General features: G+C 36.0%; 4 protein-coding genes across 4 annotated transcripts; 2 read left to right on the forward strand and 2 right to left on the reverse strand.

Annotated features, from left to right (window-relative positions):
* Nucleotides 1–6,588: 6,588 nt before the first annotated feature.
* Nucleotides 6,589–7,551, reverse strand: LOC120870352 (olfactory receptor 2W1). The gene has a single exon (XM_040250010.1). It carries the CDS (start codon nt 7,549–7,551, stop codon nt 6,589–6,591), a length of 963 nt encoding a protein of 320 aa, XP_040105944.1.
* A 16,722-nt stretch (nt 7,552–24,273) lies between these two features.
* On the reverse strand, nt 24,274–25,349 carry LOC120870351 (olfactory receptor 2W1-like). The gene has a single exon (XM_040250009.1). It carries the CDS (start codon nt 25,234–25,236, stop codon nt 24,274–24,276), a length of 963 nt encoding a protein of 320 aa, XP_040105943.1. The 5' UTR covers nt 25,237–25,349.
* A 24,788-nt stretch (nt 25,350–50,137) lies between these two features.
* LOC120870348 (olfactory receptor 2J3-like) lies at nt 50,138–51,341 on the forward strand. The gene has a single exon (XM_040250006.1). It carries the CDS (start codon nt 50,352–50,354, stop codon nt 51,339–51,341), a length of 990 nt encoding a protein of 329 aa, XP_040105940.1. The 5' UTR covers nt 50,138–50,351.
* A 15,876-nt stretch (nt 51,342–67,217) lies between these two features.
* Nucleotides 67,218–68,148, forward strand: LOC120870385 (olfactory receptor 2J3-like). Its single transcript, XM_040250046.1, is given in 2 exon segments — nt 67,218–67,232; nt 67,234–68,148. Coding segments are annotated over 2 exon segments (930 nt in total).
* Nucleotides 68,149–72,089: the final 3,941 nt, after the last annotated feature.

A 72,089-nucleotide genomic window follows, 5' to 3' on the forward strand; every position in this document is an offset into this window, starting at 1 on the left:
TGGACTGACAAATTCTATTATCTAGCTTTCGCAGATATATGGCCTCAGGGAGCAAAGCATAAGGCAGACTTGCACGTAGCCTTTCTCGATAAAACATCAAAGCATTCAAGCATAAAATACAGTTCCCACCACTCAAGCCATAACATAGCTTTGGTGAAACTCTAAAGGGAGTCTTATCATGAAACAACAGTCCTTGCTCCCAGAAACAGGTGGTCAGAAGGAAGCCTTTGAACGCCTCAAGGCCAGGCGTATAATCCTTCGTTATCCGTTCCCAGCCTTAACCCTTTGTTATGCTCGTTCCAGCTTTCAACCTTCATCATGAGTGGAGCAAATACATTCTCAGTATTTGCTTAAAGCCTTCCAGCTCCTCCACAACTCTATAAAATCCATCACTATTCAAGTATTGAGTATCACAGCATCTTCAAATTTAACCTATTTATGATATGGTTTTTGTTTAACAAATGAGGGAAAGCTCAGTTGGTAAAGAGTCCGCCTGCAATGCAGGAGGCCCCAGTTCGATCCCTGGGCTGGGAAGATACCCTGGAGAAGGGAAAGGCTAACCACTTCAGTATTCTGGCCTGGAGAATTCCACGGACTATATAATCCATGGGATCACAAAGAGATGGACATGACTGAATGATTTTCACTTCACTCAGTTATTTAAGAAAATTATTTATTTATTTATTTGGCTACATTGGGCAGCTTGTGGGATCTTAGTTTCCCAACCAGGGATCGAACCCACACCTACAGCAATGAAAGTGCAGACTCTTAACCACTGGCCTGCCAGGGAATTCCAAGAATGATTTTAAATGAAACCAATCATAGTCAAGATGACATTTCATCTTCTCTGTATGTTTGTGAATCTCTGAATTTTAAAAATGTATGTTTAGATTACAGTCTTTAAAAAAGAGACATGTTGAAAGAATTAATCACTTATCTGCTGTGTGAAGAACCTTAATATCTGTTTCCCACTCTGGATTTCTTAGTCCACCACTCCTCAAGTTGCAATGGTTAGTTTAGTTAGTAGGGTTGCTTTTATTTGGAACATTAAATCACTATGGATTTAATGGTCTGATTAAATCCAAGGATTTCCTGGTCTGAACCAGCCATTATAAACTGGCTGGGTGGTTAATTAGATCCAATCAGAGAAAAATATGGAGATGATCTTAGGAAAAGGGACTATGGAATAAAAGCTATTATATTGTGTTCTGTCTTTCCACCCTGAGAATAATTGAGTTTAGCAATTATGTTTTTATTGGGCATATTTTAGGTATTTGTTAACCTTACAAAAAGGTGTGATGGGTAAAAGATAGTTCATGGGTATGATATCTAAGAAAGTTGGTAATTTGATTTCTACATATTTTTAAAGCCCTGGGGATTGGTGACCCACAAAAGTAATTAAACATCATTATGATGCAGGTCAAGGTGAAGCATTCAGGAATTTCCTAGGATATGTTCTGCGAAAGCTTGGCATAGTCTGTTTATCTCATCTTTACTTGTGCTTCATTAAAAATAAAAACAAGCATTTAAATGAATGCTGAAAAGTTAATCCAGAAGAAAAATTTGAACACTGAAAGATTTATGATCACAGAAAATTTAAAAAATAATTTCAATTAATTTATGTATTTTTGCTGAGAAGAATAATAGTCAAAAGACTTGCAAAGGAACAAATATAATACATTACTGTAAAATTCTGGATGAGAAGAACAATGGAAATATGGCTTCAAGAAGAAATTTCCAACTGTTGAAGAGCTTGTTAATATATTCAAAAAAGATTTTTAAGACATTAAAAAACCTTTTATTACAGATACTTTCTAACGTACAAAAATAGAGTGAATAATACTATAACCCCATGGATCCATCATCTAGTTTTAAAAATTATCATCATATGGCTGTCTTGTGGTATGTTAAGAAAACCTCACAATATTATCATATTAAGTTAATTTGATTAATTTTTTTGTTTTATTTAAAAATTTTTATTTTTGAGGTAACATTGGTTTATAACATTATATAAGTTTCATGTGTACAATATTACATTTTGACTTTTATATACACTACAAAAGTATAGTTTCTATTCATCAGTTGATACGCCTTTACCCATTTTACCTTTCCCTTCTGGTAACCACCACTCTATTCTCTGGATCTATGTGTCTATTTTTGTTTGGTTTGGTTTCTTCATTTATTTTTATTTATTTATTCATTTTTTATTCCACATATGTGTGAAACCTTACAGTATAAGTTTTTCAACATTTGACTTATTTTACTTAGCATTACACCTTTAAGGTTCATTCATATTGTTGTAAGTGGCAAGATTTCATCTTTTTTATGGCTAAGTAGTATTCAGTCATATATTTATACATTTTCTTTATCCATTCATCCCTTGTTTGTGTATCTTGACTATTGTAAATAATGCTATGATGAACAGAGGATTGCATATATCTTCTCAAATTACTATTTTAGTATTCTCAGATAAATATTCAGAAGTTGAATAACTGAAACATATGGTATTTCTATTCTTAATTTTAAAAGGAATCTCCATTCTGTTTTCCATAATGGCTGTACCAATTTATATTCTCACCAACAATATATGAGGGTTTCCTTTTCTCCACATCCTCTCCAATACTTGTTACTTATGGCCTTTTTGATAATATGCACACTAATGGCTATGAGATGAATCTCATTGTGTTTTTTATTTGCATCTCTCTGATAACTAATGATGTTAAACATCTTTTCTTGTACCTATTGGCCATATGTTTGTCTTCTTTGGAAAAATGTCTATTCAGATATTCTGACCTTTAAAAATTTTTTAAATTTATTTTAATTGGAGGCTAATTACTTTACAATATTGTGGTGGTTTTTGCCAAACATCGACATGGATCAGCCATGAGTACACATGTGTCCCTCCATCCTGAATCCCCCTCCTGTCTCCCTCCCCACCCCATCCCTCTGTCTTGTCCCAGAGCACCAGCTTTGAGTGCCCTGCTTCATAGATCAAACTTGCACTGGTACTCTGACAATTTTTTAATCAGGTTTTGTTGTTGTGGTTAAGTTGTATGAGTTCTTTATATATTTTGCAAATATACATATGATTTGCAAAAATCTTCCATTTGCCAGGTTGTCTTTTACTTTAGTTGATTTCCTTTGCTGTGCAGAATCTTTTTGGTTTGATGTAATCCCATCTTTACTTTTGCTTTTGTTTTCCTTGCCTGAGGTCACATATCCAGAAAAATATTGCTAAGACCAATGTTACAGAACATACTGCCTATGCTTTCTTCTAGTAGTGTTATGGTTTCTGGTGTTACGTTGACTCTTTAAGTCATTTTGAGTTGATTTGTTGTATGGTGTAAGATAGTGGTCTAGTTTCTTTGCATGTTGATGTGCAGTTTTCCTAACAACATTTATTTTTTAAATTAAAAAAATATTTATTCATTTATTTATTGAAGTATAGTTGATTTACAATGTTGTGTTAGTTTCTGGTATATAGCAAAGCAATTTAGAATATATATGTATATACACACACACATACATATTCTTTTCCATTATGTTTTATTACAGAATATTGAAAATAGTTCCCTGTGCTATACAGTAGGACCTTGTTATCTGTTTTATATATATACGAGTTATATATACTAGTTTCTTTCTGCTAATTCCAAACTTGTAGTTTATCCCTCTCCCATTCCCTTTCCCCTTTGGTAGCCAAAGTTTGTTTTCTTTGTCTGTGAGTCTGTTTCTGTTTTGTAAATAAGTTCATCTGTATCTTGTTTTAGCTTCCACATATAAGTCCTATTTTATGGAGTTTGTCTTTTTCTGTCTGACTTTACTTAGTATGGTGATCTCTAGGTTTATCCATGTTGTTGCAAATGGCATCATTCAGTTCTTTTTTATGGCTGAGTGGCCAACACCATTTATTAAAGAGCCTATCGTTTTTATTTGAGATTTTTATTATTTCTTGAGGTAGGCCTATATTGCTATAAACTTCCCTCTCAAAACTACTTTTTCTGTATCCCAGTGATTTTGATGTGTCATATTTTCATTTTTGTGTGTCTTCAGGTATATTTTGCTTTCTTCTTTGATTTCTTTATTGACCAAGTAGTTGTTCAGTAGCATGTTTTTCAGTCTCCACATATTTGTGTGATATTTTGAGCTTTCTTCTTGTAGTTGTTTCCAGTTTCATACCATTATGATCACAAAAGATGCTTGATATGATTTCAGTCTTCTTAGTTTATTGAGACTTGTATCGCAGCGTATGGTCTATTCTTAAGCATTTTCCATGTACACCTGAAAAGAATGTGTATTATTCTGAATTTGGATTAAATGTTCTGTATAAATCTATTGAATCAACAGGTCTAACATTTCATTTAAGGCTGCCCTTTCCCTATTTTCTTTCGTCTGGATGATCTACCCATGGCTGTAAGTGGGATGTTAATGTTCCCTACTATTATTGTGGTCCTATCAATTTCTCCCTTTAAGTCTGTTAATAATTGCTTTATATATTTTGGTGTTGCTATGTTAGGTTCATATATATAAGTAACTATCATGTCTTCTTGTAAATCGTCCCCTTTATCATTCTATAATGTTGATCTCTGTCTCGTTTTTTTTTTTTTTTTTGCTTGAAGTCTATTTTATCTGATGTCACAAGTATGGCTACACTGCTTTCTTTTGGCTGCCATTTGCTTACAGTATCATCCTTCATCCCTTCGCTTCGAGTCTATATGTGTCTGTAGGGTTGAGGTGAATCTCCTGGAGGCATCATATAGTTAGATCCTATTTTGTAATCCCTCTGCGTCTTTTGATTGGTGAATTCAATCCATTTATATTTAGGGTGATTATTGATAAATGAGGATTCAGTACTGCTGTTTTATTTTTTGTTTTTTGCTTGCTCTATATCTCTCTTGTTTATTTTCCCCTTATGTTTCTGCCTGCCATTTTGGTTTACTTTTTTTCCTCTTGTTAAATGTAATGGGTGGGGTGGCCAGACTATATAAATCAGGATCACATAATTTACATTTTGTGTACTGGTGAACTTTTTTATAGGCTGGTGAATTGTTTTTGAAGGTAACTCTAAAACATGTAGTAGATGGACAATAAGAACACTGACAATATCCTATATCATGTTAAATATATTTTATGTGACTCATCACATTGTTCTGCCCGGGAAAGTAAAATTATCTAGTGACTCTTTTCTACAGTTCAAGAATTATGAACTGATAGAGGAGGAAATACTATATAGATTGATTACAATTTTAAATTATGGAGTCTGTTAGAGAAACCCACTCCAGTGTTCTTGCCTGGAGAATCTCAGGGAGGAGGGAGCCTGGTGGGCTGCTGTCTATGGCATTGCACAGGGTCGGACACAACTGAAGCGACTTAGCAGCAGCAGCAGGAGAAAAAGGTATTGCATAGAAAATATCAAAGTTTAATTCAAAAGTATCACAATACTTTCATAATAAGTTTCATAATATATATAAAACTAAAAAGTTATATGAAGATATTTATTCATCATATGAAACTCCACTACATACAAATTTACAAATCTATATTTCTAAAAAAGTCACGTAAATTCTACTGTCCACAGATCTCCCCAAAAGCCTAACTAATCTCAAACTAGCCATACTCTTCTTTCCATTGAGATGGATAATCATGAACAAAATGTTTTATAAATAAATAAGAAATGAATATGACTGTGTTGTCTTCTTTAAAATCGTTGTTTGGTGTCTTCTCACTTCCTCGTAACATTATAAAGATGTAACAGACTTAAAAAACAGAGATCTTTTACTCATGCTGTTAATGATCAAATTTCATTGAAAAAAAGCAAATTGTTTCAAGTGGTGCTTATGACAAATTACTACCTTGTAGATTGCATTGTCTGCACAAGAGACGTATATATCTTTGAACGGTAGCATAAGAGATTTAATGCAGAAAACCATTAGCATATTATTATTTTATATACAACTCATAACATATATGAAGCTATTCATTCAGGTCTGTATTTCTGAAGATCTAAGCATTAGCATTGAAAATACATAGCTAGATAACCAGAACAGTTTTTGATGGGGCTTCAGTTCAGTTCAGTTGTCGCTCAGTCATGTCCAACTCTTTGTGACCCCAATAAATTAAATGCATTCAAGTTTATGTTTACATTCTCTCTGTGTTACATTACAAGCAAAAATAAAAATTTCTATGACTTGTTTTTTCCTGGAGATATGCCAAAGATTAGAGGCATAAAGGGCTTCTTAGATGGCTCAGTGGTAAAAAAATTTGCCTGCCAGGCTTCGAAATCCTTGGGTTGGGAAGATCCCCTGGAGTAGGAAATGGCAACCCACTTCAGTGTTCTTGCCTGGAGAATGCCATGGACACAGGAGCCTGCCAGACTGCAGTCTGTGGGACTGCAGAGAGCTGATGTGACTGAGCATGCATATAGAGGCATGAAAGAGCTAAGTAGGATGGTTGTAATGTTGTTTGTATCCAAAAGTTTGTATACAAAAATTATTATATTAATTGACCTTTGTGATCTAGGGATTACTTGCCTCACTAAAAATGAAAGACAACTAGAAAATATTTTATTGCCTTATCCATGCTAATTTTTTTCTATGACTTCCAGTTCCTCCTTGATTTTGTAGATTTGTGGTCAACTCTCATCAGCTTCTTCAGTGCACCCTTCATGTCCTTATTCCTTAAGGTGTAAATGAGAGGGTTGAGACTTGGAGTGATGATAGTGTAAAAGAGGGTGAGGAACTTACCCCGGTCCTTGGAGGCATTGTTACCTGGTTGCAGGTACATGTAGATAATAGTTCCGTAGAAGATGGACACTACGGTGAGATGAGATCCACAGGTATTAACTGCTTTTCTCTGGCCGGCTTTTGACTTCATTCTCAGCACAGCTTTGGCAATGTGGCCATAGGATATAAGAATAAGGATGAGTGGTGTAAGGACAATGAGAATGCCTAAAGCAAAAACAGACATTTCAACTGCTGTGGTGTCTATGCAGGCTATCTTGACCATAGCTGGCAACTCACACAAGAAATGATCCAGAAGGTTGTTTCCACATCTAGGCAAATTCAGGGTGAGTGTACATAATACCACAGAATTGGCCAGACTAATACTCCAGACTGTAATAACCATCTTGAGGCATAAATGTGGGTTCATGATGACCAAATAGTGCAAGGGCTTACAGATAGCTGTAAAACGATCATAGGACATAACAGCTAGGAGAAGGCACTCGATGGAGCCAAACCACATGTAAACATAGAGCTGAATGACACAGCCCACATAGCTGATGGTCTTATCATGTCCCCACAAGTTAACCAGCATCTGGGGTACGATGCTGGTTGTGAAACATAGATCTAGGAGAGATAAATTCCGGAGGAAAAAGTACATTGGTGTGTGGAGATGGGAATCCAGGAGAGATGCAAGAATGATGGCTGTGTTACCGACCAAGGTAATTAAGTAGAAGACAGTGACAACTCCTGACAGGACCATCTCCAGGTTGGGATGGTCAGAGAAGCCAAGCAGAATGAAGCCATGTAGAGAAGTATAATTTTTCTGGTCCATAATCCTTCAGTGTCAAATCCAAGAGAAGAGCAGGTGGAGAAGGTGAAGGAAGATGAGGATGAATGGGAGGAGGAAGAAAAGGAGAAAGGAAAGGAAGAGGAGAAACTTGTCAACAAAGACTATCTGAATAATTTAAAGAAATATAGAACTAAACAAAGGTAGCAAATTTATTTTACTAGTAAAAATTACAGCCAAGTAATCTGATATTTGTTGTAGGTTCTTTTATGGTGATGAGTTTAATATATTTTTATATTAAACTTAGGGAGTTTTACTAAGGGCCTGAATTTTCTCATGTGTAAATTTGAAAGTTTGAAATAGATTTGCTTCTATGATTATTTATAATTTTCATTGACTATGTACAGTGAACATGCTATTTTACTTGGTCAGTGGACTCACATATATGATATAATTATTTGGCTAGTGTTAGAACGAGGAAGAGTATTCCTTTTTTTGCATATCCTAGTGAATAGCACCTTTGGTCTTCCAGTTTGATATGAAGGAAATCTGGCATTTATCCTTGGCACATTTATCTCTCTCATCCCCAATATCTAACATCACCAAAACTTGTAAGTTTTAATGCAAAAATATATTTTAATTGTCCTCTCACTCTAAAAACTTACATGATCAGTGCCCTAGTCCAAGTCACTGTCATCTGTTCTAGATTCTGGCAATAATCTTTATTCCTTACTTCTAGTTTTATGCCTTTACATTTTTACAAGATTAAATAAAATCACATTATCCATGTGCAACCTAGCCAGTCATTTTCCATTACATTTAGGAAATATTCTATTTTTTTTAAGATGGCCTAGATGAACCTGCACAAGGCCTCATTCTCATTGCACAGATCACTTTACACTTATTGACTACTAGCCTTTTCTCACTTTGACAAGTCAGATTCATTCCTATCTAAAGCCCTGGGAACCTTTCTCCTTTTCTGGACTCCTATTTATTCTGCAAGTTCTGCTCATTCTTTTAACTACCTCTTGAATGTTCATTGCTTAAAGCGGGATTGCCTGAACTCATAATCTCTTTTTGTTTGATATCATGTTTAGAGAGATTTACAGAGGGCCAGTGTAGCATGGAGTATGACAGCACAGGCAAAGAGAGTTTGTTTATATTTCTGCAAATTATTTAGCTGTGCAATCTCAGACAAGTTACATCACACTTCTGGGCTCAGTTTTCTCATCTGTAAAAATGGGGACAAAAATCATTTGGAGTTGGGGTGAAGATTGAATGAGTATAAAGTTTTTAGAACAATGCTTGGAATGTAGGGTGTCTCAATAATCGTTAGTTACTACAGTTATTCTAATAAGAAATTATAATCATGCACCATGTGAGTAAATGTTTAACAACTCCTCCCATCTAAGCAGTGGTCTATAATACCTAATGCAGTTCACCTAAGTATGTATATGTTTATATATATGTATATCCCCTTGTGTATACATAATTTTTGAATAAAAAATTTCACACTATGAATAATGATGAAAAATCACTGAAAGTGATTTCACTTCACTGAAACTGAACGTGAAGTGAAAGTGTTAGTTGCTCAGTTGTGTCCTACTTTTAGTGAGCCTGCCAGACTCCTCTGTCCATGGAATTTGCCAGGCAAGAATACTGGAGTGGGTTGCTATTTTCTACTCCAGGGAATGTTCCTGACTCAGGGATTGAACTCAAGTCTCCTGCATTGCCAGGCAGATTCAATCACTTTGTTAGTAAGCATTTTTTTTTATATAAGTGATAAAGACTTAGGCTTCTATTTTATGATTGTCTAAATAGGATGATAGAAGGTGACAGATGAATGGAAAAAATTTTCATTTAATCTATATGGTTGCAAATAACATTTATTTAGTTTGGTGAAAAATAATTGAAAATATTAGTTTCTATTCAAAGGAGTAGTAAACTCATTGTGATTTAGTAGTGTGATACAGATAAATTTCCTTTAGACATGCATGAGCATATCAGAGCTGTCAAAACTTTTAACAGTCAAACAGATTATCAATAGTCCACCTACAGTTTTCCCTACCACTGGGTATAAAAAGATCACTTCTCAACAAGTAACATCCAGAACTCTTCCATTAAGAATGACTAAAAGAAAATACATGATTGAAAAATAGGTTAAATATCACACTGATTTGCCCCTCTCTCTCTGTATAGATATAGTAGAAAAAGTTGTGCTTTCTTTGTTTGCTATACACTTCAAATATATTTCTTGAATATTAGGAAGAAATTACTTCAAACTGTGGCCGTGATTCAAATGTGGACACATTTAGAAGAGCAATTGAGTATACTGGTTAAGATAGGTGTTTTGAGAGAGTCATTTGGTAATTTTCTCAGAAATAGCTTTCCAAGAGTCATGATTTGAGCCTGGGTTCTATCATTGACCTACTTTCTTAGAAAGAAAAAAATAACTAAAATGTATTGCAAGCTGTCACACACCATTAGAGCAATATAATGTCTAAACATGGGGATGAATAACTTAATTAATACTTATTTTGACAGACAGGTATGTGTGTGTAATTGTGCCTAAATTCTGAATAGAACAGAGCTTCAGTTAAAATTATAAGAAAACAAAATCTAAAAATTAAAAAAAAATTAAGTCAATGCCACAGGCTAATTTCTTAACTTGTTGCAATATCACTGTAACCTCCAAAGATTAATTCAGGAAGGTAAAAAAATCCTGCCTATTAAAATCTCAACATAGGAAATCTTCAAATTATTTTTCATGCATCTATGAGGTTTAGAAATGGAACAAAATTGTCTGTCTTTCCTAGCTTCAAAGTCTTAATGAATATAATATTACATTTCAGTTCTTTATTTTTAACTTAATCTACATTTCCCTCTTTTATTTCTGCTGGATGAAAATGTCTGAAATCACAAATTGAGACATAACTTCATGTCTTCCTCTTTACTATGGTAGAGAATAAAGCAATATTTCCTTCATAACAAAGATAAAAAGGAGAATTTCTATACAGAGATTTATAATATTTATTCTAAACATCCTGAAAGAAAATCAGAGGAATCAGTCTTTGTAGGTCCAAGTACTCTCTCTTTTACTTCCCACAAGTTGTTTTACCAACTCAGGTACACTATTTTCCAAGAGATATTAAAGATTAACATTATTGTGATCCAGAGACAGTTCCCCTTATGTTCTGCTTCTTGACCAATGTGGAGCCCACACTTCGGACAATAGATCCTGTGGACATTTGCTTTGAAGGGCTGCAGCTTGCTCATGTTTTCTCTGCAGTGCCACTGTGAATTCTGCTTTTCCTGATATATACTAAGGTATAGATTCTCAGCGGGACTCCTTCCTCTTAAACATGTGACTTCAGATGAGAGGATGAAACTTGTCAGAAATTCTTACTACTTGTTCTGACTTTAAATCAACCTGAAGGTAGGTCTTTGCCCTAGAGAAACATTAAAAAGCAACTATTAATTCACTATTCTTAACAATTTGAACAAAATTTCCTAGTGTTTCTAGAAAACCCAGATCATTCAAAAAAGTTTGCTAAACCATTCAGACCATATCTGATTGACTTTAGCTAAGTGCCACAGATAAATCCTGTAAAAGAGATAGAGAATTAGTCAATATCCTGATATGTCACCCGAAGAAATTTAATAGACGTAAAAGTTACTTAGTATAAAGGAAAGCTATTAGTACAGGGAAATAAGAAAAAGTATTTTTGGAATTTTTTCTCTAGATAGAGAATGTATTTCAAATAAAAATTGCTTTTAAGTAATATGTGTTTTCAATACTCAAATTATAGCATGTAACTCTGTAAAATCATCTTACCATTAATAGTACACCTATGGCTTTTTGAAATAATTTTGTTCTGAGCAGATATCATTTAAATAAAGTGTCTTTAATAATTGCCTCTGATATCCAAAGTCAAAACAGTTATCTGCGGAAGAGAATGTTATTTCCAAAGCTCTAAAACAATAAGTTGAAGATCATAAGATTCATATTTTTATTAAACAGTCCTAATATGCCTTTGACTTAATAGGCATGGTAAGTAATTCAGACACTTCGTGTTCATGACAATTCAATGTCTCAGAGGTCACTATTTAAGTCCTAGATTATGGAATGAAGTTTTTATAACTTGGCTTATGATTGATCATAAGTTATAAGAGCTCCTTTTAATTAGAAGTACATACCATCAATAATTACTTTAATAAAATACATGAACACAAACTGACTGCCTCATGATACCTGTTTAATTGTGATGACTTCTCATCACTGAGCAATAAAACAATTTTAACTATCCATTTCTATGTGATAGTAATCACTATATTCTATATTTAAGACATAGTATAGTGTGAAGTAGATGGAGCCAGATATTTTGGACTGAAATTCCAGGGATTCCAGTTATTAGCTGTGTAAACCTGGGAAAATTACTTAACATTTTGGTGCCTCAGAGTTCTTATCTATAATAGGAGGATAGTAACAATACATACTTAGAGGGTTAGTATGGATTTAAATGAATTCAGTTCAGTTCAGTCGCTCAGTTGTGTCTGACTCTTTGCGACCCCATGGACTGCAGCCTGCCAGACCTGCCTGTCCATCACCAGCTCCTGGCGTCTACCGAAACTCATGTCTATTGAGTCCGTGATGCCCTCCGACCATTTCAACCTCTGTCGTCCCCTTCTCCTCCTGCCTTCAATCTTTCCCAGCATCAGGGTCTTTTCAAATGAGTCAGCTCTTCATATCAGATGGCCAAAGTATTGGAGTTTCAGCTTCAACATCAGTCCTTCCAATGAACACTCAGGGCTGATCTCCTTTAGGATGGACTGGTTGGATCTTCTTGCAGTCCAAGGGACTCTCAAGAGTCTTCTGCAACACCACAGTTCAAAAGCATCAATTCTTCAGCACTCAGCTTTCTTTATGGTCCAACTCTCACATCCATAGTGACTACTGGAAAAACCATAACCTTGACCAGACAGACCTTTGTGGACAAAGTAATGTCTCTGCTTTTAAATATGCTTTCTAGGTTGGTCATAACTTTCCTTCCAAGGAGTAAGTGTCTTTTAATTTCTTGGCTGCAGTCACCATCTGCAGTGATTTTGGAGCCTAAAAAAATAAAGGCAGCCACTGTTTCCGTTTCCCCATCTATTTGCCATGAAGTGACGGGAGCAGATGCCATGATCTTAGTTTTCTGAATATTGAGCTTTATTAAGCCAACTTTTTCACTCTCCTCTTTCATTTTCATCAAGAGGCTCTTTAGTTTTTCTTCACTTTATGCCATAAGGGTGGTGTCATCTCATATCTGAGGTTATTGATATTTCTTCCGGCAATCTTGATTTCAGCTTGTGCTTCATCCAGCCTAGCGTTTCTCATGATGTGCTCTGCATAGAAGTTAAATAAGCAGGGTGACAATATACAGCCTTGACGTACTCCTTTTCCTATTTGGAACCATGGTTAAATGAATTAACCATTTGTATTGGTTGACACACAGTAAATATTCAAATAAATAAGCTATTACTATTTCAATCAATTTAGGGAATCTGTATGGTATAACAATGTTCATTTTAATCAATTTTGGGAGAGCTAATACAGATACTTGATAAAACATCTGATAAGCACATTTGCTGTTTCAACCAGTTCCTTTAGAATTAAATACATACTGCGTATGTATTTTATATATATATATTGTTATATATTGTTTTAAATAAGGATAATAAGAAACTCTGATGCTGGGAGGGGTTGGGGGCAGGAGGAGATGGGGACGACAGAGGATGAGATGGCTGGATGGCATCACTGACTCGATGGACATGAGTTTGGGTGAACTCTGGGAGTTGGTGATGGACAGGGAGGCCTGGCGTGCTGCAATTCATGGGGTCGCAAAGACTCAGATTTGACTGAGAGACTGAACTGAACTAAGAAACAAAATCAATTAATTGGGATTTTTTGTCTATCAAAATTCTAAATATATGGACAGTTGAAAATATTCACTTTGACTAAAGATCTCAGTTTTAAACATGTATTTTCATGTCTCCCTTTTTATTTTCTATAGTTCTCTTTTTTCTTTAAAAAAAGTTCTTTAAAGTTGTAATTTAACTTTATAATTGGAGCCCAAACATGAAAAATACTCATTTTTTGTTTGAAAACAAAAATATATATGAATTATCATATATATGTCATATCTACTTAATTCCATTCTAGCACAGTAATTTTCCTAGCCTCCTGCTCTTTATTCTTTTTTTTTTTAAATTTATTTTTACTTGGAGGATAATCGCTTCAATGTTGCATTGGTTTCTGCCATACACCAACATGAATCAACCATAAGTATACATATGCCCTCTTCCTCTTGAACCTCCCTCACATGCCAGACCCCTTCTTACCCTTCTAGATTGTTACAGAGCACCGGGTTGCCTTGCTCCTTATTCTGTGATTATATCCTATGGGTTTGCTACTCTGGAGAAATTACAGAGAAATCATCTGGATTCTTTAGTGTTTGAAAATTTTCTCATTGGTTTTCCAGGAATGGGTAGATTCAAATTGTGAAGCAGGTGTTTTTGTGTTAGATATACAATATAGTGTCTTTTTGAACACCTTGACTAAATCAAGATGTTTTTCTGACCACTTTCTATTTACCCATTTTTTCCTTGCTTTCTTTAGACCTTCACTAATAGGAACCATTTAGAATGAAATTATTAGCTTCCCCCTTTGGCTGTATTTCAGAATAACTGGGGTATATGGAAATTTTAGAAATACAAAATCTGAGACTCTTATGCTCTCACCAGAGGCTATATTATTCTCTGTTTCTACTGCTTCTCTGGATAATATAGTTTCAGGGCTTTAAATGCCATCTACATGTTATTGGGTTTCAATTTTATATTTCCAGTCTTCTCTATTGAGCATGAAACTAGTAATGTCCACCACTTAATTTTGTTCAAATTTGAATGTCTAGTAAGAATATGAACCTAACATATGGCTAAAATGGGCTTCCTTGGAGGAGGAAATGGCAATCAACTCCAATATTCTTGCCAGGCAAATCTTGTGGACAGAGGAGCCTGGTTGGCTGCTAGCCAGCTGCGGTTCATAGGGTCGCAAAGAGTCGGACACCGCTGAGCACATGCACTGCATGAATGGCTAAAATAGAACTCTTGATCCCACTGCACCAAATCTGATAGTACCTCAGTCTTCCTAATCATAGTAAATGGTACAAACATGTACCAGATGGCCAGAAACCTGTCATCCTTAATTACTTTCCTACCCTCACCTTGAAAGTCTGAACTATTTCAAACTTTGCCTGTTCTCCCCATTTCTACTGTTACTTACACTGAGCACCTGTCCAACTGCCTCTTATCTTTATCCCTGCTAAATCCATTCTCTATATGACAGCCAAAATTGTTGTTTTTTTAAAATTTAAATTTATTTATTTTAATTGGAGGCTAATTACTTTACAATATTGTATTGGTTCTGCCACACATTAGCATGAATCTGCCACGGGTGTACATGTGTTCCCCATCCTGAACCCCACTCCCACCTCCCTCATAGTACCATCCCTCCGCATCATCCCAGTGCACCATCTCCAAGCATCCTGTATCAAACCTGGACTGGCGATTCATTTCTTATATGATATTATACATGTTCCCATGACATTACCCAAATCATCCCACCCTCTCCCTCTCCCACAGAGTCCAAAAGACTGTTCTATGCATCTATTATCTTTTGCTGTCTCGCATATAGGGTTATCGTTACCATCTTTCTAATTTCCATATATATGCGTTAGTATACTGCATTGGTGTTTTTCTTTCTGGCTCACTTCACTCAGTATAATTGGCTCCAGTTTCATCCATCTCATTAGAACTGAATCAAATGTATTCTTTTTAATGGCTAAGTAATACTCCATTGTGTATATGTACCACAGCTTTCTTATCCATTCATCTGCTGATGGACATCTAGGTTCCTTCCATGTCCTGGCTATTATAAACTGTGCTGCGATGAACACTGGGGTACACGTGTCTCTTTCACTTCTGGTTTCCTCAGTGTGTATGCCCAGCAGTGGGATTGCTGGGTCATAAGGCAGTTCTATTTCCAGTTTTGTTAAGGAATCTCCACACTGTTCTCCATAGTGGCTGTACTAGTTTGCATTCCTACCAACAGTGTAAGAGGGATCTCTTTTCTCCACACCCTCTCCAGCATTTATTGCTTGTAGACTTTTGGATAGCAGCCATTCTGACTAGCATGAAATGGTACCTCATTGTGGTTTTGATTTGCATTTCTCTGATAATGAGTGATATTGAGCATCTTTTCATGTGTTTGTTAGCCATCTGTATGTCTTCTTTGGAGAAATGTCTGTTTAGTTCTTTGGCCCATTTTTTAATTGGGTTGTTTATTTTTCTGGAATTGAGCTGCAGGAGTTGCTTGTATATTTTTGAGATTAGTTGTTTGTCAGTTGCTTCATTTGTTATTATTTTCTCCCATTCTGAAGGCTGTCTTTTCACCTTGCTTATAGTTTCCTTTGTTGTGCTGAAGCTTTTAATTTTAATTAGATCTTATTTGTTTATTTTTGCTTTTATTTCCAATATTCTGGGAGGTGGGTCATACAGGATCTTGCTGTGATTTATGTCAGAAGGTGTTTTGCCTATGTTCTCCTCTAAGAGTTTTATAGTTTCTCATCATATGTTTAGATCTTTAATCCATTTGAGTTTATTTTTGTGTATGGTGTTAGAAAGTGTTCTAGTTTCATTCTTTTACAAGTGGTTGACCAGTTTTCCCAGGACCACTTGTTAAAGAGGTTGTCTTTTCTCCATTGTATATTCTTGCTTCCTTTGTCAAAGATAAGGTGTCCATAGGTGCATGGATTTCTCTCTGGGCTTTCTATTTTGTTCCATTGATCTATATTTCTGTCTTTGTGCTAGTACCATACTGTCATGATGACTGTGGCTTTGTAGTAGAGCCTTAAGTCAGGCAGGTTGATTCCTCCAGTTCCATTCTTCTTTCTCAAGATTGCTTTGGCTATTCGAGGTTTTTTGTATTTCCATACAAATCTTGAAATTATTTGTTCTAGTTCTGTGAAAAATACTGCTGATAGCTTGCTAGGGATTGCATTGAATCTATAGATTGCTTTGGGTAGTATACTCATTTTCGCTATATTGATTCTTCTGATCCACGAAGATGGTATATTTCTCCATCTATTAGTGTCCTCTTTGATTTCTTTCACCAGTGTTTTATAGTTTTCTATATATAGGTCTTTAGTTTCTTTAGGTAGATATATTCCTAAGTATTTTATTCTTTTCTTTGCAATGGTGAATGGAATTGTTTCCTTTATTTCTCTATTTTCTCATTATTAGTGTATAGGAATGCAAGGGATTTCTGTGTGTTGATTTTATAAAAAGTCTAAATAAAATATTTTCATATACTTGTCTGAAATCTTTCAAGATTGCTATGTACTTAGAACATAATGTGGACTCCTTGAGATAGGGGTCAACCAAAATTAAAACAAAGCAAATTCCTGAACTCCACTCTTCCTATGGACACACCATTATACAGCAGCACATAGAGCAATTCCCTCTGAAAGAAATCCAGAGACTTCTTGGGTAACTTCTACGCATTGGATGAGTGTGAAAATACTTAAATTGTAATGGGTAGGACTAATTGAGACACAATCTTTTGTTTTTTCTGAACTTTATTTATTTAGGTGTATCTGGTCTTTTTTTCCAGTGCATAGACTCTCTAGTTGTGTATTGTATTTCTTGCCTTCCAGATACTGGTCATTCTAATAGGTGTAAGTTACTATGTCATTATGGTGTTTATTTGCATTTCCCTGATGATTACTGACATTGAGCACTTCCTCATTTACATGTTTGCCATTTGTGTGTCTTCTTTGAAAATTTTTCTATTCAGTTCTTTTGTCCATTTTTAAATTAAAATTTTTTTTTGCTATTGAGTTGTGTGAGTTTTTTTTTAACAAATTCATTATTTTTAATTGAAGGATGATTGCTTTACAACATTGTGTTGGTTTCTGTCATATATGAATCAGCCATAGGTTTATGTATGTCCCCTCCCTCTTGAGCCCTTATTCCCACCTCCCACCCCTCCCACCCCTCTAGATTATCACAGAGCACCAGATTTGAACTCCCTGCATCATAGTGTAAATTTCCACTGGTTATCTAATTTTACATATGTTAATATATATGTTTCAATGCTACTTTCTCAATTTGTCCCACCCTCTCCTTCCTCCCCTGTGCCCACAAGTCTTTTCTCTAAGACTGTGTCTCCATTGCTGTCCTGCAAATAGATTCATCAGTACCATCTTTCTAGATTCCATATATTTGCATTAATACATGATATTTGTCTTTCTCTTTCTGACTTACTTCACTCTGTATAATAGGCTCTAGGTTCATCCACCTTATTAGAACTGAGTCAAATGCGTTCCTCTTTATGGCTGAATAATATTTCATTGTGTATATGTACCACAACTTCTTTATCTATTCATCTGTTGATGGACATCTACATTGCTTCCATGTTCTAGCTATTGTAGATAGTGCTGCAATCAACACTGGAGTTCATGTGTCTTTTTCAGTTATGGTTTCTTCAGGGTATATACCCAGTAGTGGGATTGTTGGGTCATATGGTAGATTTATTCCTAGTTCTTTTTAAAGGAATCTCCATACTGTTCTCCATAGTGGCTGTATCATTTTGCATTACCATGTATACTTTGGATACTAGCCATCTCTCAGATATATGATTTGCAAAATTTCTCCCATTCTGTAGGTTGCCTTTTTATTTTGTAAATTTTCTCTTTTGCTTTTTAGTTTGATATAGTTCTACTTGTTGAGTTTTGGTTTTGTTACCTGTGCTTTTGGTGTCATATCCAAACATTCTGTTAAGATAGTTTACTTTGCCATTAGTCTGGTCCACTCTTCCAGAGATTTGTTAATATGTGCCTGAAGAGATTAGGATAGGAGCTCCTTTATTTCGCCCAGAACTTGATAGCTCAATGTATTTGATAACACATCTATATGTCCTCTATTTCCAATTGTTTTAATGACAATTCATGAGATGATTCCTTAGGAATCTACTTATGTGCAGAGTACATCATGAGAAATGCTGGACTGGAAGAAACACAAGCTGGAATCAAGATTGCTGGGAGAAATATCAATAACCTCAGATATGCAGATGACACCACCCTTATGGCAGAAAGTGAAGAAGAACTAAAAAGCTTCTTGATGAAAGTGAAAGTGGAGAGTGAAAAAGTTGGCTTAAAGCTCAACATTCAGAAAATGAAGATCATGGCATCTGGTCCCATCACTTCATGGGAAATAGATGGGGAAACAGTGGGAACAGTGTCAGACTTTTTGGGGGGGGGGCTCCAAAATCACTGCAGATGGTGACTGCAGCCATGAAATTAAAAGAGGCTTACTCCTTGGAAGAAAAATTATGACCAACCTAGATAGCATATTCAAAAGCAGAGACGTTGGCGACTAAGGTCCGTCTAGTCAAGGCTATAGTTTTTCCTGTGGTCATGTATGGATGTGAGAGTTGGACTGTGAAGAAGGCTGAGCGCCGAAGAATTGATGCTTTTGTATTGTGGTGTTGGAGAAGACTCTTGAGAGTCCTTTGAACTGCAAGGAGATCCAACCAGTCCATTCTGAAGGAGGATCAGCCCTGGGATTTCTTTGGAAGGAATGATGCTAAAGCTGAAACTCCAATACTTTGGCCACCTCATATGAAGGGAAAAGACTCATTGGAAAAGACTCTGATGCTGGGAGGGATTGGGGGCAGGAGGAGAAAGGGACAACAGAGGATGAGATGGCTGGATGGCATCACTGACTCGATGGACGTGAGTCTGAGTGCACTCCAGGAGTTGGTGATGGACAGGGAGGCCTGGCGTGCTGCGATTCATGAGGTCACAAAGAGTCGGACACGACTGAGCGACTGAACTGAACTAGGTGTTAAAAAACAAAATTTAACTGACTATTTTAAAGTTCTAATTGACTTTATTAGACGATTTGTGAACTTAGCAGCCTCTCATCTAATCAGAAAGGCATTACAAGGAGGTGAAGTTTTTTTCTTTTCAAGTATTTTTTTATTGGCTGCATTGCATGTTAGTTGCAGCATGTAGGATCTATTTTGTGTCATGCGTGATCTTTCTTTGCAGTACAGACTCTAGTTGGGGCATGTGGGCTTTGTAGTTGCAGCCGGCGGGCTTAGTTGCCCTGTGACATGGGGGAATCTTAGTTTCCTGACCAGGGACTGCACCCAGGTCCCCTGCACTGTGAGGTGAATTCTCAATCATGGGACCACCAAGGAAGTACCAGGAAGGTTTTTAGAGGAAGAAAGATGTGATAAGGCAGCTATTAGGAAAGAAAACTAAGGATTATTTTTAGGCCAGAAAATGTTTTTTGGCGGAAGAAAATGGCAAGGGTTTTATCATGCAGATTGCCTCTTCTTCCTCTGGGAGAATGAAGCAGGACCGTGTGACAGATTACTTCATTCTTGCTGACCACAAAGTTCCATACTGGTTGATTAAGTTTGGGAACGCATGTACACCTGTGGTGGATTCATGTCAATCTATGCCAAAACCAATACAGAATTGTAAAGTAAAAATTAAAAATAAATAAATTAATTAAAAAAAAAAGGAAAAAAAAAAGATTACATTTGTGGTGAAGGTTGTAACTGCAGTTTAGGTTAGGTATTAAATCTAGGTTTGGTATCATGGGCTTTAGCACAAGGACTGCCATTTTGAGTCTGTGGTTTTTCTCTTTAACATCCAGGAAACTGGGAAAATCTTACAAGCCACTTTGTAAGAAAGAATTCTGCTCACAATGTCTACAGTTTCTCTCTATTGCATATCTGGTATATTATTGCCATTTTGAATTTTTTTACATTTTATAATCATTATCTTATTAAAGAGATTAATTTTATTAATTTATTAAGCTTCATCTAACCTATAACATATACTTGAGACAAAATTGAAATGTAAATCAAAACCATAATGACATATCACCTTACACCTTGTTAGAATGGCCAGCATTTGGAAGGCAAGAAATACAAGTGTTGGTGAGGATGTAGAGAAAAGGGAAATTTTGTGTGTGTTTGTGTTTTTTTTTTTTTTTTGTCATATACTTAAGTCTTTAGTACAGAAGGAATTTTTCTTAAAATTTATGTTTCTAATCCATCATAATGTCTGACAGGTATATGTTTCATACTTAAAGTAATTTAATTGAAATTTAATATGTTTAAATATTCTTTTTTTTAGGTCTAAATATTCTGATGCTTGATCAGTGTGATATGTATTTCTAGTTAATATATTTACTATGCAGACATATTTGTCTTTTTTTTTCAAAATCAAGACACTAGACATGCTTGAAAATTTATGGCAGTCCATCATTTTGTATATTTATAGAATAACAAATTACATAAACTAAGTTTCACATGGGTGTTTGGATTCAATGGTGTTGAAAGGTCATTGATTTAATGATTTTCTTTTCTGGACTCATTTCCGGTAGAGGTACTTGATTAGTGAATGATGTTAGTGGAGTATTGTTTTTAGAAATATTAATATACTCTTTTAAAAATGATATTCTTTAATTTATTTTTATTTTTGTTAAGATATAATTGACATATAACACTGTATTAGTTTTGCAACCTAAAAATTAGGTAACTTATTATGGTAATCCTATTACCATATTATCTATTACCATAATAAGCTAGTTAACTTTTTATCACCAGATACAGCTACTTTTTTTTTTTTTTCCCCTTGTGATGGGAATTTTTAAGATTTACTCTCTGGGCAACTCTCAAATATACAGTACACTGTATAGCATTGTTAACTATAGTCACTGTGCTGTCCATTATACTCCAGAACTTATCTTATAACTGCATGTTTGCACTTTCTGACCACCTTTACCTGTTTTGCCAGTCTCCTGTCATCCTTTTCCCCCTGTGCCCAGCCTTTGGCAACCACTAATCTGTTTTTTGTATCTATATGTACAGTTTTTTTAGATTCTACATGTAAGTGAAGTCATACAGTATCTTTCTCTGCCTGATTTATTTCTCTTAGCATAATGCCTTTAAGCTCCATCCTTTTTTTTTTTTGCAAGTGGCAGAATCTTCTTTTTTAACGGCTAAATAATATTCCATTGTGTATATACAAACACACACCACACATTTTCTTTATCTGTTACATTTATTTGCTGAGGCAAAAACAGTGGTTCCTAAATATTAACCATATAATATTCAAACACATGAGGTGTTTTCTTATGGTGCCTTTCACACAGTAAGCATTTCATATATTTTTTCTTATTGATTGTTTAATCTGGTTTCTGTTTACCAATACAGTTTTGATCTACTTAAATGCTATTATTTGTACTTTTCATTCTAAAAACCACCCATGCTGGTTTTTAGCCTCTATACTTTATCACACCATTTTCACTTGAATGTTTTCTGCTATATTCAGATATTACAGAATCTTTAGAGTTTAACTCTAGTGCCATTTACTTCATAAATATATTTCGATTTCCTCCTAATCAGACTTATCCATTACTTTCCTGAGAGTCTTTGTACTTACCATCTGTGTTAAGCAGTTTAACACTTAAACTTAAGTAGTTTGGGTGTAGATATCCTCTAATTATATTATGTAATGTTGTTTTCTCAAACAGATAAGATGGTATCATTCTTGCTTATATGCATAATTCTCCATTTTAATTTATAATACAGGGATCAGGAAGCACAAAATAAATTCTGTCAGATTCATCATTTGTTTACCTTAGGAAGTTCTCTGGCTTCAAGTGACAGCCTGGGACCCAGCACTGTCCTATTTTGGAAAAACTCCCCACCCCCTACACACCAGGAATATCCACTACTGTTTGTTTTATGCTGAGATGAAGATAGTGAAGCTAGATTGAGTAAACCAGTGAAAGAAGTGACAGGAAAATAAGGAGCTCATTATAATATCCATTTTAAATTTAAGAAAACTAAGACTTAGATTTTTTTTCTTAGACATTAATTTTTTTTCTCAAGGTAATTTTGAGATTAGGTGTATGTAGTCTTCTGAGTCCTAGTCTAGTATTTGTATCATACATTTTTTCCCTCCAATTAACCTTTTATATTACTTCAAGAATATTGACACTGTGCTAGCAGAGCATTTAAGTTAGATGACTAGAGTATATGTGGTAAATTCTTGTAAGTATTGATGTGAGACTTGGTTAGGAAAGTAACCCTTGTTCAAATTTAATTACATTTTCTTATTATTAATGTTAATTACACTTATCAGTTACATTTTCAAGTGACATATTAGTATACAAATGTGAGGAGGGGCTTACTGAATTATAAAAATTCTGTTTAGTTTATAGAAACTCAATGTACCTAAAGGATTTATTGTAATTTAATGTAAATTCCAAGTATATACACATTTATTATTGAGAAATAAAAGGGAGATTAAGTATTTGAAGTTTTGGTTTAATTTGGAACCCAAATGCAGAATAGATTTAAGAAGAAAATAAAAGTAGTTAAGAAAACAAACAATCATAACATAATTTGTAATTTTCTGCTGAGTCCATTACTATTGTATTTAGTACTTAGATAATTGAAGATAGCAAATAATGTATTTCTTAACGCTACTAACTATAAACTGTATACTAAGTTAAGAGCAAACTTACCACAGAACTTAAATTCTCTCTGTGAAAATTTTTTATGAGCTAGTGAACTGTTTCTGAAGTCAACTATAAAAAGGTATTCTGTGGACAATAAGAATATCTACACTATTCTAGATAATATTGAGTGTATTTTATGTGAGTCATTGGGGGCTTCCCCGGTAGCTCAGCAGTTGAGAATCCACGTGCAATGTGGGAGACCCAGCTTTGATCCCTGGATGCCCTGGAGGAGGGCATGGCAACCCACTCCACTATTCTTGCCTGGAGAATCCCATGGACTGAGGAACCTGGCAGCTTTAGTCTATAGGGCTGCAAAGAGTTGGACATGAGTGAAGTGACTGAGTATGCATGCTCGCAAGTCATTACTGTCCTCACTGAGAAAGTAAAAATTATCCAGTGACTCTTCCCTTTTCACATTTTAAGAATTATGAAATGATACATGAGAAAATATTATGTTACTTAGAGTACAGCAATGAATCCTTCCAAACCTATTTAGATTATAATTATTAAATAAAGATTATAATTACTAAATAATGGTATCCTTTAGAGATAGGTATCAAATAATAGAAAATATCAAAATTTAACTCAAATGTCATTGCATTTCCCATAAAATATTAAATACTGTATCATACTAAATGAAAACTAAAATATTATTCCTTTTATGAAATTCCACTACATACAAATATTACATTTCTCAAAATTTATGTAAATTCCATGATTCTGTAGATCTATGTCAAAAGCCTACCTAATCTCAAAGTTGTCATATTTTCTTTTCATTGAGATTAAGACAATCATGAAATAAATCTTTCATGAATGAATGAGAAATGAATAAAAATTTGTTGTCACCTTTAAAATCCCTTAATTTGTGTCTTCTCACTCTTTTGTATCATGATAAAGAGGTAATAGATTTAAGTTACAAAGACCTTTTACTCAAGTTAATGATAATAATGTCATAATCAGAGGCATAAATAGGATGATTATAATATTGTTTGCATCCACAAAATGTCTGCCTACAAGAATTAATATGTTAATTGACCTCTGTGATCTAGGGATTCCTTGACTTACTAAAAGTGAAAGGCAATTAGAAAGCATTTTATTGCATTATCCATGCTAATTTTTTCCCTATGACTTCCAGTTTCTCTTCAGTGTTGTAGATTTGTGGTCAACTCTCATCAGCTTCTTCAGTGCACCCTTCATGTCCTTATTCCTTAAGGTGTAAATGAGAGGGTTGAGACTTGGAGTGATGATAGTGTAAAAAAGAGTGAAGAACTTACCCTGCTCTTTGGAGGCATTGCCACCTGGTTGCAGGTACAGGTAGATAATAGCTCCATAGAAGATGGACACTACGGTGAGATGAGATCCACAGGTATTAACTGCTTTTCTCTGGCCTGCTTTTGACTTCATTCTCAGCACAGCTTTGGCAATGTGGCCATAGGATATAAGAATAAGGATGAGTGGTGTAAGGACAATGAGAATGCCTAAAGCAAAAACAGACATTTCAACTGCTGTGGTGTCTATGCAGGCTATCTTGACCATAGCTGGCAACTCACACAAGAAATGATCCAGAAGGTTGTTTCCACATCTAGGCAAATTCAGGGTGAGTGTACATAATACCACAGAATTGGCCAGACTAATACTCCAGACTGTGATAACCATCTTGAGGCATAAATGTGGATTCATGATGACCAAATAGTGCAAGGGCTTACAGATAGCTGTAAAACGATCATAGGACATAACAGCTAGGAGAAGGCACTCGATGGAGCCAAACCACATGTAAACATAGAGCTGAACGACACAGCCCACATAGCTGATGGTCTTATCATGTCCCCACAAGTTAACCAGCATCTGGGGTACGATGCTGGTTGTGAAACATAGATCTAGGAGAGATAAATTCCGGAGGAAAAAGTACATTGGTGTGTGGAGATGGGAATCCAGGAGAGATGCAAGAATGATGGCTGTGTTACCGACCAAGGTAATTAAGTAGAAGACAGTGACAACTCCTGACAGGACCATCTCCAGGTTGGGATGGTCAGAGAAGCCAAGCAGAATGAAGCCATGTAGAGAAGTATAATTTCTCTGGTCCATAATCCTTCAGTGTCAAATCCTAGAATGAGAAGAGCAAGAGAAAGAGGAGTGGAGAAGGAGAGAGAGGAAAGTGTTGAAGGAAGTGGTGGTGGTGGAGGAGGAGAGGAAGAAGAAGAAAAGAAGAAGGAAATTGGTTAACATAGACCAAGTAAATTAATGAAATACAGGGGTAAACAAAGGGAGAGAATTTATATTAATTAATCTTTGAAAAAATTAATGGTAAAAGTAAAAGTGTTGCCCAGCTAACCTGGTATTTGTGGTAGTTTCTTTTATAAATAAATAAATTTAAATTTAATATTATATCAAAAATAAATGACATTTAACATTATATTCAATAAATATTTATTATATATTCAGTTCAGTTCAGTCGCTCCGTCGTGTCTGACTCTTTGCGACCCCATGAATTGCAGCACGCCAGGTCTCCCTGTCCATCACCAACTCCCGGAGTTCACTCAGACTCACGTCCATGGAGTCTGTGATTCCATCCAGCCATCTCATCCTCTGTTGTCCCCTTTTCCTCCTGCCCCCAATATTACAAAATAAATATGATAAACAATATTAACTAGATAATAAATTTCATGTTACATTAAATTTAGTGTTATATTTTAATGTACATTAAAAATAAATACATCTAATATTTTTATAATTAAATTTATTTATTTTTAACTGAAAGAATTGCTTTACAGTATTGTGTTGGTTTCTGCCAAATATCAACATGAATCAGCCATAGGTATACCTATGTCCCCTCCCTCTTGAACCTCCCCCTAAATAAATAAATTTAATATTATATTTAATATATAAATTTATATTATATTTTTATCTAGATGGCCTTGGGAGTTCACTCTTAAACTCAAGGTCTGAATTTTCTCACATGTTAATTTGGAGTTTGAACTAGAACTATTTCTAAGATGACGTGACTCTACGATGTCACTTCTAAAATATCACTAGTGTGATATAGGAAACTTAGTCCTAATTGAGTCAGTGAATTTACTTGTAACACATAATTATTTGGCTTATGTTGGAATGAAGGAGTGGTCCTATTTCCATATCTTGTTTACTAATTTGATTTATACCTTTTTCCCCCAGTGTATTATGTAGTAGATCTGGCATTTATCCTTAGTACCTTTATTTTTCTTGTTTCAATACCTAATATAGCACCAAAACTGGTACATTGTTCATACAAAAGTATCTGTTAACCATTCTGTCACTTTAAAAAATGTCCTCTATCACTACTCTAATTCAAAAAAGTACCATTCTGATTAATGATATTAACAATGAGAAGGTTGTACATATGAGTAGGGAGGGCACGTATGGGAAATAGCTATACCTTTCTCTCAGTTTTGCTATAAACTTGAAACTGCTCTTTAAAAAGTTGAATAAGAAGATAAAAAACTTAGAGAAATACATGAATGAAAATTAACAGTTAAATATCAAACTAGTGATGCTATCTTTTTGTATAGGACAAGTTGTGCTGTTTGTTTCTTATGCCATTTCAAATATATTTCCTGAATATTTTGAAGAAATTACTTCAAACTGTGGCCATGATTCACAAGTGGACATGTTCAGGACACTAACTGGTAGGCTAGTTGAGATAGTTGTTTTGAGAGAGTCATTTGGTGAGTCCCTCAGAATTAGCTTTCCAAGAATCATTTGAGTCTAGGTTTTGCCATTGACCAAGTTGGATAGTAAGAAAAAAATTAACTGAAATGTATTTATTGCAAGTCTTCACATACCATTTGAGTTCTATAATGTCTAATTAGGGGGATGAATCAGCAATTAATGCTTATTTTCTTGACAGATGTTGTTTATGTAATTGTGCCCAAACTGAATAAGGCAGAACTTCAGTTAAAATATATGGATAAAAAAATGAAAATTCTTTAAAAATTAAAGACAGTGAAGGACTTCCCTGGTGGTCTATTGGCAAAGACTCCAGGCTGCCAATGCGGGGGGGGGGGGGCCTGGATTTGATCCCTGGTTAGGGAACTAGATTAAATGACACAACTAGAATATCCCAAATGCCACAATGAAGATTGAAGATTCTGTATGCCACAACTAAGACCTGGCACAGCCAAATAAATAAATATTAAAAAATTAAAGACAATGCAGTTAATTTCTGAACTATTTCCATTATTACTCTAGCCTTCAAAGATTAATTTAGGAAGGGAAAACATCCTTCTACCTATTAAAAATATGACATAGGAAATCTTCAGATAATTTTTCATGAACATGATGAGATTTAGAAATGGATAAAAAATCTGAGTCCTTTCTAGCTCTATAGTTTTCATGAATAAAATACTGTATTTTATTTTCAATTTAATCTACAGTTCCCTCTCTTTTTTTTTAAATGCTGGAGCAAAATGTCTAATATCACAAATCAAAAACAGTATCAGGATTACAACCTTTCAAAATTGTGAATCATTATGCTCTACACCTGGAACGTATCATATTGTACATCAACCATACTTCAAAAAAAGCAATAACATCACGTCCTAACTTAGAGAATAAATTTAATCTTTTCTTCATAATAGAGATTAAAAAGGAGAATTTCTCTACAGAGATTTACAATATCTATTTGTTCTAAACATTCTCAAAGAAAGAAGGATCAGAACTTACAGATCTAAATTCTCTTTTTCTTCCCACAAGTTGTTTTTCAGGCACACTATTTTCCAAGAGATATTAAAGATTAACGTCTGTGATCCAGAGAGAGTTCGCCTGATATTCTGTTTCTTGACCAGTGTGGAGCCCACACTGTGGACAATAGATCTTGTGGACATTTGCTCTCCAGGGCTGCAGCTTACTCATGTTTTCCCTGCACTGCCACTGTGAATTCTGTTTTTCCTGATTTGTGTTAAGGTATAGATTCTCAACGGTACTCCTCCCCCTTGAATATGTGACTTCAGGTGAGGGGATGAAACTTGTCAGAAATTCTTACTACTTATTCTGACTTTAAAACAACATGCAAATAGGTCTTTGCCCTAGAGAAACTTTATAAAAAGCAGCTATTAGTTCATTATTGTGAACATATCGGACAAAGTTTCCCAATGTTGCCTGAAAATCTAGATCATCAAGATTTTCTAAGCCGTCCAGACTACATCCAGCTGAGTAAAGTATCATAGAAAAATCCTGTAAATAAAACAGTTTCAGAATTAGAAAATACTCTTTTATTAGGAGAAATTTAATAAATGCAAAAGTTATTTGCTATGAAAAAACCATAAGATGGGGAATGAGGAAAATGTTTATTTAGATATATTTTTTCTCTAGGTAGTGAACATATTACAAATAAACTTTGCTGTTAAATAATGTGCATTTCTAACACTCATTTTATAACATGTATTAATCTTACCATTACTAGCACGTATTGATTTGGAAATAAAATTGCTGCAGCAGATATCATTTAAATGACCTTAAGTAGTTATCTAATGCCCAAAGTAATCTGTAAAAGAGAAGATATTCAATTTGCAAAGCCCTAGTTGGTGATGGACAGGGAGGCCTGGCGTGCTGCGATTAACGGGGTCGCAAAGAGTTGGACACGGGTCGCAAAGAGTCAGACACGACTGAGCGAATGAATTGAACTGAACTGAAACAGTAACTTGAGTTTCATAAGTTCTATATTTTTATTCAACTTTAATGTGCCTTTGTTTTGATGACCATGATAAGTAATTCAAATATTTCTGCTTCTGTCTTGGAGGTCACTATTTAAACCTTTGATTCTGGATTGGGTAGTATTTATAGCATTTTAAAATGAGTTGGCTCATGGTCTTAAACTGTAAGAACTCCCTTGAATGAAAATTACGTACCACCAATAATTACTTTAATAAAATACATAAGAAAAAATTGACTGCCTCATGATATGTACATGTTTAAATGTTATGATTCTCATCTCTGAGTCATAAAACAATTTAAATTATTTGCCTCTGTATGATAGTAATCTTTATATTCTATATTTGAAAAAAAGTATTGTGTAAAGCATATGAAGTCAGATGTTCTGGACTGAAATCCTGTGTTTCTAGTTATCAACTGTGTGACCTTGGGAATATTGCTTAACTTTTTGGTGATCAGATTTCTTATCTATAACAGAGAGATAGTAATACATACTTTAAAGGGTTAGTATGGGGATTAGATAAATTTAGTATATGTAAAATATTATAATACTGGTTAGCACACAATAAGCATTCAAACAAGTATTAGCTATTACTACTTCAATCAATTCAGGGGGAGGTATGCTCCTTGGACTGCAAAGAGATCAAACCAGTCAATACTAAAGGAAATCAGTCCTGAATATTCATTGGAAGGATTGATGATGAAGCTGAAACTCCAATACTTTCGCCCGCTGATATGAAGAACTGACTCATTGGAAAAGACCCTGATGCTGGGAAAGATTGAAGGTGGGAGAAGGGGATGACAGAGGATGAGATTGTTGGATGGCATCACCGATGCGATGGACATAAGCTGAGAAAGCTCTGGGACTTGGTGATGGACAGGGAAGCCTGGCGTGCTGCAGTCCATGGGGTTGCAAAGAGTTGGACATGACTAAGTGACTGGACTGATGCTGTAAAAATATTCATTTTTATCAGTTTTGATGGATCTCAAACAGGTATTTGACAAAACATTTGGTAAACACTTTCCTTTTTTCAACTACTTCTTTTAGGACTGTATACATATAGTGTATGTGTATATTCTCTATTAATAATGATAGAAAGAAATGTAAAATCAATCAATGGTACATTTTTGCCTGTTAAAAATTTAAACATATGGAAACTTGAAATTGCTCACTTTGACTAAAGATCTCAAGTTCACTCATATTTTTTCTCCTCTCTTTTAGTAAGGTTTCTGTCACTCTCATTTTTGTTGTATATAAATTGTCATGTGTATGCATCTACTTTGATTATATTACTGAACAGTGATTCCCTAGTCCCTTGCTCCATATTCTGTAAGTATATTCCATGGGTTTGGTACTCTGGCAAAATTACAGAGAAATCATCTACATTCTTTAATTCCAATTTTAAACAATATTTATTTTCATTTATTGGCTGCATTGGCTTGTGGCACACAGGCTCTCCACTTGCACTTCCAGAGCATGCAGGCTTAGTTACTATGAGGCATATGGGATCTTAGTTGCCTGCCCAGGAACTGAACTCATGTCCCCTGCACTGCAAGATGGACTCTTAACCCCTGGACCACCAGGGAAGTCCCTAGGTTCTTTAATTTTTGAAAAGTTTCCTAGTGGTTTTTCAGGAATTGGTAAATCCAGAGTTTGGCTTAGACATACAATACAATGTCTTTTTGAACCAGCTTGACTAAATTAAGATGTGTTTTTCTGTTCGCTTTTTATTTAATTTTTTCCCCCTTTCTTGCTTTAGCCCTTTACTCATGGGAGCCATTTTAAATGAAATTATTAGCTGTACTTCCTCATTTGGCTGCATTTCAGAATAACTGGGATATGTGGAAACTTTACAAAGACGGAATCTGAATCTTATGGCCTCACCAGGGGTTCTAGTCTTCTCTGTTTTTACTGCCTCTCTGGATAATATCATATAGTTCCAAGGCTTAAATGTCATTTTCATATTGATGGCTTTCAAATTTGTATTCCTAATCTTCTCCATTGAGCATCAAACTTGTATTTCCAAATGCCTAATTTTATCCATTTTTGGGTTTTTAACAAAAATATGAATCTAAACATGGCTAAAATAGAACTCTTGATTCCCACTGCATCAAATCTGATATCACTGCGGTGTTCCTCATCATAGTAAATGGTATAAACATCTACCTGTCACTGGCCAGAAACCTAAGCCATCCTAATTACTTCCCTGCCCTCATCACCCTGAAAATTTTAACTATTTCAAGCTTTAACTTCTTTTCTCCATTTCTACTTCTACTGCCAAACACTGAGGCACTGTCTCTCCCACACCCTGGCCCCCTGTATTATCCAATGGCTTCCTAACATTCCCTGCTCTAGCTTTTTCCCCTTTCAATCCGTTCTCCATGTGGCAGCCAGAAGTGTTCTTAAAATTTTTTTCATTTACATGTTTGAAATCTTCCAAGACTCCTTATGACCTCAGAATAAAATTCAGACTCCTTCTTTACCATGACCTATCAATTGCTTCAAGACCTAACCTCTGTTATCCTACCCACTTTCTCCCATTCTCTCCATCCTTGTGTTTCGCCAGGAATGCAAGAATTTAAAAGCCTTTTGCACTATCCCATTTACCTGTAATATTCTGTCCCCAAACTGTGCTCCTTATTTTCACTTTTCCAGCTCTCATCTATTCAATGAGGGCTTTCTTGATTATCTAAACAAAGATTCTCCCCACTCCAGTCTTTTCTATCATGTTTTCATATTTTTCCTCAACAGTCTTCACACTGTGCTTTTTTAATATATTGTCTTAGGCTGTTTGGGTGGCTTAAAATACAAACATTTATTTCTTATAATTCTAGAGACTAGGAATGCCAAGATCAAAATGCTGGCAGATTTAGTATCTGGTGAAGATCTGCATCCTGGTTCATAGAGATTAGTATTTTTTTTTAAAAATATATCTATTTACTTATTTATTTGGCTGCATCAGGTCTTATTTGTGGCATGTGGGATCAGGTCAGTTTTCATTCCAATCCCAAAGAAGAGCAGTGCCAAAGAATGTTCAAGATATTGTATAATTGTGCTCATTCAACATGCTAGTAACAGTATACTCAAAATCCTTCAATTTAGGCTTCAGCAGTATGTGAACTGAGAACTTACAGAGGTACAAGCTGGGTTTAGAAGAAGCAGAAGAACCAGAGAGAAAATTGCCAACACTTGTTAGATCATAGAGAAAGGAAGGGAATTTCAGGAAAATATCTGCTTTGTTGACTATGCTAAAGGCTTTGACTGTGTGGATCACAAGAAACTGTGGAAAATTCTTAAAGAGATGGGTATACCAGACCATCTTACCTGTCTCCTGAGAAACCTGTATGCAGACCAAGAAACAACAGTTAGAATAGGAAACAGCTGACTGGGTCAAAACTGGGAAAGGAGTGTGACAAGACTGTATAATATCACCTTGCTTATTTAACTTCTACGCAGAGCACATCATGTGAAATGCTGGACTGGATGAATCACAAGCTGGAATCAAGACTGGTGGGAGAAATATCAACAACCTCAGATGTGCAGATGATACCATTCTAAGGGCAGAAAGTGAAGAGGAACTAAAGAGCTTCTTGATGTGGGTGAAAGAGGAGAGTGCAAAAGCTGGCTTAAAGCTCAACATTAAACAAGCCAAGATCTTGGCATTGGTCCCATTACTTCATGGCAAATAGAAGGGGAGAAAGTGAAAGCAGTGACAGATTCTATTTTCCTGGGTTCCCAAATCACTGCAAATGGTAATTACAGCCATGAAATTAAAAGATCCTAGTTCTTTGGAAAGAAAGTCATAACAAACCCAGACAGCATATTAAAAAGGAGAGACATCACTTTGCTGACAAAGGTCCATAGAGTCAAAGCTATTATTTTTCCTGGCAGGTAGAGAATCTGCCTGCCAATGCAGGAAGTGCAAGAGACATGGGGGTTAGATCCCTGGGTGGGGAGATCCCCTGGAGGAGGAAATGGCAACCCACTCCAGTATTCTTGCCTGAAAAATTCCATGGACAAAGGAGCCTGGTGAGCTATAGTCCATGGGGTCACAAAGAGTCAGACACAACTGAACATGGTTTTTCCAGTAGTCATGTACAGCTGTGAGAGTTGAAGAATTGATTTTTTCAAATTGTGGTGCTAGACTCTTGAGAGTCCCTTGGACTGCAAGAAGATCAAGCCAGTCAATCCTAAAGGAAATCAACCCTGAATATTCTTTGGAAGGACTGATGGTGAAGCTCAGACTTCAATACTTTGGCCACCTGATGCAAAGAGCTGACTGACTGGAAAAGACCCTGATGCTGGGAAAGATTGAAGGCAAAAGGAGAAGGGGGCAATAGAGGATGAGATGATTAGATAGCATCACCAACTCAGTGGACATGAATCTGAGTGAACTCTAGAAGATAGTGAAGGAAAGGGGAGCCTGGTGTGCTGCAGTCCAGAGTATTTGGGGTTGCAAAGAGTTGGACATGACTTAGGGACTGAGCAACAACTATTCCTAGGTATTTTATTCTTTTTGATGTGATGGTAAATGGGATTGTTTCCTTAATTTCTCTTTGTGAGAGTTAATGTATAGAAATTTGGCAAGTTTACCAAATTCACTGATGAGCTTTAGTAGTTTTTTGCTAAACATCTTTTTCTTTTCTTGTAGCATCTTTAGGATTTTCTATATAAAGTATCATGTCATCTGCAGTGACAGTTTTATTTCTTCCTTTTAAATTTAGATTCCTTTTATTTCTTTTTCCTCTCTTATGGCTGTGCTAGGACTCCCAAAACTGTGTTGAATAAAATTGGTAAGAGTGGGCATCCTTGTCTTGTTCCTGATCATAGAGGGAATTCAGCTTTTCACCATTGAGTACGATGTTAGCTGTGGATTTGTTATATATGCCCTTTATAATGTTGAGGTATGTGTTCTCTATGCCCTCTTTCTAAAGAGTTTTTTTAAAATCATAAATGGATGTTGAATTTTATCAAAAGTTCTTTCTGGATCTATTGAGATGATCATATGGTTTTCATTCTTTTTTGTTCATATGTATAACGTTGATTGATTTGTGGGTATTGAAAAATCCTTACATCCCTATAAGTTCCACATGGTCTAGTCAAGGCTATGGTTTTTCCTGTGGTCATGTATGGATGTGAGAGTTGGACTGTGAAGAAGGCTGAGCGCCGAAGAACTGATGCTTTTTGAACTGTCGTGTTGGAGAAGACTCTTGACAGTCCCTTGGACTGCAAGGAGATCCAACCAATCCATTCTGAAAGAGATCAGCCCTGGGATTTCTTTGGAAGGAATGATGCTAAAGCTGAAACTCCAGTACTTTGGCTACCTCATGCTACGAGTTGACTCATTGGAAAAGACTCTGATGCTGGGAGGGATTGGGGGCAGGAGGAGAAGGGGATGACAGAGGATGAGATGGCTGGATGGCACCACCGACTCAATGGATGTGAGTCTGAGTGAACTCCAGGAGATGGTGATGGGACAGGGAGGCCTGGCATGCTGCGATTCATGAGGTCAAAAAGAGTCGACACGACTGAGCGACTGAACTGAACTGAACTGATCATAGTGTATGACTCTCTCAATATATTGTTGAATTTGATTTGCTTATATATATATTTTTATTTGCTTGTATTTTGTTGAAGATTTTTGCATCCATGTTCATCTGATATTGCCCTGTAACTTACTTTTTTTGGAGGGTCATATCTTTGTCTAGTTTTGGTATTCGGGTGATGGTAGCCTCATAGAATAAGTCTGGAAGTGTTCCTTCCTCTTCAGTTTCTTTGGAATAGTTTCAGAAGGATAAGCATTAATTCTTCTCTAAATGTTTGGTAGAATTCACTCGTGAAGCCATTTGGCCCTGGTTTTTTGTTTGAATTTTAAAATTATTGATTCCATTTATTACTGGTACTTGATCTATTCATATTTATTGTTTCTTCCTGGTTCAGTCTTGGGAGATTGTATGTTCCAAAGATTTGTCCATTTCTTCTAGGTTGTCTAATTGTTGGCAAATACTGTTCTTAGTATTCTCTTATGAATTTTTTGTATCTCTGTGGTATTTGGAGAAGGCAATGACACCCCACTCCAGTACTCTTGCCTGGAAAATCCCATGGATGGAGAAGCCTGGTAGGCGGCAGCCCATGGGGTCGCTAAGAGTTGGACACGAATGAGCGACTTCACTTTCACTTTTCACTTTCATGCATTGGAGAAGGAAATTGCAACCCACTCCAGTATTCTTGCCTGGAGAATCCCAGGGATGGGGGAGCCTGGTGGGATCCTGTCTATGGGGTCGCACAGAGTCGGACATGCCTGAAGCGACTTAGCAGCAGCAGCAGCAGCTGCTGCTGCGGTATTGGTTATTTTGATTATTGGGGTCCTTTCCATTTTTTACTTGATGAGCCCAGTTAAAAGTTTATCAATTTTGTTTATCTTTTAAAAGAACCAGCTCTTGGTTTTATTGATCTTTTCCATTTTTGTCTATTTTATTTCTGCTCTGATCTTCGTTACTTCCTTCCTTGTTGACTTCTTTTCCTGCTATTTTAATTCATTAATTAATTTAAAATTTTAAATTGGGGGATAATTTCTTTACAATATTGTGTTAGTTTCTTCTGTACAACAACGTGAATCAGCTATAAGTATACATATATCCCCTTCCTCCTAAACCTACTTTCCATGCCCCCATTCCACCCCTCTAGGTCATCACCTTGTTAACTTTTGACTTAGTTTGTTCTTTTCTATTTCTTTGATGTGCAATGTTAAGTTGTTTATGTAGATCTTTAATTTTTCTTATTATTGCTGTTTATCCTTCTTAGGCTGCTTTTGCTGCCATGTATAATTTTTGGTATGCTATATTCCAACTTTTGCTTGTTTCAAGCTATTTTTTTGCTTTGCTGATTTATTCTTGACCTATTGGTTGTTCAGGAGTGTGTTGTTAATTTCTATGTACCTAAAAGATTTCCAGCTTTCCTCTTATTATTGATTTCTAGAGTCATGCTGTTGTGGTCAGAAGTTACTTGGTGTGATTTCAATCTTCTTAAATTTGCTGACTTGTTTGTGGCCTATAATATGATCTATCCTGGAGAATGTTCATGTGTGTTTGAGAAGAATTGTGTGTTCTGTTGCCCTTGGATGAAATGTCCTGTATTTCTCTGTTTGGTTCTTTTGGTCTAATATATGGTTTATGCCCTGCTTTTTTTGTTGTTGTTGTTGATTCTTTCTGGATGATCTGTCTCTTACTAAAACTGGGGTAGGGAAGTCTCCTACTAATATTGTAAGTTTTTCCCTTCAAGTCTGTTAATGTTTGCTTGATAGATTGAGATGCTTCAATTTTTGTGTAAATATATTTATGATTGTTATATTTTGATTGATTAACCTCTTAATCCTTATATACTAACTGTCTTTGTCTCTTGTTACCATTTTGGCTGATAAAAGTATAGATACCTTACCTGTTTTTGATTTTCATTTATTTGCACATACTGTTGTTTTTCACATGTTCACTTTGAGTCTATGTGTGTTCTTAAAGGCAAAATGAGTCTTTTGTAGGCAGCATATATTTAGGTCCTGCTTTTCTCCTCCCATCGAGCCACTCTATGGCTATCAATTGGAGAATTTAATCTATTTATATTTGAAGTAACTACGGACAGGCAATAGCTTACTAATGCCATCTTATAATCATTTCCTGGCTATTTTGTGGTTCCAGTTTTTTTCCCTTTCTTCCTCTCTTGGTGTGTTTCTTGAATTTGTGATTTTCTGCAGTGATATGCTCTGATTCCCTTCTCTTTGTCTATTGGAATATACTATAAATTTTTGCTTTGTAATTCCTACACAGCTTATATAAATCATCTATAAAGCTTTCCATTTTACTCTGATAGAAACTTAGCTTTGATTGCATAGAAAAAATTTGCCCTTTTACTCTGCTCTTTATGTTTTTATGTCACAAATTACCTCTCTTATATTGTGTATTTGTTAAGAAGTTATAGTAGCTATAGTTATTGTTAATGGTCTTGTTTTTTAGCCCTTATACTATAGTTAAATGGTTAACACCCCAATGTATTATAGTATTCTAAATTTTTGTATATATTTGTCTTTACCAATGTGTTGCATAGTTCCATGTTATCATGTTACTAATTAGTGTTCTTTTATTTTAGCTTTAAGAACTCCTTTTAGCATTTCTTATTAAAAAGACCTAGTGGTGATGAATTTCTATGGATTTTGTTTCTCTGGGAGTCTTTACTTCTTCTTAATTTTTGAAGGATAACTTTACCAGATAGAGTGTTTGTGATTGGCAGGTTTTTTTCCTTCCAGCACTTTGAATGTGTCATTTCACCTTCTCCTGGCTTGTGGCCATTTTACTGAGAAATTTGCTGATAGCCTAATGGGGGTTTCATCATAGGTTATAATCATTTTTTACTCTTGCTGTTTAAAGATTCTCTCTTTGTTTGATTTTCAACAGTTTTATTGTGATATGTCTTAGAAAAGGTAGTTTTGGATTGAAATTTTAGGGTAACTTGTAGCCTCAAGAACTTGGATGTCCAGATTTCTCCCTGGGTTTAGGAATTTCTCTGCCATTATATCTTTTTTTTAGATTAAATTTTTTTTTAATTTTTAAAAATTTATTTATTTTTAAGGGAAGGATATTTGCTTTATGATACTGTGTTGGTTTCTGCCATACAGAAACCAACCAAAATACCTTCTTGACAAGGAGATTTTAACAGGCAGTCAAGAAAAGTTAATGGAAGATTTTTGAAGTAATAAACAAGATTGATAGAGATCATCTAAATGTTCAGAATAAAAGACTTGAGTGGTATCTGGATTATTTTCTGAACTTTCAGATGTAAAGTTGAAATTGAACTTAAAAGATAATTGGAAGGGTGTAAATGGTGTGGATAAGTTCTCAAAGAGCACCATATTAGTAAGATAAATTATAGTTTTAGTACATTTTTCTCTCTCTCTTTTTTTTTTGTTTCTTGGCTCCCAAACCTTGCCTGCTCTTAATCAAGTGTCTTGTAAATGTGGGCCTTAGCCCCATTGGGAATTGTGGGGAAAATTGGGTGATGCAGTATACCCCATTCCTTTTATTGCCTATACAACTCAAAGCAACTTTTAATGTAGGTTGGTAAAAATTTTATTATTACTTTAGTGTGAGTATAATCATCATGCTGAAGACTTTTCTGTGAATTTTTTTTCCTGTGAAGATTAACACCAAAGACCTATATATAGAAAACCATAAAACACTGATGAAAGAAATCAAAGATGACACAAGTAGATGGAGAAATATACCATGTTCATGGGTCAGAAGAATCAATATAGTGAAAATGAGGATACTACCCAAAGCAATCCATAGATTCAATGCAATCCCTAGCAAGCTACCAATGATATTTTTCAGAGATCTAGAACAAATAATTTCACAATTTGTATGGAAATACAAAAAACCTCAAATCGCCAAAGCAATCTTGAGAAAGAAGATTGGAACTGGAGGAATCAACCTGCCTGAATTCAGACTATACTACAAAGCTACAGTCATCAAGACATTATGGTACTGGCACAAAGACAGAAATATAGATCAATGGAACAAAACAGAAAGCCCAGAGATAAATCCACACACCTATGGACACTTTATCTTTGACAAAGGAGGCAAGAATATACAATGGAGAAAAGACAATCTCTTTAACAAGTGGTGCTGGGTGACCACAACAGCTGGGAAAACTGGTCAACCACTTGTAAAAGAATGAAACTAGAACACTTTCTAACACCATACACAAAAATAAACTCAAAATGGATTAAAGATCTAAATGTAAGACAAGAAACTATAAAACTAGAAGAAAGTGTAGGCGAAACACTCTCTGACATAAATCACAGCAGGATCCTCTATGACCTACCTCCCAGAGTAATGGAAATAAAAACAAAAATAAACAAATGGGACCTAATTAAACTTAAAAGCTTTTGCACAACGAAGGAGCCTATAAGCAAGGTGAAAAAAAGACAGCCTTCAGAATGGGAGAAAATAATAGCAAATGAAGCAACTGACAAAGAATTCATCTCAAAAATATACAAGCAACTCATGTAGCTCAATTCCAGAAAAATAAACGACCCAATCAAAAAATGGGCCAAAGAACTAAACAGATATTTCTCCAAAGAAGACATACAGATGGCTAACAAACACATGAAAACATGCTCAACATCACTCATTATCAGAGAAATGCAAATCAAAACCACAATGATGTACCATCTCACACCAGCCAGAATGGCTGCTATCAAAAAGTCTGCAAACAATAAATGGTGGAGAGGGTGTGGAGAAAAAGGAACCCTCTTACACTGTAGGTGGGAATGCAAACCAGTACAGCCCCTATGGAGAACAGTGTGGAGATTCCTTAAAAATCTTGAAATAGAACTCCCATACAACCCAGCAATCCCATTTGCTCTGCATACACACCAAGGAAACCAGAATTGAAAGAGACACATGTACCCCAATGTTCATTGCAGCCCTATTTACAATAGCTAGGACATGGAAGCAACCTAGATGTCCATTGACAGACGAATGGATAGAAAGCTGTGGTACGTATACACAATGGAATATTATTCAGCCATTAAAAAGAATGCATTTGAATCAGTTTTAATGAAGTGGATAAAACTGGAGCCTATTATACAGAGTGAAGTAAGCCAGAAAGAAAAACACCAATTCAGGGGGCGGTCCTAAGATGGCAGAGGAATAGGATGGGGAGACCACTTTCTCCACCACAAATTCATCAAAAGAACATTTCAATGCTGAGTAAATTCCACAGAACAACTTCTGAATGCCAGCAGAGGACATCAGGCACCCAGAAAAGCAGCTCATTGTCTTCGAAAACAGGTAGGAAAAAATACAACAGACAAAAAAAGAGACAAAAGAGGTAGGGAGGGAGCTCCGTCCCCGGAAGAGAGTCTTAGAAAGAGAGAAGTTTCCAAACACCAGGAAGCACTCTCACTGCCGAATCTGTAGCGAGCCTTCGAAGCACAGAGGGCAACATAACAGGGAGGAAAAGTAAATAAATAATTTAAACCCACAGATTATGAGCCCAACAGTAACTCCCCCAGCGGAGAAGCAGTGCAGACGCCTGCACCCACCACTAGCAAGCAGGGGCTTGGCAAGGAGGCGCGGGCTGCATTGCATTTTAAGGATCGGGCCGAATGCCCCGAGTATAATCAGAGCGAACTAACTTGGGCTAGCAAACCAGACTATGGGATAGCTACCATGAGAAAAGCTCTAACATAAGACACCGCCAGGACCGTGCACAGAACAAAGGATGGAACAGAATTAGCCGCTGCAGACCATGCCCCTCCGGTGACAGGCAACCAGAGTTGGAAGGGCTGGAAGGGGGCAATAGCAGCCCCAGAGAGACATCAACTACCAAACTGCAAACAGGCTTCTTTGCTAACTAAGACTTCTTGGGGTTCTGGATAGTCATCATCTGCCTGAGAAGGTGCGCCAGCTGTACACCCAGAAAACTGAGCAGCAGGGGCGGGAGAGGCGATAAGTCACAGCAACCATGCTCGCCAAACACCTGAGCTACTTGGAACTGGGAAGGGCACAAAACGCAGGCCTAACCGAGTCTGCACCTCTGAGGACTACCTGAGTGCCTGAGCCTGAGCGGCTTAGACCTGGGAGGTGCATGCAGCCCAGGGCCGGCCTCAGAAGGTTCCCGGTGGAGCAACCTAGAGCCTGAGCTGTGTGCACCGTGAGCGGGGGCAGGCCCAGTGTGGCTGAGACACTGCGAGCACACGCCAGTGTTATTTGTTTGCAGCATCCCTCCCTCCCCACAGCGCGACTGAACAAGTGAGCCTAAAAAAAAGTGTCCACCACCGCCCCCCTTATGTCAGGGTGGAAATCAGACATTGAAGAGACCAGCAAACGGAAGCTGAAACAGAGGGAACCGCCTTGGAAGTGACAGGTGCAATAGATTAAAACCCTGTCGTTAGTACCAACTACATAGGAAGGGGCCTATAGATCTTGAGAAATATAAGCCAGACCAAGGAACTATCCGAAAATGAACTGACCCCACACTGCCCACAACAACACCAGAGAAAGTCCTAGATATATCTTTACTATTTTTATGATCATTCTTTTTGTTTGTTTTTTCTTCTTTTTTTATTTTTAATTTTAAGTCCTCTATTTCTCCTTTAATTTTCATTTTTATAACCTACTATTACTTTTCAAAAAAAGGACCCTATTTTCAAAGCAAACTTCATATATATAGTTTTTATTTTTAATAATTCTTATGACTTTTTTTTCTTCTTCTTCTTTTCTTTAATATTGTATTTTTGAAAATTCAACCTCTATTCTAGGTTTTTAATCTTTGCTTTTTGGTATTTGTTATCAATTTTGTACCTTCAAAAACCCAATCTTCATTACCCATTTTTACTTGAGAGAGAGATTACTGGCTTGACTGCTCTCTCCTCCTTTGGACTTTCCTTTTTCTCCACCAGGTCACCTCTGTCTCCTCCCTCCCCCTTCTCTTCTCTACCCAACTCTGTGAATCTCTGTGTGTTCCAGATGGTGGAGAACACTTAGGGAACTGATTACTGACTGAATCTATCTGTCTCTCCCCTTTTCATTCCCCTCTTTTATCCTCCTGGCCACCTCTGTCTCCTTCCTCCCTCTCCTCTTCTCTGTATAACTCTGTGAACATCTCTGAGTGGTCCAGACTGTGGAGCGCACATAAAGAAGTGATTACTGGCTAGCTTGCTCTCTCCTCTTTTGATTCCACCTCATTTCATTCAGGTCACCCCTAACTCCCCTCTCCCTCTTCTCTTCTCCATGTAACTCTGTGAACCTCTCTGCGTGTCCCTCAATGTGGAGAAACTTTTCATCTTTAACCTAGATGTTTTGTCAATGATGCAGTATAGAAGGAGAAGTCTTGAGCCTACTGTAAAAATAAAACTGAAAACCAGAAGCAGGAGGCTTAATCCAAATCCTTAGAACATCAGAGAACTCCTGACTCCAGGGAACATTAATCGATAGGAGCTCATCAAACACCTCCATACCTACACTGAATCCATGCACTACCCAAGAGCCAACAAGTTCCAGAGCAAGACATATATGCAAATTCTCCAGCAACACAGGAACACAGCCCTGAGCTTCAATATACAGACAGCTCAAAGTTACACCCAAACCATTGACATCTCATAACTCATTACTGGACACTTCATTGCACTCCAGAGAAGAAATCCAGCTCCATCCACCAGAACACCGACAAGAGCTTCCCTAACCAAGAAACCTTGACAAGCCACTGATACAACCCCACCCACAGTGAGGAAACTCCATAATAAAGAGAACTCCACAAACTGCCAGAATACAGAAAGGCCACCCCAAACGCAGCAATATAAACAAGATGAAGAGACAGAGGAATACCCAGAAGGCAAAGGAACAGGATAAATGCCCACCAAACCAAACAAAAGAGGAAGAAATAGGGAATTTACCTGATAAAGAATTCCGAATAATGATAGTGAAAATGATCCAAAATCTTGAAATAAAAATGGAATCACAGATAAATAGCCTGGAGACAAGGATTGAGAAGATGCAAGAAAGGTTTAACAAGGACCTACAAGAAATAAAAAAGAGTCAATATATAATGAATAATGCAATAAATGAGATCAGAAACACTCTGGACGCAACAAATAGTAGAATAATGGAGGGAGAAGATAGGATTAGTGAAATAGAAGATAGAATGGTAGAAATAAATGAATCAGAGACAAAAAAAGTAAAATGAATTAAAAGAAATGAGGACACCCTCAGAGACCTCCAGGATAATATGAAATGCTCCAACATTCGAATCATAGGAGTCCCAGAAGAAGAAGACAAAAAGAAAAACCATGAGAAAATACTTGAGGAGATAATAGTTGAAAACTTTCTTAAAATGGGGAAGGAAATAATCACCCAAGTCCAAGAAACCCAGAGAGTCCCAAATAGGATAAACCCAAGGCAAAACACCCCAAGACACATATTAATCCAATTAACAAAGACCAAACACAAAGAACAAATATTAAAAGCAGCAAGGGAAAAACAACAAATAACACACAAGGGGATTCCCATAAGGATAACAGCTGATCTTTCAATAGAAACTCTTCAGGCCAGGAGGGAATGGCAAGACATATTTAAAGTGATGAAAGAAAATAACCTACAGCCCAGATTACTGTACCCAGCAAGGATCTTATTCAGATATGAAGGAGAAATCAAAAACTTTACAGACAAGCAAAAGCTGAGAGAATTCAGCACCACCAAACCAGCTCTTCAACAAATGCTAAAGGATACTCTCTAGACAGGAAACACAAAAAAGGGCGTATAAACCTGAACCCAAAACAATAAAGTAAATGGCAATGGGATCATACTTATCAATAATTACCTTAAATGTAAATGGGTTGAATGCCCCAACCAAAAAACAAAGACTGGCTGAATGGATACAAAAACAAGACCCCCATATATGTTGTCTACAAGAGACCCACCTCAAAACAAGGGACAACCACAGACTGAAAGTGAAGGGCTGGAAAAAGATATTCCATGCAAATAGAGACCAAAAGAAAGCAGGAGTAGCAATACTCATATCAGATAAAATAGACTTGAAAACAAAGGCTGTGAAAAGAGACAAAGAAGGCCACTACATAATGGTCAAAGGATCAATCCAAGAAGAAGATATAACAATTATAAATATATATGCACCCAATATAGGAGCACCGCAATATGTAAGACAAATACTAACAAGTATGAAAGGGGAAATTAACAATAACACAATAATAGTGGGAGACTTTAATACCCCACTCACACTTATGGATAGATCAACTAAACAGAAAATTAACAAAGAAACACAAACTTTAAATGATACAATAGACCAGTTAGACCTAATTGATATCTAGAGGACATTTCACCCCAAAACAGTGAATTTCACCTTTTTCTCAAGTGCTCAAGGAATCTTCTCCAGGATAGATCACAGCCTGGGCCATAAATCTAGCCTTGATAAATTCAAAAAAATTGAAATCATTCCAAGCATCTTTTCTGACCACAATGCAGTAAGTTTAGATCTCAATTACAGGAGAAACACTATTAAAAATTCCAACATATGGAGGCTGAACAACACGCTTCTGAATAACCGAAAAAATCACAGAAGAAATCAAAAAAGAATCAAAATATGCATAGAAATGAATGAAAATCAAAACACAACAACCCAAAACCTGTGGGACACTATAAAATCAATGCTAAGGGGAAAGTTCATAGCAATACAGGCATACCTCAAGAAACAAGAAAAAAGTCAAATAAATAACCTAACTCTACACCTAAAGCAACTAGAAAAGGAAGAAATGGATAACCCCAGGGTTAGTAGAAGGAAAGAAATCTTAAAAATTAGGGCAGAAATAAATGCAAAAGAAACAAAAGAGACCATAGCAAAAATCAACAAAGCCAAAGCTGGTTCTTTGAAAGGATAAATAAAATTGACAAACCATTAGCCAGACTCATCAAGAAACAAGGGGAGAAAAATAAAATCAATAAAATTAGAAATGAAAATGGAGAGATCACAACAGACAACACAGAAATACAAAGGATCATAAGAGACTACTATCAGCAATTATATGCCAATAAAATGGACAATGTGGAAGAAATGGATGAATTCTTAGAAAAGTACAACTTTCCAAAACTGAACCAGGAAGAAATAGACAATCTTAACAGACCCATCACAAGCATGGAAATTGAAACTGTAATCAGAAAACTTCCAGCAAACAAAAGCCCAGGTCCAGATGGCTTCACAGCTGGATTCTACCAAAAATTTAGAGAAGAGCTAACACCTATCCTACTCAAACTCTTCCAGAAAATTGCAGAGGAAGGTAAATTTCCAAACTCATTCTATGAGGCCACCATCACCCTAATACCAAAACCTGACAAAGATGCCACAAAAAAAGAGAATTACAGGCCAATATCACTGATGAACATAGATGCAAAAATCCTTAACAAAATTCTAGAAATCAGAATCCAACAACACATTAAAAAGATCATACACCATGACCAAGTGGGCTTTATCCCAGAGATGCAAGTATTCTTCAATATCTGCAAATCAATCAATGTAATTCACCACATTAACAAATTGAAAAATAAAAGCCATATGATTATCTCAATAGATGCAGAGAAAGCCTTTGACAAAATTCAACATCCATTTATGATAAAAACTCTCCAGAAAGCAGGAATAGAAGGAACATACCTCAACATAATAAAAGCTATATATGACAAACCCACAGCAAACATTATCCTCAATGGTGAAAAATTAAAAGCATTTCCCCTATGTCAGGAACAAGACAAGGGTGCCCACTTTCACTGCTACTATTCAACATAGTTTTGGAAGTTTTGGCCACGGCAATCAGAGCAGGAAAAGAAATAAAAGGAATCCAAATTGGAAAAGAAGAAGTAAAACTCTCACTGTTTGCAGATGACATGATCCTCTACATAGAAAACCCTAAAGACTCTACCAGAAAATTACTAGAGCTAATAATGAATATAGTAAAGTTGCAGGATATAAAATCAACACACAGAAATCCCTTGCATTCCTATACACTAATAATGAGAAAATAGAAAAAGAAATTAAGGAAACAATTCCATTCACCATTGCAACGAAAAAAATAAAATACTTAGGAATATATCTACCTAAAGAAACTAAAGACCTATATGTAGAAAACTATAAAACACTGGTGAAAGAAATGAAAGAGGACACTAATAGATGGAGAAATATTCCATGTTCATGGATCAGAAGAATCAATATAGTGAAAATGAGTATACTACCCAAAGCAATCTATAGATTCAATGCAATCCCTATCAAGCTACCAGGGGTATTTTTCACAGAACTAGAACAAATAATTTCACAATTTGTATGGAAATACAAAAAACCTTGAATAGTCAAAGCAATCTTGAGAAAGAAGAATGGAACTGGAGGAATCAACTTGTCTGACTTCAGGCTCTATTACAAAGCCACAATCATCAAGACAGTATGGTACTGGCACAAACACAGAAATATAGATCAATGGAACAAAACAGAAAGCCTAGAGATAAATCCACACATTATGGACACCTTATCTTTGACAAAGGAGGCAAAAATATACAATGGATTAAAGACAATCTCATAAACAAGTAGTGCTGGGAAAACTGGTCAACCACTTGTAAAAGAATGAAACTGGAACACTTTCTAACACCATACACAAAAATAAACTCAAAATGGATTAAAGTTCTAAATGTAAGACCAGAAACTATAAAACTCTTAGAGGAGAAAATAGGCGAAACACTCTCCGACATAAATCACAGCAGGATCCTCTATGACCCACCTCCCAGAATATTGGAAATAAAAGCAAAAATAAACAAATGGGATCTAATTAAAACGAAAAGCTTCTGCACAACAAAGGAAACTATAAACAAGGTGAAAAGACAGCCTTATGAATGGGAGAAAATAATAGCAAATGAAACAACTGACAAAGAATTAATCTCAAAAATATACAAGCAACTCATGTAGCTCAATTCCAGAAAAATAAACGACCCAATCAAAAAATGGGCCAAAGAACTAAACAGACATTTCTCCAAAGAAGACATACAGATGGCTAACAAACACATGAAAAGATGCTCAACATCACTCATTATCAGAGAAATGCAAATCAAGACCACAATGATGTACCATTTCACACCAGTCAGAATGGCTGCGATTCAAAAGTCTACAAGCAATAAGTGCTGGAGAGGGTGTGGAGAAAAGGGAACCCTCTTACACTGTTGGTGGTAATGCAAACTAGTACAGCCACTATGGAAAACAGTGTGGACATTCCTTAAAAAACTGGAAATAGAACTGCCTTATGACCCAGCAATCCCACTGCTGGGCATACACACTGAGGAAACCAGAATTGAAAGAGTCACGTGTATCCCAATGTTCATTGCAGCACTGTTTATAATAGCCAGGACATGGAAGCAACCTATATGTCCATCAGCAGATGAATGGATAAGAAAGCTGTGGTACATATACACAATGGAGTATTACTCAGCCATTAAAAAGAATACATTTGAATCAGTTCTAATGAGGTGGATGAAACTGGAGCCGATTATACAGAGTGAAGTAAGCCAGAAAGAATAACATCAACACAGTATATATACTAACACATATATATGGAATTTAGAAAGATGGTAATGAGTACCCTGTATGTGAGACAGCAAAAGAGACACAGATGTATAGAACAATCTTTTGGACTCTGTGGGAGAGGGAGAGGGTGGGATGATTTGGGAGAATGGCATTCAAACATGTATAATATCATGTAAGAAACAAATCGCCAGTCTAGGTTTGATGCAGATACAGGATGCTTGGGGCTGGTGCACTGGGATGACCCAGAGAGAGGGTATGGGAAGGGAGGTGGGAGGGGTGTTCAGGATTGGGAACTCGTGTACACCCATGGCAGATTCATGTTGATGTAAGGCAAAACCAATACAGTATTGTAAAGTAAAATAAATTTAAAGAAAAAAAGGAAAACACCAATACAGTATACTAACGCATATATATGGAATTTAGAAAGATAGTTGGTAATGATGACCCTATATGTGAAACAGCAAAAGAGACACAGATGTAAAGAACAGTCTATTGGACTCTGTGGGAGAAGGCGAGGGTGGGATGATTTGAGAGAATAGCATTGAAACATGTATATTATCATACGTGAAACAGATCACCAGCCCAGGTTTGATGCACGAGACAGGGTGTTCAGGGCTGGTGCACTGGGATGACCCTGAGGGACTGAATAGGGAGGGAGGTGGGAGGGGGTTTCAGGGTGGGGAACACATGTACATCCATGGCTGATTCATGTCAATGTATGGCAAAAGCCACTACAATATTGTAAAGTAATTAGCCTCCAATTAAAATAAATAAATAAAAAATTTTTAAAAATGATTAACACCAGTCTAACCAGGCAATCACCTTGAAGGACATTAATTGCAACTTTGGGATTTATTTTCCCAATGGCCTCAGTCAAGGAAGGAAAATCATATTATTCTCTGTTTCTGTAAAGGTCCTGTTTGCTCTGGGGTAAGGAGTGCATCCCCTGATACCTTATTATGCCCTGAAGAGTTCCCATGTTCTGCTAAAAGGAAAATTTTGGACAAACTCATTGTCTTGTTTGTAACAATGATAATCACAGTTATTTTCAGCTTGCCTTCCATAGTTAGATTATATACATTAGTGTAGGTGGGATAGGAGGGCAATTAGGTTAATGTTTCAGGTCACATGATATCCAGAGAGCCTCTCATCAGTTTATATATGATTAGGGCATAGAAGGAAAGAGAACAGCAGGGAAGGTGAGCAAACCCAGGAAGGTCACTACTGAAAGAAGTTGGTGCAGTGCTAAACCAGGTTTAATATAAAGGAATGAATATGACAAGAATTAGAAAAATGTTTGTTAGTAACAATGAGGGTGAGAAGAAAGTGCTAAATCATCCACTTTCCCCATGATATTTAACTTAAGGGAAATATTTTATTCTATGGTTTATAAAATATATCTTTGATAGGGTCTTTATTTCCCTTTTATCTGTTAAGAAGGAAATCAAACCATAAAGCTTTGAAATTTAATTTCCTGAATTCTGTAGTTTTTCATCCCTAATCTCTTATCCCTTTTTACTTTTTTTTTTCCTTTTTACTTTGAGAAGAATGCTGAAAGAAAGGTAATACAAAAAATACCACAAAACTCCCAATTTCTTTTAATTAATGTAATGTGAAATTCAGGCAGCTTTATAAGGCAGAAAAATGATGTCTGCAGCAAAAAAGGTACCCACAGTATTTGAATTCAAATATCTTGTGATGTATTAACTCCAATTCTAAGGAAATTTTAAAAATCCCTTAGAATTTTCCCATCATATCTCAAAAGGTTAATAGTTATTTTCATTGTCAATAATATTAAGTGGTGCATTACTATCTTTATGCCTGCCTAAATCAATCTTAGCCAAATTCAATGTTCCTAGCTCTTCAGCTTGTAACTCAACTAATTAGACATCTCTTATAGCTTTTTAAAGATTCAAGATTAGAATATTAGAGCAAATAAACATTCCTTAAAAGACTGCAGGTGAATCTGTTTTGGCTGAATTTGTCTTTTGCCATATTCTATCAGAGAATGTGAGAGAAGCAGAAATAGCAAGGCAAAGCTATTTGGGAATATTTAAATGATGGGATACTGTGCTTTGCATCAATAACTATATAATAAAAGAGTGGGTTTTTTTTTTCTGTGAAAAATGGATAATGCACATGAGAAAATAAGCAACTGAAAATCAAACTATTAGTACACATTCAAATTTCTTAACTTTATTTTTTACAAAAGAACCACGAGAAGATGACCTTGTCATTGGATTTTATGTAATATTCACATATTTTTGTCTATTAAAAATTAGTGAATTTTCTCTTCGGAATTTCCCATTCCAAATTGTGGAAAACCTAGACATATATGTAATCGTAGGTTGTGACTCAGAATTTAATGTCTTACCTATTGTTCTAAAGCATATGCAGTTTTGTGGGCACAATCTTTAAACCCTGTTGTTCATGTTTCATAGACACTCAAAATACACACTTTGTATTCCAAATACCTCAGAGTTCCTCTCTGCTTTCCTGCTCCAACCACCCTCCCTTTCTTGCTCCCTCTTAACAGTTTCCTTCGTCTTTTTTTTTTTTTTAATCTTCCAAAACAAGCTGTATTCTCATTTATGTTTGGAAGTATTTTACCACCATATTCCCCAATCTACTTCATTTTTCAATTAATCCAGATTATTAGCTGTTTTATGGTTGTTGTTTGTTGTTTCCATAAAGGCCACTTGGATAAGTAGCTTTTACACCTCAGCATTTCATTTCTTCTTTACCTTCTGGGTTTCCTTGTATGAACATTGCTCTGTGGAGCACTTCTGTGGTTTTAGCACTTTTGCGATGATCATGTATTGATACCTGTGCAGTGAACTTCAGCTAAACTCGTTATTATGAATATTGATAAGTTGGTGTGTGCTCATGCATGCATGTGTCTTTGTTTATATTTATATTTACATGTTATTTGTGTCTGGAAATAAGCTGATAGCATAAACAAATAAGTATGAATGTTTTATTTTGTCTATAAACATATCAATTGAAGTTTAGTTTTTTCATCCAATGATGAATTGTTTTTATCTCATGATAAATTCTCACCCTTGTGCAAGATTGTTAAGACTGCAGATATTTCTTTCTATGTAACCACAAAATCAGAAATAACCTGAAAATGAGGAAAAAGAGGTTTTTTTTTTTCCCTAAGAAAAGAGAGTTTTTAAAATGAAAATTTTCTTAGCTATGAAAAGTCTTTAATCTTCATTTATCCAAGTGCTAACATACATAAAAAATAACTAATTCAGATGAGAAGCTATTGTTAGTATCTACAACAGGACAAATGTCTGAATGAAACATAAAAACTATAAAAATCCTATTGTTATAATGGCAATATTTGGAAACGTGTTTTCTCCCTCAATCAGTTTGCAAAGGTTTGACAATGAGGGGGCGGGCCCTCAGTTTATATGATTCTTCAGGTATTGAAAGAAAAAGAAAGATGAAGGAAAAAAATGCAAGTTCTGGTTACTTTGTTCTACTGGGTTTTTCTAACTGGCCTCATCTTGAGTTAGTTCTCTTTGTGGTTATCTTGATGTTCTACCTGATGACACTGATAGGTAACCTGTTCATCATTTTCTTGTCATATCTGGATTCCCATCTCTACACTCCTATGTACTTCTTCCTCTCAAACCTCTCTTTTCTGGATCTCTGCTACACCACGAGTTCCATCCCCCAGTTGCTGATCAACCTCTGGGGGCCAGAGAAAACCATCTCTTATACTGGTTGCATGATTCAACTTTATTTTGTCCTTGCACTGGGAACTGCTGAATGTGTGCTGTTGGTGGTAATGTCCTATGACCGTTATGCAGCTGTGTGTAGACCCCTGCATTACACTGTCCTCATGCACCCTCGTTTCTGCCATCTATTGGTTGTGGCTTCTTGGGTAAGTGGCTTTGCCACCTCAGCACTTCATTCCTCATTTACCTTCTGGGTACCCCTGTGTGGTCATCGCCAAGTGGACCATTTCTTCTGTGAAGTTCCAGCATTGCTTCGACTGTCATGTGTCGATACTCATGCTAATAAGCTGACCCTTATGGTCATGAGCTCCATTTTTGTGATCATACCACTTATTCTCATTCTCAGCTCCTATGGTGCCATTGCTCAGACTGCGCTGAGGATGCAGTCAACAACTGGACTTCAGAAAGTCTTTGGGACATGTGGAGCCCATCTTATGGTTGTATCCCTCTTTTTCATTCCAATTATGTGCACATATTTACAGCCACCATCAGGAAATTCTCAAGATCAAGGCAAGTTCATTGCCCTTTTTTATACTGTTGTCACACCTAGCCTCAACCCTCTAATCTACACCCTCAGAAACAAAGATGTAAAAGGGGCAGTTAAAAGATTAATGGGCTGGGATAGGGAAATGTGAGAGATCACCTGTCCAGCAACTTTTGTTCAGAGAGTCTTATGTATTTCAGAGGTTTCCTCTGCTCCTTTGAGACGTGATGGTATTTTTGGTCTACAACCCACCAAGCATAGAAGAAAAGTTCTTCTTTGTTGTCTTTTTATTTGTTCATTCTGAAATATTTTCTAAAGATAACCTTTTGATTTGTACATCTTTAATCTTTAGTTATTCTATATTTAGTGTTCCCAGAAATTAAGGGCCTGGTTTTAAAATTAATATACTAATTCATGGAGCAAACTTTAATATCTACAGAAAGAGAGAGTCAATATAGCAAAGATTAGGCTAATAGAGTTTTTGGTCATTGACAGTCATTACATTTACATAAGTGGTAAATATTCTTTGGCTGAAATACACTTTATTCAAGATACTAAATTATTTGAGCATTTTGTCTTATGGATCTAGATATATACTTGTTGTATTGAAAGATGTAAAGAATTACCTGTTCAAATGATTCATTCATTCATCCATTCCTTTATTCATTGACTCTCTCCAGGGTATTTGTCTTCCCCTCTCTTCATCCTCTTTATCTTTCACTAGACATGATCATGACTATAGGGTACAGACTCATGTCTTTGAATCCACCTCTCTACCAAGGCTTATTGGGTAATATAATTTTTCCTAAATAATTGGGGCCACATGATGGATCATTTCACATATCACACAAACTTTGCAAAGTGTGAAAATGTTTACTTTTCCTGCCTCCATGGAAAACTTACCATTTGGCATTCCACATGTAGCATTCCAGTCTTTCAACATATAAATGGTTCTCCTTTTTAAGGCTTATTGAAGTATAATTTACATATAATAAAATCCATCCATTTAAAATGTACAGTTCAATGAGTTTTGACAAATGTATAATTGTATAAATATCACCACAATCAAGATATAGTACATTTCCATCACTCTCCAAGGAATGCTGTCCTTTTGCTGTCAATTCTTTTACCTGTGCCTGAAGCAACCATTGATTTTGTCATAATAGTTTTGCCTCTTTCATTTTGTTTTTTAGAATTTCATATAAATGTAATCATACAGTGTATAATCTTTGAGTTTGGCTTCTTTCACTTAGCATGATGGTTTTGAAATTTAGACATGCATCAATGGATCCCCCTCTTTTACTTGCTGATTAGAATTCCATTGTATGAATATGGCACAATATATCCATTTATCTGATAATGAGTTTTTGAAAGTATTTACTTTTTTGGTTATTATGAATAAAGCTCTTATAAAGATTGGTATACAAGTGTTTGTGTGGCTAAGTGTTTTCCCTAAATTTAGGTAAACACCTGACAGTGGGATTGGTGAATCACAAACTAAGTATATGTTTACCTTTATTAGAAATTTTCAAAATGTTTTCAAAGTAGCTATACCATTTTCATTCTAAAAAACAGTGTATGAGAGTTACAATTACCCCACATTTTCTATAACACCTCGTATTGTGAATCTTTATACTTTTAGCCTTTCCAGTGGGTTTATAGTTATATCTCATTGTGGTTCTAATTTGTTTGCATTTACTTCAGGGTAAATGAAGTTGACCATCTTTTCATATACCTCCTATATCTTATTTTGTGATGTTTATGTTAAAATATTCTACCTATTTTTATTGGGCCATTTATCTTTTTATTCCTGAGTTCCAAGTATTACTTATACATTTTTAACTCGAGTCCTATGTCAGATAAATGTTTTGTAAGATATTCTTCCAGTCTGTGGTGTGCTATTTATTTTCTAATACTTTCTTCCAAAGAGCAAGTTTTAAACTTTAATGAAATACATGTTTCTACAAAAAAGCATGCCAGCATTTTGATTGTGATTGCATTGAATTTATGGATCAATTTGGGAAGAACTGACATCTTGGCAATATTGAGTCTTCTGATTCAGGAACACAGTGTATATCTCCATTTATTTACATCTTTTAAATTTCTCTCAGAAGCATTTGAAGTTTTTATTATATTGATCTTGTGTATATTTGGTAAAATTTATCCATAACTATTTAATGTTTTGAATGCAATTGTAAATGGCATAGAAATACAATTGAGTTTTCATATATTGACCTTGTATCCTGTGACTGTGCTAATTGCACATTTTATTTCTGGAAGACTTTCAATAATTTTTAGAAAATAAATGCAAAGTGTTTATATTTCAAAAGGGATTGTGGACAATCTATTTACTATTCATTTAAGACCAGCACTTTGGTCTAAAGACTGCCAAAAGTTCACTTAAGTTTATCTAGGAAGTTTTTTTTTTTTTTTGTCTCCTGTTATGGCTGTCTTTAAATTATCCCCAGTGGAAGACTATCAGATTTTAAAACCAGAATGCCAACTAAAAATAACCTAAAATCTTGCTCAGTGACATATTTCAGTAATTGAGGAATGCAATAAATTGACTTCAGACTGTACTGCAAAGCTACAGTCATCAAAACAGTATGGTACTGGCACAAAGACAGAAATATAGATCAATGGAACAAAAGAGAAAGTCCAGAGATAAATTGATGCTTTTGAACTGTGTTGTTGGAGAGGACTCTTGAGAGTCCCTTGGACTGCAAGGAGATCCAACCAGGCCATCTGAAAGGAAATCAGTCCGGACAGTCATTGGAAGGACTGATGCTGAAGCTGAAACTCCAACACTTTGGCCACGTGATATGAAGAACTGACTCATTGGAAAAGACCCCGATGTTGGGAAAGATTGAAGGCAGGAGGAGAAGAGGACAACAGAGGATGAGATGGTTGGATGGCATCACTGATGCGATGGACATAAGTTGAGAAAGCTCTGGGAGTTGGTGATGGACAGGGAGGTCTGACGTGCTGCAGCCCATGGAGTTGCAAAGAGGTGAACATGACTGAGTGACTGAACTGAACTGATGGACACCTTATCTTTGACAAAGGAGGCAAAAGTATACAATGGAGAAAAGACAGTCTTTTTAACAAGTGGTGCTGAGAAAACTCAACCATACATAAAAGAATGAAACTAGAACACTTTCTAACACTATATACAAAATAAACTCAAAATGGATTAAATATCTAAATGTAAGACCAGAAATTATAAAACTCTTAGAGGAAAACATAGGCAGATATTCTCTGTCATAAATCACAACAAGATCCTCTATGACCCACCTCCCAGAGTAATGGAAATAAAAAAAAAATAAACAAATGGGACCTAATTAAAGCTAAAAGCTTTGGCACAATGAAGGAAAGTATAAGCAAAGTGAAAAGACTGACTTCAGAATGGGAGAAAATAATAGCAAATGAAACAACTGGCAAAGAATTAATCTCCTAAATATACAAGCAGCTTGTGCTGCCCAATACCAGAAAAATGATCAACCCAATCAAAAAGTGGGCAGAAGAATTAAACAGACATTTCTCCAAAGAAGACATACAAATGGCTAAAAATAGATGAAAAGATGCTCAACATCACTCATTATTAGAGAAATGCAAATCGAAATCACAACGAGGTATCATCTCATGCCAGTCAGAATGACTGTCATCAAAATGGCTACAAACAGTAAATGCTGAGGAGGATGTGGAGAAAAGAGAACCCTCTTACTCTGTTGGTGGGAATGCAAACTTGTACAACCACTATGGAGAACAGTGTGGAGATTCCTTAAAAAACTGAAAATAGAACTTCCATATGACTTAGCAATTCCACTTCTGGGCATACACCCCGAGGAAACCAGAATTGAAAGAGACACGTGTACCCCAATGTTCACTGCAGCACTGTTTACAATAGTTAGGACATGGAAGCAACCTAAATGTCCATCAGCAGATGAACGGATAAGGAATTTGTGGTACATATACACATGGAATATTACTCAGCTATAAAAAGGAACACATTTGAGTGAGTTCTAATGAGGTGGATGGAACTGGAGCCTATTATACAGAGTGAAATAAGTCAGAAAGAGAAATACATATATTAATGCATACATACCCACTCCAGTATCCCTGCCTGGAAAACTCCATGGACAGAGGAACCTGGCAGGCTACAGTCCATGGGGTCGCAAAGAATCAGACACAACTGAGCATCTAACATGGAATTTAGAAAGATGGTAAAATAGATGCAGAGCAGTAAAATAGACACAGATGTAAAGAACAGATTTTTGGACCCTGTGGGAGAAGACGAGGGTGGGATGATTTGAGAGAATAGCATTAAAACATGTATATTATCACATGTAAAATAGATGACCAGTGCAAATTTGATGCATGAGGCACCCAAAGTTGGTGCTCTGGGACAACCCAGAGGGATGGGGTGGGGAGGGAGACAGGAAGTGGGATTCAGAATGGGGGGAAATATGTGTACCCATGGCTGATTCATGTTGATGTATAGCAAAACCCATCACAATATTGTAAAGTAATTATCCTCCAATTAAAACAGATAATTAATTTTAAAAAATGAGTTTCTGTTGTGGCAATTTAAACATGATCCAGCCTCAGTATTGATAGTGTTGGGAAGTTACATCCCTCATTTGAATGCTCTGAGTCTGAGAGTCAGTACCTTCAGTTTACTTTTCTGTCTACATTATCTTTTTGACTTAGTTTCAGTGTTTCAGTGATTTCATTTCTGAAAAGTCCTGTTTTTAGTGCAGGGAGTAAAGCTTTCACCAAGTTTGCAAATGTAAAGAGAATTTCATTTTAACCTATAGCTTGCAGAACATGCAACCAGTTAGTGTTCATTCCTATAAGCATTGGAGGCTGACTCCAGCAAATTTTCTTCAAAGATTGTTGGAAGAATGGTGGATGCCAGGGTACCCCAGGCTCTCAGAGTCCAATTACTAGGGTAGTGCCAGGGAGTCCAGAGCAAAAGTGAATGAACAGCCTCAAGTTCACCGGAACAACTCAGGGCCTGTCATCTTCCTTCTTTGTCCTTCTGCTCAAGAGTCAAAGCCCTGGAGAAAGTCAGCCTGATCAAGCCTCAGTCCTGTGTCCAGCTCTAGACTAGGGACCAGGGCTCTCTGTTTGACACACACTCACCAAGATTGCACAGGAGGGAGGAAGTTCCTAGATGAGAAGGAAGGTGCAGCTGGAGGGGTACTGAACAGGAAGAAAGACCCTCCCAAATCATGGTTTCACTGCTGCATGAGGACGGAGCTGTGCTTTACTTATTTTTGCCAGACACACAGTAGACCTTCAGTAAATGTTTGTTCATTTGAATGTTGTTTAATCACTAAGTTGTGTCTGACTCTTTGTGACCCCATGGACTGTAGCCCACCAGGCTCCTCTATCCATGGGATTTGCCAGGCAAGAATGCTTTAATAAATTTTTAAGAATTTTATAAGTACATGTTCATGTCATTCACAAATAAAGACTGTTATTTCTACCTGTCCAACTGCTGTTCCTTTTAAATCGCTATCTTACTTTGTCGCACTGGCTGTGATTTCTAGATTAATTTTGACTGTAAGAACTGGGAGCCAGAATACTTGCCTTATTCTCAATTTTGAGGGGAAGTAGTCAGTCTTTTGTCAATAGATATGTTTAGTTTTTTTTTTTTTTTGGTATTATCTATTAGGATTAGAAAGTTTCATTCTTTTCTTGGTTTGCTGTGATTGTTTCTCATGAAAGGGTATGAAATTTTATCCAGCATTTTTTCTGCATTTCTTCATTTTCTTCTTTATTCAATTAACATGGTGAATTTCACTGGTTAATTTTCATGAGTTAAACTAACTTTGCCTCTTGGCAGTGGACTCTTGATCATAATGCATTGTCCTTTTAAAATCAATCTGGATTTCAGTTGCTAATTTTTTTTTGTCCAATTACTAGGGCACTTCAGTTCAGTTCAGTCACTCAGTCGTGTCCGACTCTTTGCGACCCCATGAATTGCAGCACGCCAGGCCTCCCTGTCCATCACCAACTCCCAGAGTTCACTCAGACTCACGTCCATCGAGTCAGTGATGCCATCCAGCCATCTCGTCCTCGATCGTCCCCTTCTTCTGCCCCCAATCCCTCCCAGCATCAGGGTCTTTTCCAATGAGTCAACTCTTCGCATGAGGTGGCCAAAGTACTGGAGTTTCAGCTTTAGCATCATTCCTTCCAAAGAAATCCCAGGGTTTATCTCCTTCAGAATGGACTGGTTGGATCTCCTTGCAGTCCAAGTTACTCTCAAGAGTCTTCTCCAACACCACAGTTCAAAAGCATCAATTCTTCAGCACTCAGCCTTCTTCACAGTCCAACTCTCACATCCATACATGACTACTGGAAAAACCATAGCCTTGACTAGACGGACCTTAGTCAGCAGAGTAATGTCTCTGCTTTTGAATATGCTATCTAGGTTGGTCATAACTTTTCTTCCAAGGAGTAATTACTAGGTAAGAATTTTTGGGTCTGTAATCATGAGTGATAATAAGCAGTATTTTTCTTTTCTTATGATGTTTTTTGTCTAGTTTCTGTACCAACTTAGTGCTGGTTTCATTATATGACTTGGGAAATACTCCCTTCTCTATTTTCTGAAAGAGTTTGTTTAGCATTGGTATTCCTCTTAAGTGTTCAATAGGACACTGATGTAAACATTTACTATTTCCTTTCTTTTGCTGACTTTTAGTTTAATTTCATCTTCCTTTTTCAACTTTTGAAGGGTGAAAGTGTAGATCATTGATATTAGATCATTTCCCTTTATTTTAAATATAAAACATTTAAAGCTATAAATTTTCCTCTCAGTATTGATTTAGCTGCATCTCACACATTTTGAAATTTTTTAAAAAGATTATTTTTAATTGGAGTATAATTACTTTACAATATTGTGATAGTTTCTGTCATACATCAACATGAATCAGCCATAGGTATACATGTCCCCTCCTTCTTGAACTTTCCTTCCATCTCCCTCACCATTCCTCCCCCCTAGGTTGTCACAGAGTTCTCCTGGAGTGGAGGTGATGGAATGCCAGCTGAGTTATTTCAAATCCTAAAAGATCATGCTGTGAAAGTGCTGCACTCAATATGCCAGCAAATTTGGAAAACTCAGCAGTGGCCGCAGAACTGGAAACAGTCAGTTTTCATTCCAATCCCAAAGAAAGGCAATGCCAAAGAGTGTTCAAACTATCACACAGTTGCACTCATCTCACATTCTAGCAAAGTAATGCTCAAAATTCTCTAAGCTATGCTTTAAAAGTAAGTGAACCGAGAACTTCCAGATGTTCAAGCTGGATTTAGAAAAGACAGAGGAACCAGAGATCAAATTGCCAACATCTGTTGGATGATCAAAAAAGCAAAAGAGTTCCAGAAAAACATCTACTTCTGCTTCATTGACTATGCTAAAGCCTTTGACTGTGTGGATCACAACAAGCTGTGGAAAATTCTGAAAGAGATGGGAATAGCAGACCTCCTGAGAAATCTGTATGCAGGTCAAGAAGCAAAAGTTAGAACTGGACATGGAACAATGGACTGGTTCCAAATTGGGAAAGGAGCACATCAAGGCTGTATATTGTCACCCTGATTATTTAACTTATATGTGGAGTACATCATGAGTAGTGTTGGACTGGATGAAGCATAAGCTGGAAGCAAGATTGCTGGGAGAAATATCAATAATCTCAGATATGCAGATGACACCACCCTTATGGCAGAAAGTGAAGAGGAACTAAAGAGTTTCTTGATGAAAGTGAAAAAGGAGAGTGAAAAAGCTGACTTAAAACTCAACATTCAAAAAACTAAGATCATGGCATCTGGTCCCACCACTTCATGGCAAATAGATGGGCAAACAAGGGAAACAATGGCAGACTTTATTTTGGGGGGCTCCAAAATCACTGCAGATGGTGACTGCATCCATGAAAATTTAAAAAAGCTTGCTCCTTGGAAGAAAAGCTATGACCAACCTAGACAGCATATTAAAAAGCTAAGATGTATTACTGTGTTAGAATACAGTATTTATCTTTCTCTTTCTGACTCACTCCATGAAGACTTTATTTATAGGGCAACAGCAGAGAAACAGACATAGAGAATAGACTTATTGGGAGAGAGGATGAGATGTATGGAAAGAATAACATGGAAACTTACATTACCATATGTAAAATAGATAGCCAATGAGAATTTGCTGTATGGCTCAGGGGACTCAAACAGGGGGTCTGTATCAACCTAGTGGGGTGGGTTGGGAAGGGTAATGGGAGGGAATTTCCAAAGGGAGGGGATATATGTATACCTATGGCTGATTCATGTTGAGCTTTGACAGAAAACAGCAAAATTCTGTAAAGCAATTATACTTCAATAAAAAAATAAATAAGTTAAAAGAAAAAAAAAGATATTACATTGCCAGCAAAGGTCTGTCTAGTCAAAGCTATGGTTTCTTCAATAGTCATATGTGGATATGAGAGTTGGACCATATAGAAAGCTGAGCACAGAAGAACTGATACTTTTGAATTGTGGTGTTGGAGAAGACTCTTGAGAGTCCCTTAGACTGCAAGGATATCCAGCTAGTCAATCCTAAAGGAAATCAGTCCTGAATATTCATTGGAGAGACTGATGCTGAAGTTGAAACTCCAATACTTTGGCCACCTTATGCAAAGAACTGACTCATTGGAAAAGACCCTGATGCTGGGAAGATTGAAGGTGGGAGAAGGGAACGACAGAGGATGAGATGGTTGGATGGCATCACTGACTCAATGGACATGAGTTTGAATAACTCCAGGAGTTTGTGATGGAAAAGGAAGCCTGGCGTGCTGCAATCCGTGGTATTGCAGAGTCGGACATGACTGAGTGACTGAACTGATACTGATTAAATGAGGATAAACAGCTTCTTCTGGCATTGTAGTAACCCTGTTCAATCCCAACCTCAGTGGTGTCATCATATTATACATTAGTGGTGTGTTCTCACACTTGGAGTATGTAATTTTTCTGACAGCTTATGAAGATTAAAAACATGGGAATAGAAGTAAATCATATCCAGTAATAATTATCAGTGCCCATAACTCAACTCCAAGTGAAGTTCTCTCCAGGATACTTTACTAGTTTGTAAAATATTCTAATTCACTTTCTTCTCATGTAACTCAGCTTGCCAGAAGCGTACAGAAATGAATTAATGTCATTTGTCCATTTTCATCCCTCATATATGACTTGTGCCTTATGGTCTATGACAATCTGATACTTAAAATGTTTTGCATGGATTGTGTATAACTGGGAGTGAGTATGGACTCTGAAAATTACCAAAAGGCAGAATCCATATTTCTTCTATCAAGTGCTTTGAAAGTCACATACTTTCAGTGTGTTTCATCTCTCAAGTGTGTTGGGAGAAAAGAAAGAAGCTGAGAGCTGCTGTTTTAGAAATACTCTGCTTTAATTAAATTATTTTATACCATCTGTAATTCCCAATAAGTTTATAATATTGCACATAAGAATTTCACAATTGCTAGCACCCAATAGATTGGCAGAAGCTAAATATTCTACAAGTCTAGCAACCACAGCATGAGGAATATCGGAACTTGGTATGACAATATTATAGTCCTGGTTGTCAGATATTTCCCAGGTTTAAATAACTCAATTTTACTGCTAGTGTTGGATTGCTCTTTAAATTCTTCCTCCTCAAAATAAAATATAAAGCATGACTATGTAACTATTTAATGATATTAATAGGTAAATATTTATTATTATTTAATATATATTGAGGTGAACTGGAATGATACATGCCAAATTCATGATAATGGTTGTCTCTGGGTTGGATTTTGGGTCAAAGAGTGGTAATTAAAAAGGATATGGATTTTTTAATGATATTTTGTTTGCTAAAATATGCTTGATTTAAATATATATTAAAATCATAATTGATAATTCTGAGTTGTGGGAAGATAGATTTTCTATGTGTAATATTTTAAATATCCAAAATAAAGAATAACAAGAAAATAAGGTAGAATCATGTGTTAAAATATCAGTTCAAATTAAACTTCACTCTGATGATAATAATAGCTAAGATGTATTGAATAATTATGTACTAAGTACTGCTGAAGACTTTTTAAATCTTTTTCTTATTGAGTCCTTACAACAGTCAAGATCACTGAAACATAAAGACTATTTTCTGATACCTCTCTTAAATAGAAAGAAAAATACCTAATTGCTTTCTTAAAATTATACTTTTAAAAATGTAGTACTATTATGACTTCCAAACCAAATTTTTTTCTACAGGTGGAATATATTAGCTGGAAACAATATAACAAATTAAAAATGTTTATTAATCCATAAACTCTTTATATACTTTTTTTTATAGTAACAAGTCAATTATTGGACTTAGGCTAGCAATCACAGCTAATTTCATTTGTTTATATATATTATGGCAAAACTCTTGACAAGACACCAAGGGAAATTACTGATAAAAATATTTTGGAAATATTAAATAGTTTTGTTAAGTTTTCAGAGTTTTGGTCATTATTTTATGAGTTATAGTTTTCAAAGATTACTTCAATACTTTTGAGGTCTGAACTTGGCCTTGAATTTTAGAGATGTCAGGCAGAGACAATTAACAAGGCAAAGATGTACAGTTTCATCTTTATGTATTCCATTTTTTAAATGTCTCATGATTCCTTCCTCCCTCAGAATAATTCTGACAAGTTATCCTTGAAATGTGGCCCTTAGCATGACGAGGAATTGCAAAAGAAATTTCAGGACAATGCATTCCCCTACCTATAAACACAGCTTAATGCATGTTTATCAGTGATGATCTGTCTAGAGTCATTGTTTTTTTAGTGCCACTGTGTATTGTGTTGAAGGATTCCTCAGAAACTTCTAACTAGGACAACTCCTTGAAGGGCATTAATTGCTGCTTGGGGGTTTACCCTCCCAATGGCCCCAGTTAAGGAAAGCATGTCACATTATTCTTTTGTTTCCATAAGGGCACCACTTGCTCTATGAAAAGGAGTCCATCCCTTGACACAATGAATGCTCTAGTGAGTTCTTCTTTCCTGCTAAAACCATATTTTTTTCATAGACTCAAGACTCTCTGTTGTGTAGCAATGATAATCATAGTAATTTTCAGACTCTGCTTTCATATATTGATGTAGTAGTTTAGAACATTTGATGTAGGTAGCCATTTATGTTGGTAATTTCAAAGAGGTGAAAACCAGAGATCAGACTGGTCCACATGATAAAGAGGCATAGATTAGGCAGACAAATACAGGGAATGTTGACAGTCACAGGAAGGACAGAATAGAAAGGAGTTGTTTCAATACTACTTAAGCACTAAATAAGAGTATTGAAGGACTAATGTAAGAAAAAAACAACCTGACCAGTTATATGGGGATGGGAAAAGGGACTCATGTCCCTCACTATTTCTTCCATGTCTTGTTTTTTAAAAAATAGATATTTCATTCCATAGCTTATACCTTTGATGAGGTTTTTATTTCTCTCTCCTCTGGTAAGAAGAAATTAAACCATTAATTTAACCATCTGCAGTTTCTCTATTTTCATATGATATTATTATTATTTTTCTGTCTCTTATCTCATTCCTTTCTAACTTCTGTAAGAATGTTAAAGGATGGTTCTTGCAACTGATAAATGTATCTGACAGCTGCTATTTTGTTTGAAATAATATACTAAGTTATTCACGCAACTGTATGAAGAAGGAGAAAATTATATCGGCTTTAGAAGAAGCAATGACAGCATTTGGGTTTATATTTCTCATGATGCAGTATCTTCCATTCAATGAAAATACAGAAAAATTTTGGAACTTTTCCATTATCCCACAAGTGGTAGTGATCTCTAAATGAAATACTCTTTATGATTTATTTCACCATTGCTATCTTTTGATTCTGTCATTTTGAACTTCAGGATACACTGGGCAGCAGCCATACTGTCTTTGGTAAGGTCTGAACTTTAGCCTTGAGGAGGAAGGCTCCTTTCCAGGTTTTAGAGCTCTATTTATGTCTTTATAGTTACTCTCCTTCCATAACTTAATAATTCTTTATATTATATATTGGTTTAATTAAAAAGTTCTTTTAAAACATATACTGTCTGATTATCCTATATGATTTCCGAGATGTATAAAGTAGTTTAGATTAGTGTAACAGCTACCTAATGATTAAGTTTTAGGGCCCAAATCAGTCTTACAGCACTGGAGCCAACCTGTTTGTGACTTTCCTGCTGAAAGTTAACCATTTATCTACTGCTAACGTCTTTTTCAAGAATTGCTCTTATAAAATGGGAGCAATTAAGAGACCCCCAAGGAGAAGGCAATGGCACCCCGCTCCAGTACTCTTGCCTGGAAAATCCCATGGAGCCTGGTAGGCAGTCCATGGGGTCGCAAAGAGTTGGACATGACTGAGCGACTTCACTTTCACTTTTCACTTTCATGCATTGGAGAAGGAAATGGCAACCCACTCCAGTGTTCTTGCCTGGAGAATCCCAGGGACGGGGGAGCCTGGTGGGAGGCCATCTATGGGGTTGCACAGAGTCTGACATGACTGAAGTGACTTAGCAGCAGCAGCAGCAGCAGCAGCAGCAGCAGCAGCAGCAGCAGCAGCAAGAGACCCCCAAAGAGGTAACCACAGATGGCTCTGCTGTGATTTCTCTTTCTCCTTTTCTTTTTTCACTTCTTTCCTCTTCTTTCCTTCCTTTCTTTTTTTTTTTATAGCTTGTTAGGAAGTGTGAGAAAAAGAATTGGCTGTGGGAGGGAAACAGAGTGATGTGGCATTGTTGAATGAGGCAAAAAATGCACAGAGAGACAGAGGCGTGTTTAAATGGTTACTATGGCTTGTCATAATGACCAGTGACAAAAGGTAGTATTAATCTTTCTTATGGAAGGTGAAGATTCACTTTAAGAGTTATAACTATTTATGAAATGTACTTTTTTAAACAAAAAAGAAATATAACATTCTCTAGGAACAGTATAATAAATGATAAACAGCCATGTAATGATTTCAGTAAATATTCAGAATTCTCTACGTTGGAGAATAAAAATATATGTAGACATTATAAATTGTGAGCAGAATTTATATATTGTCTCAGTTATTGTCCCAGAGGAAAGAAGTAATGTCAAAACTTCCTTGAGGCCCTGTGTTCAGGTTTTTCCACCCTGTGATACACATGTCCACACTTTCAACTTTCAGCACCAGTAGTCATTTTTCTATCTTCCTCCAACCTCACACCCTTGTTTCTTTGCTCTCGGTGAATTTATATCTTCCTTTTCCTCAAAATTTCTCTTTTCAAGTCAGTTATATTCACATCTTTTAAGACACATTCTACCATTGTTCTCCCTATGTGTTTCACAGATCTATTCATGTGAACTAAGATTTTTAGCTTTCTTCATATTGTGAGTATCCATCCATAGTTGATGTGCCTGTGTGTGTCCTTTTTCTTTTGTATTTGTATTGTGTTTTAGTTTTTGATTTAGAAATAAACTGTGAGTATAAGAAAGCAAATCAGAAGATAAAGTTATTTCTATAATAATATTTCATTCAAGCTCAGTGTTTTTCATTCTGTATAAGTATTTTGAAATTTTAACTCAATGTGGTATTGTTCATCATATCCTCATATCTATTATATATTTAAGATTATTTGGATTGTAATTTTTGTGCTTTCTATAATCACATAAACGGAAATGGCATGAAAATGCTGAAAAGAAAACTAAAGCTATTTATTGAAAAAGATTATTGTTTCACAAGAATTTTCTTTTGTAGCTAAGTAAGGAATTTTTCAAGTTACTATTTACCTAGATGTCTCCCTGGGGTGAGGAAGAATTCAACTGCTAAGAAGTTATTATTCTGTAACAGGGAACATATCTGGATGAAATATAAAAGTAAAAATATGTTGTATTTACTTTATAAATTTTTAATTTGATAAAATATCAAACAAATAAATTCTGCAAAAGTGGTACAAATAACTACCATTAACCTTTTAACCAGATTGAGCAATAGTTTACATTCTGCCTGGAATATTTATCTCGTCTATTATCTATGTAAATATCCTATTTCTCATTATATTTTCATTCACTAGTTTTTAGTACCCATTTAAGTTTTCCTAACTTCACTATACCTTCTGTATTTGTTAGTTAGGATACTGATGTCAGGAATAGCTTTTATTTATTTATTCTTTTAAATTTATCAGTAGAGTGTGGATTCTTATTTCCTCTGGTTCATTAGTATTATAGTTTTTCTTAATACCCCAATTGTTTTAGAATTGGCCCTTTAAGAGTCATAGGCCCTTAAAATTGGCTTCTATTTCTTTCTCATGTGTCCCTTTATTTCTTGGAGACTTTCCATTTTCTTTATTTAAGTATAGTTGATTTACAATATTATGTTAGTTTCAGGCATACAGCATAGCGATTTATTATTACTGCAGATTATACTTCATTATGCTATGGAGTATATCCTTGTTGCTTACCTATTTTATAATAGTAGTTTTTTACTCCAAAGCCCTTAATTTGTTCCTCTTCCCTCCCTTTCCCCTTTGGTAGCCACAGTTTGTTTCCTATACTTGTTAGTCTTTCTCTTTTTTTGCAATACATTAATTTGCATTAATTTTTAAATTTGACATCAGTGATATCATACAGTACTTGTCTTTTACTGACTTACCTCACTAAGCATAACATAATTTAGGGCTATCCACATTGCTGCAAATGGCAGTATTTTGTCTTTTTTTTAGGGCTGAGTAATATTTCATTATATTGTATTGTTGTTGTTCAGTTGCTCAGTCATATCTGAATCTGCGATCCCATCGACTGCAACATTTCAGGCTCCTCTGTCCTCCATTATTTCCTGGAGCTTTCTCAAATTCATGTCTATTGAGTCAGTGATGCTATATATATATATATATATATATATATATACATATATATTTATATACACCATATCTTCTTAATCCAATCATCTGTTGATGGGCATGGGGATTGCTTCCATGTTTTGGCTATTGTAAATAGTGTTTCTATGAACACTGAAATGCATTTTTTTGAATGATTGTTTTCATTTTTCTAGATATATAACCAGGAGTGGAATTGCTGGATCATATGGTAGGTTTAGTTTTAGTTTTTTGAGAAACCTCCCTACTATTCTCCAACTTACATTCTGCACTAACTTACATTCCCACCAACAGTTAGGAGTGTTCCCCTTTCCCCACATCCTCAACATTTGTTTTTTGTAGACTTTTTGATAATAAACATTCTGACAGATATAATATGCTCTCTCATTGTTTTTTAATTTGTATTTCTCTAATAACATGATATCAAGCATCTTTTTATGTGCTTTTTAGCCATTTTGTATGTCTTGGGAAAAATGTCTCTTTAAGTCTTGACTCATTTTTTTTTTTTTGATTGTTTGATGTGGAGTTGTATGAGCCGTTTGTATATTTTGAACATTAACCCCTTGTGAGTTGCATTATTTTCCAAAAATTTTCTCCCATTCCATAGCTTGTATTTTTATTTTATCAATGGTTTCCTTTGCTATACAAAAGGTTTTAAGTTTAGTTAGTTCTCATTTATTTTTGCTTTTATTTCTTTTACCTTATGGAATTAATCCAGGAAAATACTGCTGCAATTTATGTCAAAGAGTGTTTGGCCTAGGAGTTTTATGGTTTCCATTGTTATGTTTAGGTCTTTTACCCATTTTGAGTTTATTTTTGTGTATGGTATGATTAAGTGTTCTAATTTTATTGTTTTACATGTAATTGTCTAATTTTCTCAGCATCACTTGCTAAAGAGACTATATTTTTCCATTGTATATCTTGCCTCCTTAATTGACCATAGGTGTGGGTTTATTTCTGGGCTCTGTATTCTGTTCCATTGACCTAAATGTCTTTGTGCCAATACCATGATATTTTGATTATTGTAGCTTTATAGTATAGTCTGGGGCCTGGAATGGTTATACCTACAGTTCTGTTCTTTTCCCTCAAGATTGCTTTGGCAATTTACTTTCCTTTTATTTTGAATCTATGTGATTCTTTCATCAGGTAACAAGAAATGAATGATAATGGAAAAAATAAATGCAAGCTCTGAAGGCTACTTTGTTCTACTGGGTTTTTCTAATTGGCCTCATCTGGAAGTAGTTCTCTTTGTGGTTGTCTTGGTGTTCTACTTGATGACTTTGACAGGCAACCTGTTCATCATTATCTTGTCATACTTGGATTCCCATCTCCACACTCCCATGTACTTTTTCCTCTCAAACCTCTCTTTTCTGGACCTCTGCTACTCTACCAGCTTCATCCCTCAGTTGCTGGTCAACCTCTGGGGTCCAGAAAAAACCATCTCTTATGCTGGTTGCATGATTCAACTTTATTTTTCCCTTGCACTGGGAACCACTGAATGTGTGCTGTTGGTAGTCATGTCCTATGACCGTTATGCAGCTGTGTGTAGACCCTTGCATTACACTGTCCTCATGCACCCTCGTTTCTGCCACCTGTTGGCTGTGGCTTGTTGGGTAAGTGGCTTCACAAACTCAGCACTTCATTCCTTTTTCACCTTTTGGGTACCTCTGTGTGGACATCGCCAAGTGGACCATTTCCTTTGTGAAGTTCCAGCGCTGCTTCAACTGTCATGTGTTGATATCCGTGCTAATGAGCTGACCCTCATGGTCATGAGCTCCATTTTTGTTCTTATACCTCTCATCCTCATTCTCAGCTCCTATGGTGCCATTGCCTGGGCAGTGCTGAGGATGCAGTCAACAACTGGACTTCAGAAAGTCTTTGGGACGTGTGGAGCCCATCTTATGGTTGTATCCCTGTTTTTCATCCCAGCCATGTGCATATATCTACAGCCACCATCAGGAAATTCTCAAGATCAGGGCAAGTTCATTGCCCTCTTCTATACTGTTGTCACACCTAGCCTCAACCCTCTAATCTACACCCTCAGAAACAAAGATGTAAGAGGGGCTGTAAAGAGACTAGTGGGGTGAGAGTGAGCCTGTATCCTTGTGACATTAATGGTACAATGGAGCATCTCTTCATCAATGATTCATCCATCCATCCATCCATTGGCCACTCTTTCATTTACTCACTCTCTCAGGACTTATTGAGCATGTACTATTGCAAGGTCACAGAGTTCATTGTAGCAGATATGAATTAAACACACTGCCTGAATACCAATCACTCTCTGGTGGAGAAAACAACTATATAAAATCAAGATCAAACTCCATATTAGATTTTTCCAATGGCACAAGCCTAATAGAACAAAAGTATCTTTTTCTTAATTGAAAATGAGATATGGAATTGTTTTAAAAATTGATTAAAGAGCAGGTATAGTTCCTATGGAATGATGATATTCATAATCTTAAAAACCCAGAATATATCTTTTAAAAAGTATTTTATTTATTTACTTATTTTGGCTGAGCCAGGTCTTCGTTGCAGCACATGGCATGTGAACTCTTAGTTGTGGTATGTGGACTCTTAGTTGAAGCATGTGGGATTTACTTTTGACTAGGAATTGAACCTGGGTCCCCTGCATTGAGCACGGGGAAGTTCCTAGAACATATCTTTTGATTTCTTGTTTTCTAGGTAGAATTCATCAAAAATTTGTTTTCTTTGGTTTAATTAAACACATAATGAGATACTTTAAATCATTTCTCCAAAACTGTTATTCTTTTTTGAAAGTAATTAATATTGAGAGGAATTTTGGTCTATATTCTTCATTATACCATTATCAATAGTAAGAAAATAAGTTTTATGAATCAATTAAGAAGGTCTCTGAAATAATGCAGCCATAGTAAGCATCTTATAGTTCTCATTTTTCAAAACAGTGAGAAGTATAAAGGAGATGAAAATAGTTGTAAAAATGCTATATAGCTCATAAGGTAATGGTCATCATAGATAGGTATTGATAGATAGGAACATGGAACACCTACTTAACCTAAGAAGCAATGAAGAATATCTGAAGCAACCAAGCAGGCTTTGCAGTTACTATGCTATGCAGATTTGAGGACACTTCTAGTGCGAAGCAAATCATAGTTAAGCCTTTTTGATTTCTCCCTTAAAGCCTGTCTCAAATACATGTCTGCATTTTTATAACTAAGGGTTACAATACTTTGCTGTCTTCCTTTTGTTCTTCAGGAAAGACTTGCTTGGCTGAGAAAAGAAGAAAAATTTTTTGATTAGTTTCCTTGAAAAGGCAATCTTGAGATTGCTCATGCTTTTCCATCAAGTATAGAGTACACTCTAACCTTCATATATAATATGTTTCTTTCAACAGAGCTTCTCAGTGGCTAATAAGAATATTCTTCATGCTGGAATATACTGGACAGATACGACTACTGTGAATTAGTCTAGAGTAACAGCATATATCTGTGGCTTTCCCACTACCACTATGCTCAATGTTCTTTATCCTTAAAATTTTTATACATTTTCTTTAGAAAGTCCAGATATTTCAGAGCCTGGAAAACACTCACAGTTCTGAAATGAGTCATGTTTACAGGCTTAGAAGGTGGTAGATAATTTAAGGAAGCAATCTGAACAGCTCTAAAACAGTCTCTATAGCTAAGCTTATGACACAAATTTTGCTGGGTTTTGCCATCCAAACTAAATATTACCACATTCCTATGTGTTTAAGACTAAGTTAGACAAAGGATATATTTAATAAAAATGATCAGAGACATCATTTAACATCACAAAATTTTAAATTTCATTGCTCTCTCTCTCTATGTGTATGTGTAAAATTTAAAAACTTTTTTGGGCATTCAGCCATCAGTCAAATTTTAAAGTTATTTAGAATTTTTCCAAACTGCTGCTGCTGCTGCTGCTAAGTTGCTTCAGTCGTGTCCAACTCCGTGCGACCCCATAGACGGCAGCCCACCAGGCTCCCCATCCCTGGGATTCTCCAGGCAAAAACACTGGAGTGGGTTGCCATTTCCTTCTCCAATGCATGAAAGTGAAAAGTGAAAAGTGAAAGTGAAGTCACTCAGTTGTGTCCGACTCTTAGTGACCCCAAGGACTGCAGCCCACCAGGCTCCTCTGTCCATGGGATTTTCCAGCAAGAGTACTGGAAACTAGACATACCAAAAATCTATTTTGTTTAAGAACTCGACCAAGCACCAGAAGATCTGTTCTTTATAAAAAATTAGATATGAGTTCCAACTGATTCTTGTTCAGGATAACATGCAATTTTCTAACCAATAGTTTGCTTAGATTTTGATCATACCAAATAATGTCAGAAAAGTTCACATCACTGTTATTTTTCTTGCTTGTTAATTTCTTCATTACAAAGCTGTATTTCTCATCATATTAATTCTATACTGAATAATTACAAAAGCATTTAATTTGCTTTAAAATATGTAACTAATTTTGTGACAAAGTGTTAAGTTGGCTGTGAGTCCTGGAACTAAGTTTAGCACTTTTAACTTTTAATGATACAGATTCTGAGCATCAAAGAGCTACTTATATTGTTTGAAGTAATCAAGCTGCTTTACACCCTAGAAATACAAATTGTTTCTTTCTCATAATGATTCTTGCACAGTTTCATTGATTCAGAAAGTTCATGCTTATGATATTTAAAAGGAATGTTAAGAAACTCTCCAATGCATTTCCCATATATTTTATTTAATTTAATATTTAATGATACATTTTTTAGGCAAAATAAAAATGCTGTTCACTTGTTTGTTAAACAGGAGTCACAATGTGTTTTTAAAGAAGCAGTAGCATCTACCTAAGTTGAAGCTGATAAACTTATGAGACTCATGGTTGATTTAAGGTGTAGCGTGCCTTACAGTGGTGCCATGCTCCCATTTAGACAGGGCCAATCTTGTAGAGAGTGTCGGGATGTTTCTTAGGTGACTCAATCAAGGAAGTTCACTGGTGAATGCTTGCTGTGATGATTAGCTTGAACACATGAGTTTATAATTTATATTATTGCCTTCTTTTCTTTTACTACTTAGTACAGTTATGATTTCATTATCTACCCACCAGAATAGAACTATTTTTAATAGTTTGCACAAATAAAAGGGTGCTGTTACTGGTGCATATTAGCCAAGTATCACCCTTGCCTAACACCATTTTAGAAGAATATGAGGAATGTGACATATTTTGCAAAAAGAACATCTAACGTGAACTGAGGAAGTGGGAGACAAGAATGAGTTATTAAAGAAACCTCTATATACCTAACCTAATGGTTAAATATCAATAACCTCAGATATGTAGATGACACCACCCTTATGGCAGAAAGTGAAGAGGAACTAAAAAGCCTCTTGATGAAAGTGAAAGTGGAGAGTGAAAAAGTTGGCTTAAAGCTCAACATTCAGAAAATGAAGATTATGGCATCTGGTCCCATCACTTCATGGGAAATAGATGAGGAAACAGTGGAAACAGTGTCAGACTTTATCTTTTGGGCTCCAAAATCACTGCAGATGGTGACTGCAGCCATGAAATTAAAACACGTTTACTCCTTGAAAGGAAAGTTATGACCAACCTAGACAGCATATTCAAAAGCAGAGACATTACTTTGCCAACAAAGGTCCGTCTAGTCAAGGCTATGGTTTTTCCTGTGGTCATGTATGGATGTGAGAGTTGGACTGTGAAGAAAGCTGAGCGCTGAAGAATTGATGCCTTTGAACTGTGATGTTGGAGAAGACTCTTGAGAGTCCCTTGGACTGCAAGGAGATCCAACCAGTCCATTCTGAAGGAGATCAGTCCTGAGTGTTCACTGGCAGGACTGATGCTAAAGCTGAAACTCCAGTACTTTGACCACCTCATGGGAAGAGTTGACTCACTGGAAAAGACTCTGATGCTCGGAGGGATTGGGGGCAGGAGGAGAAGGGGATGACAGAAGACGAGATGGCTGGATGGCATCACTGACTCGATGGACGTGAGTCTGAATGAACTCCGGGAGTTGGTGATGGACAGGGAGGCCTGG

This window comes from Oryx dammah, unplaced genomic scaffold (genome assembly GCF_014754425.2).
Source record: "Oryx dammah isolate SB20612 unplaced genomic scaffold, SCBI_Odam_1.1 HiC_scaffold_11, whole genome shotgun sequence".
NCBI lineage: Eukaryota > Metazoa > Chordata > Mammalia > Artiodactyla > Bovidae > Oryx > Oryx dammah.

Excerpts from the sequence above, each read along its gene's own strand:
- LOC120870352 (XM_040250010.1), bottom strand. The coding sequence starts at position 7,551 with ATGGACCAGAAAAATTATACTTCTCTACATGGCTTCATTCTGCTTGGC.
- LOC120870351 (XM_040250009.1), bottom strand. The coding sequence starts at position 25,236 with ATGGACCAGAGAAATTATACTTCTCTACATGGCTTCATTCTGCTTGGC.
- LOC120870348 (XM_040250006.1), top strand. The coding sequence starts at position 50,352 with ATGAGGGGGCGGGCCCTCAGTTTATATGATTCTTCAGGTATTGAAAGA.